This window comes from Equus przewalskii, chromosome 24 (assembly GCF_037783145.1).
Source record: "Equus przewalskii isolate Varuska chromosome 24, EquPr2, whole genome shotgun sequence".
Lineage (NCBI taxonomy): Eukaryota > Metazoa > Chordata > Mammalia > Perissodactyla > Equidae > Equus > Equus przewalskii.
Genome location: NC_091854.1, coordinates 19,771,786 through 19,843,874, shown reverse-complemented (window position 1 = coordinate 19,843,874; position 72,089 = coordinate 19,771,786). Strand labels below are relative to the sequence as shown.

At 38.9% G+C, this 72,089-nt stretch overlaps 1 long non-coding RNA gene across 1 annotated transcript; it reads left to right on the top strand.

Moving 5' to 3' along the window:
- The first annotated feature begins 18,072 nt into the window (after nucleotides 1-18,072).
- LOC139079186 (uncharacterized) lies at nucleotides 18,073-66,942 on the top strand. The gene is made up of 3 exons (XR_011532558.1): nucleotides 18,073-18,243; nucleotides 45,762-46,005; nucleotides 66,512-66,942. It is a non-coding gene; the product is annotated as an uncharacterized lncRNA (long non-coding RNA).
- Nucleotides 66,943-72,089: the final 5,147 nt, after the last annotated feature.

The window sequence follows — 72,089 nt, the reverse complement described above, 5'->3', positions numbered from 1 at the left end:
TTGATGGAAGAAGGATGGAGGACCAGGAAGTCCCAAACTAGGGGTCCTTCCTTAGGATGGCAGGCTGGAATGGGCTGCTGGTGGGGTCTCTGGGTGACCAGGGACCAGTCCAAGGCTCCTGAGCACTGGGGAAGTACAGGTTATTATTGAAAGAAGGAGAACTAGACGGGAAAGGAGGGGGGTTGCCAAAGACCAGGCCCCGGCTGTAAGGTTTTGCATAGGGAGCCCTGTGTATCCTGCCCAGAGCAAAGCTTGTGTCTAATGAGATCATGAGTGGTGTGAAAATGAACTCACTAAATTCAGGGTCACTTGGTGGCTTATGAGAGTTCCAACTGCCTAACTCACTCCTGTCTTAGGAGTGCTTATAAAGCAGGATCAAGGTCATTTTGGAAATAATGAATTAAACAAAAAAATAAAACAGAAAATACCCCCAATAGCTAATTGTTAGCTCCCCAGGCACTCATGAACTAAAAGCTTGTCTGCTTTCCTGATTGTGGAGCAGAACTGATAAATAATAGTAAGAGCTTGCACATAGCACTTCGTGGTTTATGAAGCACCTTCATTTACATCTTTTCAGTACTCCAATAAAGCAGGTATTCAGTTGTTATCCCCCATTTATAGATAAGGACACTGATGCCTGGAGAAGTTACTTGACTTGCACATGTTTACGTGGCTGGTAAGAGGTGGAGGTCAAGATCAGACCGCAGGCCCTCCTGGCTTGAGATCCATGGGCTCTTCTGGGTTAACCTGCCTTGCACATTTCCCAGGAGAGCAGATCAGGCTTAATCGTTCAGGGCTTTCTCTTGCATGGCCATCCTAACCTAAACATTTCAGGATTACTTCCTGCATTCGCTTTTGACCTTGGTAAAGTTAGTTGTTTAAAGGTGGTGAAGGTTTGGGCTGATAGGGAGTCAGTAAATTATGGCTTCTATTTCTGGAATCTGGTGTTTATTAAGATTTTCCTGGCTGTCGCTGGGGTTCTGCTGTTTGCACAGTGTTTTAGTGCGGGGGCAGAAGCAGATTATAGTGCTGAGAGGTATTTATGCAGCTTGCAGAAATTTGAAGCCCTATTGTTGTCTTGACCAGGTTGTGCTTCTTGGGTCCCTGTGTTCTTAGAAAGAGAAGCTGCTCATGGAAGTATGTGGCACCCTTAGGTTGAAACTTGACTGTTTCCAACAGGTTCTCTAGGGTACTCCACAGATCATGGGGGTGGCCTTCACCACCGCTTCGGTATAGGGTCGGCTTGGCTTACTTCAAGTAATCATTACCATTATTAATTATTAACAATGGGTGCCACTTACTGAGCTCCATTCTGTGCCAGGCACAGTGCTACACACCATATATACATTATCTCCATTTCTGAAAACCAGCACATAAAAAAGGCATTGCTCCATTTTACTGGTAATGGGATCAGAGAGGTTAAATAACTTACACAGGTCCTAAAATTGTCACTTAAAACTCGGTTAGTTTCACTCTTGTATCTGAAATATTAGTAATGAATGTTCTATAAAAAGTTAAAAATGTGCAGAATTTTATGAGTTCTTCTTATGCACCGTGGTCAGTAAAGACCTTTCCTAGAGAACGTGCCTAAGTCTGGGACCTTTCTGAGCATGTTGCTATTCCTCAGGCCTTCTGCTCCAGGGGTGGCAGGTATGGGTGTGGCTATCCCTGAGATCCTTTCTTTGCTGGATGCTGACTGTGATGGGGGCAGGCAGAACAGTCCCGTGCAATTCTGACCTTATATAAGTCTCTTTGACCACGCCATTTTGATCGATTGAACTTATCATTTCCTACATCACTTCTGGATCAGTGAATTGAAAGTTTTCATAATTCTCCTAAAAGGTAGATTTTGACCCAAGGGATTTATTCACCTTCTAGAATGCCCTTCAGGGAGGCAGACTGGCTCTTTAAATTAGCATCTTAGAGTTTTTGCAATAACTGCTGCTCTGCTTTCCTATATGAGTAATTTCTCTCAGGAAGTGACTTGAGTCTTTGGGAACGTCTGGCTCAATACTCCATCGGCCCAGCTGGCTTAGGAAAAGTGGTGTTGGTGAGGCAGCTGTGGTGGAGTGGACTTGACCTGAAGGTAGAAGACTGGGCTTCAGCCCTAGCTTTACCAGGCAACCGGCTATATGGCTTTGGTAAGTTCACCTATCTTATTAGTGCCTCAATATCCTTAATCTAAATTCTCATATGTGACCCAAGTTTCAGCTGCTTGGATGATGGACCACAAATCCTCTAGCGCTCTGGAATGACCCTTAAAAAGCATCTACATCAAATATCTTGATTTCCTAACACATACAATGTGAGCATGTTGTTGCCAGTATTTTTATTTGAGTAATTTTCTTTTTTTGATCGAAAGAATGGGAGAGCTTAAGTTTCTCCTGATGCAGGTTACAATGAAGCCTGCTTCTCTCTTGCCCCTATTTCAGAATTTCCTAAAAACTACACCAACACAGAATGGTTGTGTGTAGCAGGTACATTTCATGAATGTTTGGGGGTAGTGAAGAGGGTTTGTGGGGTTGTTCCATCCCAACATAGAGAAGTAAACAACTTACAGTTGAATCTTAGACATCATCATCTTAAATTCTCTGGCCGCCTCCACCCACTGGTGTCTCCTCAGGGCCCTGCCAGCAGCTCCGCTGCTCAGCCCACTTCTGTCTCCCAGCATTTTCCTCCTGTAGTCCACATCAGAGTAGCCCAAATCTGTGCCTACCCCTTCTTGCAGGGAAATACTGGAAATTTCTGTCCATGTATTATAAAGGCCAGTTTAACTCTTCTGTGTTTGAATTTCTACCTTCTAGGATCTGCTCAAGGTGAGAGTGGCGGCGCTTACTTTTAATAACCAGACAAGTTCATTAAGGTGTTTCTCAAACGAGAAAGAGTCTAGTGTGTGGAAGAAGTTTTTTTTTTTTGTCCGTTTGTTTTGATAGCAATCGGTTTATTCTGTGAATATATTCATCTTCTCTCCCTACAGTCCACGCTCCACACAGCAGGCAGTGATTATTCCAAACACAGGTCAGACTGTCTCCTTTCCTTAAAACTTTTCACAGTTCAGAGTAAATTCAAAGTTCCTAACGTGTCCTTCAGGGCCCAAAGTGCTGCTACTCTGGGTTCCCTTTCTGACCTCTGACCTGCCGTGACCCTTCTCTCACTGTGCTCCAGCCACAAGGGCTTCTTGGGACCAGCCAAGCTCCTTAAAGCTCAAGGCCTCTGCAGTTTCCTCAGAGAGTCAGCCTGCCGCTCCCCTCACTCCTTTCAGTTCTCTGATCAAATGTCTGGGAGTCAGGGAGACCTTCTGCGACTGCTCTGTAAAATTGCACCCCTCCGCCCCTCCTTTACCCTAACATATTATTATTTAGTCCTTTGTATAATTACATGTTTCTCTTGTGTTTCCATGCACTAGGGGGAAAGCCCTAAGAGTAGAGTTTTGTTACTTTTTTCTGGCTTAGCTCTCTTTCCGCATCTCCTGCAACAGTGCCTTCACACAGTCGGCCCTGGATACATATATACAGAATGAATGAATGAATGAATGAATGAATGAATGAATTTGTTCAGCCAACAGATGTTTCTCGAGCACCTGCACGTGCCAGAGCCTGTGGTATCTATCTTTGCCGATTACGTTGTGAGAATTAGTTATGCAAGGATGTTTCCTTAAATGCAGTGTTCCTCAGATGGAAAGCCTTGTTACTTCGCGTTCCCCACCCCGCTTCCTTTTTCTCCTCACTTCTAGGTACCCAAGAGGCCTGTTGTTCTATGTTAGGAATTGGTCAGCTTTTTCTGTGGAGGGACGGATGGTAAATATTTTAGGTTTTGTGAGCCATACTATCTCTGTCTCGACTACCCGACTTGGCTATTGCAGCTCAAAAGTAGCCATAAGAGATAGGTATGGACGAATGTAACTGTGTCCCAACAACACTTTGGCCTGTAGTTAGCTAAAGTTATACTTTCCTACTGGAAAGATTAAAGCTCTTTCACAAGTCAACCCAAAATTCGTTAGAGCAGAGTGTGATACCTTTCCTACGGTAATTGACATTTTATCTGATCCTGGGGGAGAAGGCTTCATTTGACACGGACCAGTGGCTAGTAGCGGAATTTGAAGAATCAGCAAAATGTCAGTGGGAAGATCATTTTGGGGGAGAAGAAACTTTCCCAGCCAACTTCCAACGGTATTGCTTATGCCTGAGCAAGGCCCACCCTGTTCCTCAAGAAGAGAGAAGTCAATCTAAAGAGATTTCAATCAGAAAACAAATGGGACACTAACCAAATCATTCTAACTTCCGCTAAGTTCAAAGTGGTATGAAAAGTAAATGTTCTTTCATGATCGGATTTTAATACACTTACTAGTGATGATATGTGCCGTCTGACGGTTGCACAGGCCTTCATTTGCCAGGAGTCTTATATATCTCGTGGGAAGTGTGTCTCTCACTATCAGGCTGGATTACCACCCTGGTACTGGGCAGCTATATCTCAGGGTCAAGTTCCAAATTGTTTGTCTTATGGTTTATTTTTCATGGCTTTATTTGCTAGCAAAAGCAGTCTTTGTTGAGTGTTCTTGATAACACTCCTAAGTTTCTGGATCTGTAGACTGGCTCAAACTTTGTGGCCATAGGAGAAATTGTATTAATTTAATTGTTGGTTACAGGCAAGTCAATGGGTACCATATGTTCACTGTCTTATGCCAACTCTGGTAATTTGAAACATACCAATATTTGGCAGCACCAGAACAAACTTTTGGCTACTCAATATGTATGCGTATATGTGTAGTGTTTCTTTTACAAAAAACTAAGGGGAAAAAGAGGTGATGAGTCAAAGTATTTCATAAAACTGAGTTTCCACATATAGATTACAGAGAAAATGTGCCTCATTAGTAAGATGCTATTGTATTCTGGTAACCAAAATTGAAAACATATTTAGGAAATGTTCCACCACTTTTTTCAGGATTCCAAGTTCAGTCTGGACTGTGTGTTACTACTTTTTTTTAAGTTCTAGTGTTCATTCTTCTTGAGTGATAATCAGCTTTTAAGATTATGTTTCCCGATGGAACTTTGAACAGTAATATAATGCCACTGTAGAGATTTGGTTTCTTTGGTTTGATACAGAATGGATTTTCTTATCATGAGGCTGAGTGAAAACACATTCAGAAGCACACATTTGGTAAGAAGCAGAGAGACTAGAAAGGCTGTGCCAGAAAGGAAAATTTATTTTGGAACATTGTCCTGTCCAGTCAGAGGGAAAAACAGTGAAAGGTGGAGAGGGCAATTTATGGAGGAAAGTTCCTTTCTTAGCTTAAATAATCTTAGTAATAAGTTATTCCAGGGAGTTATAAGGTTATCTGTTGGTCTGGGCTTTTTCCTTTGGCCTGTCACATTAGTTTTTTATCAAGTGAAAAATATTTTCAATTGTATTGCCTGGGAAAGAAATTTCTATGTATGTCCAATAAGATTACAAATATATGCACTTTAAACAGGCGTTTATCCATCAGACGGAATACTCACCACATCTCAATTTTTAAAAATTTCTTCTTCCTCCTCTCTTTTTCCTTCTTCCTTTTCCCTTTTTCCTCTCTTTCTTCTCCTTCTATTTCCTTGAGTCTGTTATTAAAAATAGTAACATTGGACAGATATTTAGTTTTAAAATGAGATTTTATATAACTAGACCATTCACATAGTGTGGACATTAAGTGCAAAGCCAAATAGTTCAGTTAACATGAACATATGCCCTTCCTATTTCTAGAACAAGATGTATTACGTAAAACCCTGATTGTTTTTCCCCTTGACATCCAAGTTAGCTCTATTATGTTAGTATCAGCAGATGGGTTTAATCTGAGTAATTTTTCACTTTGGACCACCTCATGCTTTTTGCTGGGAGCCAAAAATGAGAGTCATCTCATAGAAAGGATTGCATAAATGGTACTCATTAGGGTTGTTTAAGAACTTGAGTGGATATGCCCAGTTGATAGTAAAATTAGAAAATAGGCAATAATTAAACATTATCAAAATCTCTACCAAAATGATTCCATGCCTCTGGATAGTATGATAAGAGCTAAATCAGATATTTAACTAATACGTTATTTGGAATTTAAATTTAGGGCAGTTTTCCTAGCCAAGTCTAACCGTTTAAATTATGCATATTTTACATAATATATTACTTTTCATTTTGATTTAGAGATTTGACAGCATTTTCGTCTTTATGATATAACTTGCTTGTCGTGTTAACTTTGTGAGATGGGCATATTGTCCCTGGTTTACTGGAATAGCAGCCCCCAAAGGTCAATCCAATCACTGGCTAGTGGGAGTGGAATTAGACCCGGGAACTAGACAGGAGTTGACACTCAAGTGTGACTCCTAGATTGTGACTTTTGGCATATGCTGTGTGAATTTGTGTATTTTATTTCAGAATGAACGTGAGTGGTGGCTTCTCCAATCTTGATTTAATCTAATGAAAACATTAGAAATAGCTAAAATGCTACATTCCTCTCATGGATGCTTACCTAACATAACATACTACAAAAAGTTACAATTAAAAAACCTGATGTATCATCTTCCTTACTTTAACAAAGAAAATTAGTTTCTGTTAAACTTTCCACATTGAAAACTATTTGTGGAATCATGTTGTTGGTATTAAGTTTTGATTTAGAGCTTTAGAGTCTCAAATTCTCTGTCCCTGTGAAGCTAGGTATGACCACTCGACCTGCTGCTGCCAAGGAAACGTGAAGAGGGGCCGTCGGGGTGGAGACATTGACGAGGCGGGCGTGCTGCTCCATGCTCTCGTCCTTTCGCTTTGGCAGTCATGGAGGCACATATTGGGATGCAGATGTCATTACACTGAGGCAGCCAGGAATGCCCAGCCAACACATGGAGGACAGCTGCCCTGGAGAGCATCCCGGACAGGCGAGGGACTCTGTCTGAACAAGGAGTGAACCTTTGTTGTTTTAAGTCACTGAAATTTTGGTTACTGCAGCAACCTAGTCTGTCCTGATCAATTAAAAGTGAAACTGAACGAACATAGCTTTTTTAATTTCCAAAAGGTTCCCACTGGGCCAGGAAGTGCTATTACCCCTTTTCAATACGCTCTTTTCCTCCCACAGCACCCCCAAAATCTGTGTTTTTGAGTAACAAGTGACCATAATATCACAGTTATGGAATAATAAATTTGTGGAGAGTCTAGAATCATGAGGGACAAGTTCAAAATCTCTTTTAAATTATTTTTTCAATGAGGTCAAGCCAATTAGTTTAGTTTTTGAGAACTGAAAAAATATCAAACCAACCCGTCAATCACATTTTATCCTTAGTTACCAATAACATCTTTTTTTTTTTTTATAGATTTTATGTTTTTCCTTTTTCTTCCCAAAGCCCCCCTGGTACATAGTTGTATATTCTTTGTTGTGGGTCCTTCTGGTTGTGGCATGTGGGACGCGGCCTCAGCGTGGCTCGATGAGTGGTGCCATGTCCGTGCCCAGGATTCCAACCAACGAAACACTGGGCTGCCTGCAGCAGAGCACTCGAACTTAACCACTCGGCCACGGGGCTGGCCCCCCAGCAACATCTCTTTTAAGGTCAAATATATATGTCAACGAACCAGCTCAAAGCTTATTGGCTATATATATATTTATCTATATTATATATAAAATTGTATATATTAACATTTATGTATATATACATACACATATATATTTAAATATTAAAAGTTATGGTGAATATTTTATAACTTTCTTTGTAAGTTATAAAAGAGTGCTATAGAAACAAATGACCATTCCAGGGGTTTGCTGCCTTTCAGAGGAGAGAGAGCCAACTAGATCCTAAGCTCCATGCTGGCAGTGACCAGACATATATATTTTTTCAGCTCTGTATCCCTGAAGTCTATAGTGCCAGGCAGGGACTTCATAAACATTTGTAGAATAAACAAGCCAGTGTCGAGAATTTGGGTAGTCATGCTCCCACAGAAAGTGAAAGGTGCAGTGCGGACGCCTTTAGGCGACTCTCGCCTTTCTAAAGGCTACTGGGAAGTGAGATGGCAGCTGAGACCCACCTGTGGGTGGATATAGGTTTGCGGAGAACTGAGATAACTCCGTGGAGCAAGGGGGGCGGGCAACGGGGACTTGGGGGACGGGGGTAGGAAAAGCATTGTGTTTGGAGTCAGAGGATCTGGGTTTGCATTTCCTTTTTTTTCTTTTTCTTTATTTATTGAGGTAACAATGGTTTATAACATCATATAAATGTCAGGTGTATGTCGTTATATTTCTATTTCTGTGTAGACTACCTCATATTCACCGCTCAAAGACCAATTACTATCCATCACCGTACACGTGTGCCCTTCCACTCTGCCTCTTTCCCCTCTGGTAACCACCAATCTAATCTCTGTATCTATTTTTTTGTTTGTTTGTTGTTGGTGTTATTTTTATATTTTACTTAAGTGAGATCATATGGTATTTGACTTTCTCCATCTGATTTATTTTGCCCGGCATAATACCTTCAAGGTCTATCCACGCTGTCGCAAATGGCAAGATTTCATTTTTTTTGTATGGCTGAGTAGTATTCCATTGTGTATATATACCACATCTTCTTTATCCATTCACCCACTGAAGGCACTTAGTTGCTTCCAAGTCTTGGCTATTGTGAATAATGCCCCAGTGAACATGGGGGTGCATATATGTTTATGCTTTCATGTTTTTGTGTTCTTTGGATAAATACCCAGAAGTGGAATAGCTGGATCATATGGTAGTTCTAGTCTTAATTTTTTGAGAAATCTCTGTATTATTTTCCAGTGTCTGCACCAGTTTACGTTCCCACCAGCAGTGCATGAGAGTTCCCTTTTCTCCACATCCTCTCCAACACTTGTTATTTCTTCTCTTGTTAATTATAGCTATTCTGACGGGCGTGAGGTGATATCTCATTGTAGTTTTGATTTGCCTTTTCCTAATCATTAGTGACGTTGAACATCTTTTCTTGCACCTGTTGGTCATCTGTGTATCTTCTTTGGAAATATGTCTGTTCAAATCCTTTGCCCATTTTTCAACTGGGTTGTTCGTTTCTTTGTTGTTGAATTATATGAGTTCTTATATATTTTGGATATCAGATATATGGTGCGCAAATATCTTCTCCTAATTGTTAGGTTGTCTTTTTGTTTTGTTGATGGTTTCCTTTGCTGCACAGAAGTTTTTAGTTTGATGTAGTCCCATTTGTTTATTTTTTCTTTTGTTTCCCTTGCCTGGTGAGACATGGTATTCGAAAAGATGCTGCTAAGACCCACATCAAAGGGCATACTGCTTATCTTTTCCTCTAGGATTTTTATGGTTTCAGGTCTTACATTCAACTTTTTAATCCATTTTGAGTTAATTTTTGTGTTTGGTATTAGATAATGGTCTAATTTCATTCTTTTGCGTGTGGCTGTCCCGTTTTCCCAGCACCATTTGTTGAAGAGACTTTCCTTTCTCCATTGTATGTCCTTGGCTCCCTTGTTGAAAATTAGCTGTCCATAGATGTGTGCATTTATTTTGGGCTCTCGATTCTGTTCCATTGTCTGTTTTAGAACCAGTGCCATCTGTGTGTCTCTTTTCATTACTATAGCTTTGTAGCATATTTTGAAATCAGAGAGTGTGATATCTCCCGCTTTGTTCTTTTTCCTCAGGATTACTTTGGCTATTTGTGGTCTTTTGTTGTTCCATATAAATTTTAGGATTCTTTGTTCTATTTCTGTGAAAAGTGTCATTAGGACTTTGACAGGGATTGCATTGAATCTGTAGATTACTTTAGGAAGTATGGATATTTTAACGATGTTAATTCTTCCAAACCATGAGCACAGAATATCTTTCCATGTCTTTTTGCCTTCTTTGATTTCTTTCAACATTGTTTTATGGTTTTCAATGTATAGGTCTTTTACCTCTTGGTTAAATTTATTCCTAGGTATTTTATTCTTTTTGTTGTGATTGTAAATGGGATTTTATTCTTAATTTCTCTTTCTGTTATTTTGTTGTTAGTGTATAGAAACACAATTGATTTTTGTATGGTGATTTTGTATCTTGAAACTTTACTGTATTCATTTATTGTTTCTAAAAGTTTTTTAGTGGACTCTTAGGGTTTTCTAGATATAAAATCATGTCGTCTGCAAAGAGTGACAGTTTCACTTCTTCTTTTCCAATGTGGATCCCTTTTATTTCTTTTTCTTGCCTGATTTCTCTGGCTAGGACTTCCAATACTACGTTAAATAAGAGTGGTGACAGTGGGCATCCTTGTCTGGTTCCTGTTCTTAGAGGGATAGCTTTCAGTTTTTCTCCATTGAGAATGATATTTGCTGTGGGTTTGTCATATATGGCCTTTATTATGTTGAGGCATTTTCCTCCTATACCCATTTTATTTAGAGTTTTTATCATAAATGGATGCTGTATCTTGTCAAATGTTTTCTCTGCATCTATTGAGATGATCATGTGATTTTTATTCTTCATTTTGTTAATGTGATGTATCATATTGATTTATTTTGCAGATGTTGAACCGTCACTGCATCCCTGGAATAAATCCCACTTGATCATGGTGTATGATTTTTTTTTAAAATGTATTGTTGTATTTGATTTGCTAGTATTTTGTTGAAGATTTTTGCATCGAAGTTCATCAGTGATATTGGCCTGTGATTTTCTTTTTTTGTGCTATCCTTGTCTGGTTTTGGTATCAGGGCAATATTGGCCTGGTAGAATGAGTTAGGAAGTGTACCCTCCTCTTCAATTTTTTGGAACATTTTGACAAGGATAGGTATTCTATCTTCTTTGAATGTTTGGTAGAATTCACTGGGGAAACCATCTGGTCCTGGACTTTTGTTTTTTGAGAGGTTTTTGATTACTGCTTTGATCTCCTTACTGGTGATTGGTCTATCAAATTCTCTGTCTCTTCTTGATTCAGTTTTGGGACATTGTATGATTCTAAGAATTTATCCATTTCATCTAGATTATCCAATTTGTTGTCACATAGCTTTTTGTAGTATTCTCTTATAATCTTTTGTATTTCTGTGGGGTCCATTGTAATTTCTCCTCTTTCATTTTTATTTTATTTGTTTGAGGCTTCTCTCTGTTTTTCTTGGTGAGTCTAGCCAAAGGTTCATCAATTTTATTTATCTTTTCAAAGAACCAGCTCTTGGTTTCATTAATTTTTTTTCTATATTTTTAGTCTATTCCATTTATTCCTGCTCTGATTTTTATTATTTCCTTCTTTCTACTGATTTTGTGCTTTCTTTGTTCTTGTTTTTCACTTCCCTTAGGTTCTCTGTTAGATTGTTTATTTGGGGTTTTTCTTGTCTGTTGAGGTAGGCCTGTATTGCTATAAACTTCCCTCTTAGAACTGCTTTTGCTGTATCCCATAAATTTTGGTTGTCATATTTTCATTTTCATTTGTCTCCAGGTATGTTTGTGTTTCTCTTTTGATTTCCTCATTGACCCAATCGTTGTTCAGTAACATTTTGTTTAATCTCCACATATTTGTGGCTTTTCCAGTTTTCTTCTTGTAGTTGATTTTGAGTTTCATACCATTGTGGTTGGAAAAGAGGCTTGGTATTATTTCAGTCCTCTTAAATTTATTGAGACTTGTTTTGTGGCCTAATATGTGATCTATTCTGGAGAATGTTCCATGTGCATTCAAAAATATTGTGTATTCTGTGGTTTTTGGATGGAATGTTCTGCACATATCGACTAGGTTTATCTGGTCTAATGTGTCAATTAAGGCCAATGTTTCCTTATTGATCTTCTGTGTGAAGAAATCCAATGGCATCTGCCAGCGTCTGTGGCAGTATGCCTGTAGTAGGTCACAGTAATGGCTCCTGCCAGTGTCTCAGTCTCTTGGGAGGTGGGCCTACCCACCTCCTGCATTTCTGAGATGCACTCAGAGCCTATGAAGTGAGTCACTTTTAACACAGGCTATGCACTTTTCTTTCTGGTGATTTTATATTGGTTTCTGGAATTGTCGAATCTGTATGTGGGCCCTTTAAGAGCAGGCTTTTCTTTCTCTTATGTTCAATAGTTTTTTTTAGGGGCATTCCTCACTGATTTTAAAAGCTAGCACAGCCAGGTATAATGGCAGTCATCGTGATTATGCTCAATTCAAAGGCTACTTTTTGTGGCATGGGTCTTCCACTCAGATCCCTTGCTCTTCCAGGAAAAGCTTTGCATCTTAAGATTCCTCCAGGCTGTGAAGCACCATGGCTGGAATGTGTTTTCTTCCGCAGCAAAGGAGTGTTTCTGCCTCTTCCACTCCTGTCAGTGTTGTCCCTTGTTTTGGGGCTTCTTTTTATTCAGTATCTCAGAGGTGATTGTTTCACGCACACAAATGTCAAGTCTCTGGAGGGAGATGAGTTCTGAGTCCTCCTATACTGCCATCTTCCCAGAAATCTGGGTTCGCATTTTTGTTAATCAATTCGCCACTTTGAGAAAATTAGTTGACTCCTTTGAGACTCAGTTTTCTCATATAAGAAGAGATCTAGTAAACTATCTCACAGGATTTTAAACTTGGAGTCTATCTGAATTCATTGGAATTATATGCAATTTTTAGGTGTGCATATGTATATATGCACTTTTCCAGGATTGAGAGTCAATAGCTGGCCTCATTCTCAGAGGAGATAATGAACCAAAAAGGTTAACAGTAACTAGTATAAGCCTGATATTATCAAGCTTCTAAAGCCCAGAGTAGAGAGGTTGGGAGTGACGAGGTACTTTTATCTCCAAATGTCCATCTGTCTTATTTTGTATTCTTAATGGTAGTCCCAAGGACTAGTTGTAAATGTGGAACAGGAAAGTCAGCATAAATCACCAGTGCTTTGTAGCACACATGAGGTTTTCCAAGTCTTTGCCCATATCTTATTGTGGAGACAAGCAGTATAATTAGCCCCTTGAGTTGCTTTAGAGATCTGTTCAGAGCTGTGTGACCTGAATTAGCTGAACCAGGAGCTCACCCTTCCCTCAGTGACAGTGGCTGTTTCCGGCTTCAACTTCCCTCAGGACCAGACCCCCCAAGGTTTCCAGGTTGTGGGCAGCTCTTGTTTCCAAGCTGACATCTGTGCTTACACTGCTTGGTGCCTGAACCCAGGTGTTCATTTCCTCTATCAAGGATGTACTCATGCTTGTCCCTTGAAAAGGGAGAAGTGGGTAGGGTCCCACACCAGTAGCACAGCTCCAGGGCACACTCAGTTCTGCTCCAGCCCATGCGTGTCACAGGAGGCTGCAAAAAAGGGGAACCTGATGACCCCACTGACCCTATGACCAATGACTACCGGTCTGCTCCAAAGTGACATTTGCTGATGTTTGCCTTAGCCCATTGCCTAATACTTGTCTTATCTCAATTAAAAATGTAACCCTAGAAACCAGGCTATGAGGTGGATAACCTTCTCTCTTCTCCAGGAAAAGTGGATGAGGGCACTTAAATGACTTGTCACAGGTTGTAACTGCAGAGCCAGAAATCAAATGCCAGCTCTCCAACTCAAGTCTGGGGTTCTCTGCCCTGAAGCCTGGCTCCTTCCTCATTTAATAGTTTTGAACCTTTTTCTTCACGTGTAAAATAGTAATGATAATGTCCATATCACAAAGTGTTGTCAGGATTAAGTGTTATGCATATGAAAATGCTTTGTGAAAGGGAAGTTCCATAACTACATAAGGGATTAACCTGCTGTCTGTCCATATAATAGTTGGAGTTTATTCCAACAGCCATCTAGGAACAAGAATGGGAACCTGGAGGAATATGAACACTTGTGACAGAAATACAGATATTAGAAGGAAGGAAAAAGATGCTTTTAGGGGAGGGAGGGAAAGGTCTCCAACCTTTACCTAATTAACAATCTTACCCAGGCTTAGCACTGATAAGAAACAGGAAGAACCAGTTAATCGCTACTTTGAACTCCAGGCTAACTCTTCCTGCCCTGTGGGTATGGGCCTAAGCTCCACTGAAGCAGGAGGACCATGAGAACTCCTGACTTGGGTCTGCAAACATCACCTACATGCGGGGCTAATGTCAGGGATAGTGGACAGAGCTGATTTCTCCCAAAGCAGGCTTTTTAGTCCCTCCTGTTCCCATTGAGCAGGTATTTCTGCCACCCTCATTTGGGCCTAACCACACCTGCTCTTCCACTGGGGGTTAAATTTTCTAAAGATCCCAAACAATTTTTTCACTAATGTTTTTGCCTAGATCTTTGAGCAAAGCTAAGCCCACAGAGTGCCAACTGGACTTCAAAAGCGAACAGTAAGCCTCACTTGACCTCAAAAACACTCACTGTTTCCACTTGGATCTGTTTTGTAGCTGATGGATTTGTGCCCTACAAAGACAAAAATCCTTTTTCCTTTTTTTAAAGATTGGCACCTGAGCTAACATCTGTTACCAATCTTCTTTTTTTTTCTTCTTCTTCTCCCCAAAGCCCCCCAGTACATAGTTGTATATTTTAGTTGTAGATCCTTCTGGTTGTGCTATGTGGGATGCTGCCTCAGCACGCTTGATGAGTGGTGCTAGGTCCGTGCCCAGGATCCAAACTGGCGAAACTCTGGGCCACCGAAGTGGAGTGTGTGAACTTAACCACTTGGCCCCAAGACAGAAATTTGAATACATTTTGTTTTGATTGTATAGGTATGATTATGCATGCTGCCTTATTAAACAGATATTTGATGGAAGAGAATTAGGTGTTGCTGAGAACTGAATCCCCCATTTATAATTTTACTCAACTGACGATTACAAGTATTTTCCATAAAACTGCTTCTGGCTCTGTATGTTTCAAACCTTATTTTCCCTTCATCCCCCCGTACTTCTGGGGCTGGCAGTTATAGGACGTGTTCACATCACAATGTGACCTCAGGTCCTGTACTTTAGTGTCATGATGCTGGCACAGTGGGCAGTAGGAGGGTTTCTGCACTGCAATGATGAGCAATAACTTGTGATACATGAAAGTGATTTTGAACCACATATACACATCCCTTTAAAAATGTTCCCTGGATTCTAAAATGTGGGGAATGTATCTTATTTTTATAAGTTTTATAAAGATGGCTCTGAGAACGCATTGCTAGGGGCCTTGAAGTTTAAGTTTTCTTAGCTTAAATCATTTCCCTGGGCATCAGCAAAGGAGACTGAAAGGGAGTGGTTAGAAAAGAAGGGGACATAGCAGGAGAAATTGTGGTGAGAAATCAATGACGGAGAGAGTTTCAAGGAAGAAACAGCAATCAGTGGCCTATTCCACAGAGAATCTAAGCATATCTTGCTTAGATACGGACTGGAAAGAATCCTGGTAGATACAAGGTCATTGCTGACCTCATTGTATGTGGGCAATAGACTATTTGGTCTATTTGTTTCTCCTCTCTTGTTCCTCTAGAATGGCTCCTAAAACCTACAGGAATAAGAAAGGTGATGCCATAAGCTGGCAATATGATTAGATATCTTAAGACGAAAGAAGCTTCATGAATTCTAAGAATGTGTCCTAAGAAAGCGTGAGAAAGAATTCTATTACAAAGAAGATCATTGTGGTTTGATTAGAGAGCTGTGATAGCAGCTGTTTACCTAACAGCCCCACTGGTTAATGTGTGATGCTAGTGTTTTTGTGGATTTTGCCCCACAACAAATTTCCTTCAACATGCAGACATTTTTTTACCCTCAAGTCTTGTACTTTGCATCTCTGGAAGTCTCATTAGGGTCTTTAAAAAAAACTCTCATTTTTCTCCTCCTCGTGTTCATGTTTTCCTCTCTGTCTTAAACATAAGGATCATAGGATAACACTAATTTTAATGTCCTTTTCTGTTAATTCCATCATCTCTATAATTTCTGGATCTGTTTCTACTGTTTGATTTTTCTTCTGATTGTGGGTCAGATATTACGGTATTTTTTGATTGGCCATGACCTTGGGAATTTTGTGTTATTGGGTGCTAGATTTGGTCATATTCCTTTCAATGGCGTCAGACTTTGTTCTGGTATTGCAGTTAAGTTATGTAAAATCAATTTGATCCTTGTGATGTTTGTTTTTCAACTTTATTAGGGCAGATCCAGAGCAGTATTTAGTCTAGGGCTCATTTAGTCTCACTACTGAGGTGATACCCTTCTGAAGACTCTATCCAATACCTTAGGTATTAGGACATCTTTCCATGCTAGCTGGTGGGAACACAAAATATTCCCAGCCCTGTGTGAGTTCAGGGAATTTGGTCTGTTGGTTCTTTGCCTGGCCTGGGGCAGTTTCCTCTCATGCACGCCAAGATAGTCACACGGTAACTGTCAAGATTGAATGGGGCCCCCTCCTCTCTTTCTGTGCAGCTCTCTCTTTGTTATTCTTTCCCACATACTCTAGCTTCTTTGGCTTCCCCGCATTCTGATCTCTGTCTCCTCAACCCAGTGATACCATTGATCTCTGTTTGGGTCACCCATGCTCTGTGCTGCAGCCTGAAAATTCTCCTAGGCAATAAGTGGAACTCGTCTCCTCTGTTTCTATCCTCCCAGGGATCAAGTCTCTCGCTGTCAGTTGTCCAATGTCTGAAAATCACTTTTTTTCACATATTTTGTTTGGTTTTCTAGTTGTTCAAGGTGGAAGGGTAAACCGGTCCCTGTTACTCCATCTTGGCTGGAAGTGAAAGTTCTTGATGTGTTGATCTCTGATTGATGGCTAAGAGTAATGTGTTTCTCCACAAATATTCTTAGAATTTACTGTTGCTTAAACATATAAACAAAGGCCTGCCATGAAAATAACTTGTTTTCTACCTCTTTCCAGATCTAAATATCCCACAGTGGAACATTTTTCTTCTGATTATGTTGAGTAAATTTTTTTTTAAGAATGAGTTTTTAGGAAGATCTACAGAAAAGCATATTGAAAGAGTAAGGATTCAGTTGTGACAGTCCTTGGCTTCTTGAAAGAAATATCTTTAACCAATAATTAGTTTTCACTGCAGAGTAGTTTTTCCTGCAACATCTACATTGATTATAAAATATGTTGATGAACAAATGCAGGCCCCTCATATCCAGTTATTGCCCTCCTGTGTTATTATAATCTATTAAAAACAAACAATCCAATCAGTCAAATGTGAAATCATTTCATTTCATGTGTTCACTGACTATGAGAAAACTGAAATGAACTGTAAATGACAAACCAGCAGCTTTCTAATTACTGTAGCCCCATTGTAACAATTATTTGTGCAAGTAATTCCACTTCCTGTTGACTGTAGAGTAAGGAGCAATATTGTGAGAGGTTATGAAGCAGCAATTTCTGCCCAAAGTGCAAACATTGCAGATGTATGTTCTGAAACTGGAATGAAACATCACTAAAGATGGAAGCCTGAGGAATATCCTCATGAAACATTTCTTTTTATATTGAACCTTTTTAGAAACAAATTTCATGGAATCCAATCTTTCTGCCTTTTTACACAAAAATTTCAGAGTGAAAATTCACTTAGGATGTAGTTTTGAAGAAATTTCAGGTTAGAAAGAGGTTATAATTTCACTGAGGTATCAGGATGAAGGAAAGGCTATATTGACGAGACACACAAAATTGCCCTTCATTTGTTTGTCAAATGTGTACTGAGAGTCCACTCTGTGTGAGACACAGCTGACACTAGGAGACAAAACAGACAAATCTTACTTTCTCAAAGAGAAGTGATTATTTTGAATTTTATTGCCTTTTGAATTACTTACTAAATATTAAGCAGTGTATTTTTTCTCCCTTGATTTATAGAACAATGTGAGACAGAGGATAATTCTTTATCATATGATAAAAGTTGATCTTCAAGATTTTATTTTCATCTACCATGACTACATTAATTTTCGCTTTTTCTTTTGCCTCTCAAAAAAGAATTCTTTGCCATTAGCCGTGCTTGTTAAAAATTTAGTGCTACTTTTAGGTTCAAATAAAAGCTGCATTATGTCACAATACTTTTTAGACTTTAAAGGAACTAGGCGTCCTTGCCTATTGTTTGGCGTGGTTCTGCTGGGTGGGTGCAGTTCAGTTTCTATACTGGCCTTAACTTTTTTGTATCTTGATCTCCTCCCTGCTGCCCGGTTTTGACTTACACTCCTTTTCTCTGGCTTTCTGTCTGCTAGTTGTTCCAGTTTGAACCCTAGCTCAATTAAACTCTTTTGGCTCTAGAACCTTCTGCATCACTTCCCACTCGAAGATTTGCTCACTCCTGGAACAGAATTTTCTTTGGACGGCTGTCCTGGCAATGGTGACTTATTCCCCTACTCCACCCACCACTGGTCTTTGTCGCAAGCCTGAGAAAATGTAGCTGTGCACCTGGGAGTCTGCAGCCAGGACCAGGTAACTGCCTCTAGTTACTTTCTTCTAAAAGGGGTTTACTACTTACAATGCTTCTTGGATTGCTCATGCTTTTATTTTGCATTACTATTTATGAAAACCTTTGGGCCACATGTATATTGGATTTATCCAAGGACTCACAACTTGGCTGTGAAGAGTGAAGAATGGAATCTCAACTCACTATCAACAATCTCATAGTTTATTTTGGTCAGTGTAGCTTTACCACTTTCAAACCACTAGGTTCCATTTAAAGATCTGTCTTACTTGAAGCACATACTTTTAATATCATTCTTTTAATATCTTTTAATAGAGCATATTCTTTTAATATCTATTTAAGTATTTGATTAATTATAATAATGAAAGGATTTTCTAGTTTAGATATCTTATTCATTTTCTTAGAACCCTAACCAATAAAATAAATCTGGAGTATTGAATCAACAAGGACCTCATTAGGATAAGTTAATGTTGACTAGCAATTATTAATAGTTAAATGGAGTAAAATAAGTCAATATACATGTATTGAATATCCACTATGACCAGCACTATTAAGAGGCTGGGGACATAATAATACGTAAGAAGGACTTTGCCCTGTGGGTGGTCGTGGTCAAGTTGGGTAGGTAGACTCTCGACAGACAATCTCAAGAAGATGTACAAAGTGCAATGACAGTATTGGCGGTGCCCAGTGCACTACGGGAAAGGACAAGAGGGGCATCCAATGCAGTCTGGGGTTAGAGTGATTGGGACAGGTGAGCGAGAAAGATTTCCAGAAGAGATGATGATTGAATTGAGTCCTGAGGAGGAGTAACGTTATCTGGGTAAAGACAGCAGGGCAGGGAATTATAGGAAGAGGCGCAGATGACTTGCCCTGAGTAAGAAAGACTTGATCCCTCACCTTCTAGGGTAAAATGACTCTGTTGTAATTTTGTGTTTTATTGTAAAAATGTATTTGAATTTTGTGTAATCCTCTATAGTATATTCATGTCAGTGTGACACATGATAGTGTCACACATTTTAATTCTTTACAATTTTACTGCAATTATCATTCCAGGAAAATGCTCCATGTTCATCTTGTGATTTTTTTTTTTTAATGTAGACCTGGCATATCATTGAGTACTCTTGTGAACATTAGAATTTCAGTTTGAGAAGCTTTGGCAAACACTTAAGAATGTTGATTACCGATTTATACTGACCTAGTTTGAATCCTGACTCTATTTCTTCCTAAATGGACATGTTAATCTCTCTTAAACTTTAAATCATTTCCTTTTAGTAAAAAATAGAGATTCTTGGAGATGAAAATGAGAGTATGTATATAAAGAAGTTGTTACAATATAGCACTCAGTTCATGGATGGAGATTATCTGGACTTCTTGTAGTCAGGGAACATGTCTGTCTTGTTCATCCTTGTGTGCTCAGTGTGATGCCTGGTACCCAAGAGGTATACAATAGATAGTTATTAAATTAATAAAGCAAGAAATCGTTATTTAGTGATGCTAAGACAGCTCTTAATGCCAACTTAGAAAGAAACTTAGAACAGTGCCTAGCATACACTAGATCCTTATAAGTATTTCCTAATTGCCTGATTTGATGAATGACTTCACTTGGTGCCTGTCCTGAGAAAGTGAGGACTGAATGGAATGTGGGCTGTGTAAATCCAAGAATAATTCTATATCAAGACTATGGTACTTGTGCTCTGGTGTTTACTGTAAGGAATGCCTAAAAAAATGCTGATGAAGAAAAATCACATGAGATAAATCAGTGAAGACCCTTGTAACCACCACTCAGGTCAAGAAATTGAACTTTGCCAGCCTCCTCAGAAGCATCTCTGTGCCAAGGAAGTTCCCTTCCTTCCCCTAAAGTAACCACTGACTCTTATGGGAATCATTTCCTTGTCATTCTGTTTATGGTACTATCATCCAAGGTGCATCCCTAGTTATAATAGTTTAGTCTTGACAAATAAAAGAAAAATTGATGTGTTTTTTGAGTCTTTCTTAATCTGCAAACTCTTCTTTCATTCCTATCCTTGCCTTATGAATTTTCTTTTGAAGAGTTTGAGCTGTTTTGTCTGATCTCTACAGTTTCCCACTATTTGGAGTTTACATATTGAACAACTATGGTGCAGTTCAACGTGTTCCTTTGTTCTCTGTATTTCCTGCAAATTGATGGATCCAGAGAAATGGTCAGATGGGGTTCTAACTCTCTGACAAGACTATAGATGGAGCTGTTTCTCTCTCTCTCTCTTTTTTTCAATTGAGGTATAGTTGATATACAATGTTATATTAGTTTCAGGTGTATGACATAATAATTCGACATTTGTATATATTGTGAAATGATCACCGCAAGAAGTCTAGTAACATCCATCACCATGCATAGAGAATTTTTTTCTTGTGATGAGAACTTTTAGGATTTACTCTCTTAGCAACTTTTAAATATGCAATACAGTATTAATAACTATAGTTTCCATGTTGTACATTACATCCCCTTGACTGACTTATTTTGTAACTGGAAGTTTGTACCTTTTGACTCCCTTCACCCATTTCGTGCACCGCTGCGCCCCCAACCCTCCACCTCGGGCAACTACCAATCTGTTCTCTGTTTCTATGATCTTTCTTCCCCTTAGATTCCACATTATAAGTGAGATCAAATGGTATTTGTCTTTCTTCATCTGACTTACTTCACTTAGCATAATGCCCTCAAGGTCCATCCATGTTGTTACAAATAGCAAGTTTTCATTCTTTTTTATGGTTCAATAATATTCCATTGTGTGTACATACACCACAATTTCTTTATCCATTCATCTATGGATGGACACTTAGGTTGTTTCCATATCTTTCCATATCTTGGCTATTTTAAATAATACTGAAATGAACATGGGGATGCATATATCTTTTCAAATTAGTGTTCCCATTTTCTTCTAATAAATACCCAGAAGTGGGATTGCTGGATCATATGGTAGTTCTATTTTTAATTTTTTGAGGAACCTTCATACTGTTTTCCATAATAGCTGCAGCAATTTGCATTCCCACCAACAGTGCACGAGAGCTCCCTTTTCTCCTCACCAACACTTGATATTTCTGGTCTTTTTGATAATAGCTCTTCTAACAGATGTGAGGTGATACCTCATTGTGGTTTTGATTAGTATTTCCCTGATGGTTAGTGGCATTGAACATCTTTTCATGTACCTGTTGGCCATCTGTGTGTCTTCTTTGGAGAAATGTCTATTCAGATCTTCTGCCCATTTTTAAATCATGTTGTTTGTTGCGCTGTTTTCTTTCATCAGGAGGTATATCACGTCTTGATTTTGAAGTTTTGATTTTCTTTGATATGAGCAGCTATTGATACTCAAAGCCTTAATATGTTAATTCAATGGAGATATTCTAATTATATAATTTCTTTTTCATTTCATAATTGGCATACTTTTATAAAGAAATGCTTTCTCTCTTCAGCTGTTTGGTTGCCCATTATTTCACTTTATATAAGAAAGGCAGAATAAATCTTTTGACCCCTTGTTGAGGCTGGATCCCTCTTCCTCTTTTTTAACTATTATTTAAGATAAGAAATTTGTGCTCTATCATCTTTTGAATTTTAAAAATATTATAATACTCTCATGGATTTAAATGTATTTGATGAGTTTCAGCTGTTGCAATTCTTTTCTTTATTGAAGCTCAAATTGCCCCATTATTGACCAGTGGTATCCTCTTCAGGTTGGCTCTTGAGTCCTGTTGATAGTTTCCTCACTGTCTGGTGTGTCAAGACAGTCCTGGTTCTTCTCGTATATTTCCTGTCCCAGACTTGAAATCAACAATTTCTTCAAGAAATTCTGGCTTCTTTTAAAAGAAATTAGTTGTGTTAACAGGAATTTTGCTACTGTGTGGATCAGTTTCTAGGCTTCTTCAGTGGACAGTTAGGACATACACACTAATACATGTGTCTATATGTTTGCTTATGTATACACAGATATATGTTTTTTATTAAAATAAAATACCTCATGGAGCTGTTTCAAATTTAGTGTTTGTTTCCTGTACATAAGCATTTTTAATGTGGCAGAGTAGAGAGCCTGGTTAATAATGTGCCAGCTGGCTCTGGAACCACTTGATTAAATAAGGAATCCCCAAGGCTTTCAAATATTTGATATGACAATGCACAATTACCTCTAATATGTGCATAATGCTGTTAACAGGATATCATTTCTACATACTTTAAACTTCCAAATGTTCAAGTGGAAAATGTAGAAGGATTATGAGGATATTTATAGTAGGCTATGTTTCTGTTTTGCAATTCAAATTAATGTATTATATATGGTACAGTGATCAGTAAAAAGCAATTCTGTAAGCTCTCTGGGTGCTTGTTCATCATTTTATTCCCAGCACCTAGTATGGTGGGCTTGGTGGGCACATATTATGTGCTTAGCTAACTTTTGTGAAATGACTAAATATTACTGCTGGTACTATATCAGTGAGCAAGCTGGTGGCACAATTGTACTTCCTTCGCCCCGTCCTCAAAACATTTTTTGCAGGCATTAACATTAGTTTTACATGGGTTATTGAGTCTGTCTGACCTATGATAGCAAGTCAATTAAGAGCGTTTAAAGTTTATATGGGGGTCTTAACCTAAGAAACAATATTAAGAGGTTCTTAATATTATCATCAGTGTCTGGAAATTTCCTAAATGCAGTCTTTCTGTGATTTGTACCTTGTATTTTTTCATTACCTCATCAAGGTTAATATGGTAAAACAGATGATAGAAATGCATTTTAAGGCTAATACTAATTAAAATTAAAAGACAGAATGTTGATGAATAAATTCTGTAAATTGCGATGAAATTAGATCTGGAATTGGAGATAATGTTAACATCTTACACTTTTCCTTAAATGGCTTTTAATTAACTTCTAAAAGGGTAGTCGTTCTGCAAAGCTTTGTAAAATTAGACTATCTGTCATCAGGAATTTTTTCAGAAGTTATTTTATTCCGCTACGTTATCAGATAGAATTTGTTTTTTTTTTTCAGCTTTATGACTAAATTATTAAATTGAAACGTGAGTTAAATTAACGATGTCCCATATCCCCTTTGGCTATGCGGATATTTCTTTGTTTTTATCTGGTAATTTCAAACCTTCTGGTAGAGTGGTCCCCCCTGTCCACGGGGGATATATTCCAAGACTCCCAGTGGATGCCCGAAACTGCACAGTGCTGAACCCCATATACACTGTATATTTCCCTATATATTCATGTTTAGGTGTGAGAGCAAAATCAACATGAATGTCTTTTTCCTTCTTCACAACTTCACAGATAGAAAATTTATTCTCATTGAAGATCTTAGCAACCTCAGCATACAATTTCTTTCCTTATTAAGTCGAGAACTTTTACCCTTTCACGTAAAGGAAGCACTTTACGGCTTTTCTTTGACATATTGGAATTGCCAGCGTCACTACTCTTGTGCTTTGGGGCCATTATTAAGTAAAAGAAGAGTTACTTGCACACAAGCACTGTGATACCGAGACAGTGGACCTGATCACCGAGATGGCTGCTAAGTGACTAACGGGTGGGTAGTGTCTACCGCCTGGAGCCACTGGACAAATGGATGATTCACCTCCCGGGCAGAAGGGAGCAGGACAGCAGATTTTCTCTGGCTACTCAGAATGGTGTGCAACTTAAAACTTATGAATTGTTCATTTCTGGAATTTTCCATTTAATATTTTTGGACCTCGGTTGACTGTGGGTAACTGAAACCATGGATAAGAGGGAGCTACTGTACTTTTAAGATTGGGAAGCCATAAAATGGCTCGCCACTTTCAGATCTGATAGAGCAGAAAAGGAAGAGGAAAAGGGGAAGAATACTAGTCTCACTGCGTGTAAAGATTGAAGGGAAAAAGGTAACTTGACTCTTTCTATCTACCTTTCCACTTAAATCCTGCCCCAAGTGAACTTGAATTGACAGTGGACCAGAGGTCTGTTTACTAACTAGGAGCACAGGTATTTTTCTTCTGAGCTTTGGAACCCAGAATTTAATTATTGCCTCTGGAGTCCTGTGTTTCCTTGGGAGACTTTTAAGTTTAAATATCTTAAATTACCTTGGAATTTTAGAAGGTCATATCAACAACTGAAACACCAAAGTGTTTGTTGGAGTCTCAAATGGATCCCCTACAGGCTTTTCCTGGTCAGGAGTGTGTTTCATCTGAGCTATAGTATTAGAAAAAACTGAATTATTTGCCAACGTTAACAATTGTGAGTTTTTATTTTTAACCTCAATGTGTATTTCTGATACCTCTTGAAACATCAGCATATTTGACAATGATGGACCTGCATTTTCACATCACAACTATTGACTGGAGGTGAGCGCTGTAGTTGCTCCAGGCCCCACCTCTTCATGTGCTCTCCTTGTTATTGAGACTGAGCATCAATCAACATTTATTTATTTATTTATTTTTAAAGATTGGCATCTGGGCTAACAACTGTTGCCAATCTTTTTTTTTTTTTTCCTGCTTTATCTCCCCATACCCTCCCTGTACACAGTTGTATATCTTAGTTGCACGTCCTTCTAGTTGTGGGATGTGGGACGCCACCTCAACGTGGCCTGACGAGAGGTGCTATGTCCGCGCGCAGGATCCGAACCCTGGGCCGCCGCAGCGGAGCGCGCGAACTTAACCACTCGGCCACGGAGCCGGCCCCCAATCAACATTTATTAAGAGAGAAGTGAAGCATTCTTTGTATCCTTGTTTCCAGAATCAGTGGCAAAGTAATAGACCAAGAAGGCTGTGTATGTCAAGAAAAATGGGAGAGAGCAACAGGGAATATTTTGTGTGTGTACACATAGGAGAAAAATATTCCATGCATTTATTTCAAGGCACATCTATTTTGAAAGAATATAACTTAAGAAGGTCAGAAGGAAACAAACCATCCTAGGACTGTGACTGATATAAGCTAAAGATAACTGATAAAAAAGAAAAATGTAATGATCTGATAAAGGAACTGATGTATCGAGAGGGTTTGTTTTGGAATGTGAATAAAATTGGTGCAGATGCTGTAAAATGCAATTGTGTGTTAATTGAAAAAATTGGCCAGATATCAAAACTTTTTGCAGATGGTAAATTTATAAGATTCTCTACCAAGTGTAGCAGAAATTCTGTCCTAAACAGAGGCAAGCATTTACAGATATAATCCTGTCTAGAAATCCTGCTTCTCAGTGTGTCGATGTTTATGTGTGAGAGCATTCACAGTGTTTTTAAATCGTAGCTGATGAGAACACAGCTATAGATAATACCATCATGTTATCTATATTTATCTTGGTATTGAGAAAAATTTAGATGTGACTGAAGAACTTTTAGATATGGTCCCTATGACAAGTGTAACATCAGGAAATGTTTATTTTCTATGTTGAGAATACTCTTCAAAGGTTTAATATGGAATTGTCAAAATAAGTTAAGTGATGCGGCTCTTCAAACGATCAGCATTAATTTATATTTATTATAATATTTTAAAATTTAGATCCAAGGTGGCAATATTTTACAAGGATGTGAGATTTAAGTCCATTCATTATAGCATCATTGGGAGTTGGTTGGTGGTAAAAAGTGAACCTCCATCTCATGCCATCGGCTGAAAACACTCATGATACAGGCATGGCCAGTTCAACCATAGTGACTTGGATCCCTAATCGATTGTTTACTGGAGGTTAGATGCCATAGTTGTGGCTCTGTGCTGAAAGATCTGTTTGTACTTTTGAAAGAAATCACTGTTCATGTTATCTGAGGAAAAATCCTCCTTTGACTCACCAAGAAAGAGTGGGATAAAGACTTGGCATTTTTGATTGTCATTATAACTTTTACAATCTCTTTGAATATTTTTTTGTAAGCATTTACTTGTAATTACAGTAGTGGGATTTGATCTGCTCATTCTTTGTGAAATTGCGTTTCTGAGAACTGATTTGACAAGATTAAGTATCAAAGCACCATTTTATTGCTCCCCCAATATAGGGCTTTCCACACTGTGTTGGAAAACAAGGCTTAGACTTGGGGCTGAACTGACGCTTATTACTTTCTGCTCCCAAATATAGCCCTTGGGGCTGCTCACTTGATGGTGCCACGTAGACTCTTGTCCCCTCAGCAGTGTGGGATATGCAGCATATTCTCAGTGGCCAGAGAAGCAGAGAAAACCATTGAGAGATAAGAGCCAAAACTTTGTTGCCATTTAAAATTGGGTAGTTTTATTATACATATGATAGATAGGAAATAATAATATACAAAGAATAATGGTAAAACAAACACCCATGCACTTACCATCCAGCTGAATAACTTGAACTTCTGTGCTCCTCTCTCATCCTCTCCTTCTCTCATGGCACCCAGCCATGATCACTAGCTTGATTTTGTGTATTTATTCTCTTGCTTTTGTCTACAGTTCCAGCAGATACTCATATATACCTAAAAAATGTGTTGTTAACGGTTTACACTTTTGAACTTTATATAAAGGGAGTCATCCTGTATGTATTCTTTAGTCACTTGCTTTTTTCTCGGCAATCTGTCATTAAAATTGATTCATGTTGATGCATGTAGTTCATTCGTTGTCACTATTGCATAAGATGCTGTTGTGTGAATATGCCACATTTTATCCATTTCCATGTTGATGGACATTAGAGTTATTCCCTTTTTTTCTGCTAAAATAAACAAGACTATTGTTTCGGTGGAATGCCCACCATATGCCAGGCACTGTTCTAGATTCTGGGGATGCATCAGTGAACAAAAGAGACAAAAATCCCCACTCTTATTGAACTTATATTCTAGTAGGAAGAGACAGACAAAAAATTAAGTAAATTATATGATTTGTTAGAATGTGAGGAGTGTGATAGAGACAAGGTAGAAAAAATAATAATGAGTGCTTGGATTTGGGATCAAATTGAGATTTTAAACATGGTGATCAGAGATCTCACTAAGAATGTGAACAGTTGGAAACAGACTTGAAAATCAGAGAAGGGACCATGCACTGAGCTGAGGACAGAATGTTCCAGGCAGAGGGAACACTGCAAAGGCCTTGAGGGGTTGCTTCCCTTGCATTTTGTAAATATCCCCTGGTGCACACGTGCAAGAGGTTTTTTTTTTTTTTTTTTTATTAATGTTATGATAGATTACAACCTTGTGAGATTTCAGTTGTACATTTTTGTTAGTCATGTTGTGGGTACACCACTTCCCCCTCCGTACCCTCCCCCCACCCCCCCTTTTCCCTGGTAACCACCGATCAGATCTCCTTATCAATATGCTAATTTCCACCTATGAGTGGAGTCATATAGAGTTCGTCTTTCTCTGACTGACTTATTTCGCTTAACATAATGCCCTCGAGGTCCATCCACATTGTTGTGAATGGGCCAATTTCGTCTTTTTTTATGGCTGAGTAGTATTCCATTGTGTATATATACCACATCTTCTTTATCCAATCATCAGTTTCTGGGCATGTAGGCTGGTTCCACGTCTTGGCTATTGTAAATAATGCTGCGATGAACATAGGGGTGCAACGGACTCTTGAGATATCTGATATCAGGTTCTTAGGATAGATACCCAGTAATGGGATGGCTGGGTCATAGGGTATTTCTATTTTTAACTTTTTGAGAAATCTCCATACTGTTTTCCATAGTGGCTGTACCAGTTTGCATTCCCACCAACAGTGTATGAGGGTTCCTCTTTCTCCACAACCTCTCCAACATTTGTCGTTCTTGGTTTTGGATGCTTTTGCCAATCTAACGGGGGTAAGGTGATATCTTAGTGTAGTTTTGATTTGCATTTCCCTGATGATTAGCAATGATGAACATCTTTTCATGTGTCTATTGGCCATATTCATATCTTCTTTTGAGAAATGTCTGTTCATGTCCTCTGCCCATTTTTTGATCGGGTTGTTTGTTTTTTTGTTGTTAAGCAGTGTGAGTTCTTTGTATATTATGGAGATTAACCCTTTGTCGGATAAGTGGCTTGTAAATATTTTTTCCCAATTAGTGAGCTGTTTTTTTGTTTCAATCCTGTTTTCCCTTGCCTTGAAGAAGCTCTTTAGTCTGATGAAGTCCCATTTGTTTATTCTTTCTATTGTTTCCCTCAACTGAGGAGTTACAGTGTCCGAAAAGATTCTTTTGAAACTGATGTCAAAGAGTGTACTGCCTATATTCTCTTCCAAAAGACTTATTGTCTCAGGCCTAATCTTTAGGTCTTTGATCCATTTTGAGTTTATTTTGGTGTGTGGTGAAAAAGAATGGTCAATTTTCAATCTTTTGCATGTGGCTGTCCAGTTTTCCCAGCACCATTTGTTGAAGAGACTTTCTTTTCTCCATTGTAGGCCCTCTGCTCCTTTGTCGAAGATTAGCTGTCCATAGATGTGTGGTTTTATCTCTGGGCTTTCAATTCTGTTCCATTGATCTGTGGACCTGTTTTTGTACCAGTACCATGCTGTTTTGATCACTGTAGCTTTGTAGTATGTTTTGAAATCGGGGATTGTGATTCCGCCGGCTTTGTTTTTCTTGCTCAGGATTGCTTTAGCAATTCGCGGTCTTTTGTTGCCCCATATGAATTTTAGGATTGTTTGTTCAATTTCTGTGAAGAATGTTCTTGGGATTCTGATTGGGATAGCATTGAACCTGTATATTGCTTTAGGTAGTATGGACATTTTAACTATGTTTATTCTTCCAATCCATGTGCAAGGAATGTTTTTCCATCTCTTTATGTCATCGCCTATTTCTTTCAAGAAAGTCTTGTAGTTTTCATTGTATAGATCCTTCACTTCCTTGGTTAAGTTTATCCCAAGGTATTTTATTCTTTTCGTTGCGATTGTGAATGGGATAGAGTTCTTGAGTTCTTTTTCTGTTAGTTTATTGTTAGTGTATAGAAATGCTACTGATTTATGCACGTTAATTTTATACCCTGCTACTTTGCTGTAGTTGTTGATTATTTCTAATAGTTTTTCTGTGGATTCTTTGGGGTTTTCTATGTATAAGATCATGTCGTCTGCAAACAACGAGAGTTTTACTTCTTCGTTACCTATTTGGATTCCTTTTATTTCTTTTTCCTGCCGAATTGCTCTGGCCAGCACCTCCAGAACTATGTTGAATAGGAGTGGTGAAAGTGGGCACCCTTGTCTTGTTCCTGTCCTCAGAGGGATGGCTTTCAGCTTTTGTCCATTGAGTATGATGTTGGCTGTGGGTCTATCATATATGGCCTTTATTATGTTGAGGTACTTTCCTTCTATACCCATTTTACTGAGGGTTTTTATCATAAATGGGTGTTGGATCTTGTCGAATGCTTCCTCTGCATCTATTGAGATGATCATGTGGTTTTTGGTTTTCATTTTGTTGATGTAGTGTATCACGTTGATTGACTTGCGGATGTTGAACCATCCCTGTGTCCCTGGTATAAATCCCACTTGATCATGGTGTATAATCTTTTTGATGTATTGCTGTAATCGGTTAGCCAAAATTTTGTTGAGGATTTTTGCATCTATGTTCATCAGTGATATCGGCCTGTAGTTCTCCTTCTTTGTGTTGTCCTTGTCAGGTTTGGGGATCAGAGTGATGTTGGCTTCATAGAATGTGTTAGGGAGTTCTCCATCTTTCTCAATTTTCTGGAACAGTTTGAGGAGAATCGGTATTAAGTCTTCTTTGAATGTTTGGTAGAATTCTCCAGAGAAGCCGTCTGGTCCTGGACTCTTATTTTTGGGGAGGTTTTTGATTACCGTTTCTATTTCCTTACTTGTGATTGGTCTATTCAGATTCTCCATTTCTTCCTGATTCAGTTTGGGGAGATTGTAGGAGTCTAGGAATTTGTCCATTTCTTCCAGGTTGTTCAATTTGTTGGCATATAGTTTTTCATAGTATTCTCTTATGATCTCTTGTATTTCATTGGTATCTGTTGTGATTTCTCCTCTGTCATTCCTGATTTTATTAATTTGCGATTTCTCTCTTCTTTTCTTGGTGAGTCTGGCTAGGGGTTTGTCAATTTTGTTAATTCTTTCGAAGAACCAACTCTTTGTTTCATTGATCCTTTCTATTGTCTTTTTTGTTTCAATATCGTTTATTTCTGCTCTTATTTTTATTATTTCCCTCCTTCTACTGACTCTGGGCCTTGTTTGTTCTTCTTTTTCTAGTTCTGTTAGGTGTCGTTTGAGGTTGCTTACGTGAGCTTTTTCTTGTTTAGTGAGGTGAGCCTGTATTGCGATGAATTTCCCTCTTAGGACTGCTTTTGCTGCATCCCAAATGATTTGGTATGTCGTGTTCTCATTTTCATTTGTCTCCAGATAATATTTGATTTCTTCTTTAATTTCTTCAATGATCCATTGTTTGTTGAGAAGCGTGTTGTTTAGTCTCCACATTTTTGCACCTTTCTCTGCTTTTTTCTTGTAGTTGATTTCTAGTTTAATAGCGTTATGATCAGAAAAGATGCTTGATATTATTTCAACTCTCTTGTATTTATTGATGTTTGCTTTGGTTCCCAAAATATGGTCAATCCTTGAGAATGTTCCATGTGCACTTGAGAAGAATGTGTAACCTGCTGTTTTTGGATGAAGTGTTCTATATATATCTATTAAGTCCATCTGGTCTAATTTTTCATTTAATTCTATTATTTCCTTGTTGATTTTCTGTCTGGATGTTCTGTCCATTGGTGTTAATGGTGTGTTGAGGTCCCCTACTATTATTGTATTGTTGTTGATGTCTTCTTTTAGTTCTATTAAGAGTTGCTTTACAAATTTTGGTGCTCCTGTGTTGGGTGCGTATATATTTATAAGTGTTATGTCTTCTTGGTGGAGAGTCCCTTTTATCATTATATACTGTCCCTCTTTGTCTTTCTTTATCTGTTTTGCTTTGAAATCTACCTTGTCTGATATTAGTATAGCGACACCTGCTTTCTTTTGTTCATTATTAGCTTGGAGTATTGTTCTCCATCCCTTCACTCTGAGTCTGTGTTTGTCTTTGGGGCTGAGGTGTGTTTCCTGGAGGCAGCATATTGTTGGATCTTGTTCTTTGATCCATCCTGCCACTCTGTGTCTTTTGATTGGGGAGTTCAATCCATTTACATTTAGAGTGATTATTGAGACGTGGGGGCCTACCACTACCATTTTGTGTCTTGTTTTCCGGTTTTCTTCAGTTTCCTTTGTTTCTCGTCCCATGGTTTAATCTGTTCTGATGTAGAGCTGCTACTCTCTGTTGTTGTCCTTCTACTTATCTCCTCTGCTCTTGGTTTTGTAGCCCCTTTCCTTTTTTGGATTTTTCAGGAATGAGGGTTTTCCTGAGGATTTCCTGAAGAGGAGGTTTTGTGGCAATGAACTCCCTTAATTTTTGTTTATCTGGGAAAGTTTTTATTTCTCCATCGTATTTGAAGGATATTTTCGCTGGGTAGAGAATTCTCGGCTGTAGGTTTTTGTCCTTCAGATTTTTGAATATATCATTCCACTCTCTTCTAGCCTGTAAAGTTTCTGCTGAGAAATCTGCTGATAGCCTGATGGGGGTTCCTTTGTAGGTTAGTTTCTTTTGCCTGGCTGTCCTTAATATTTTCTCCTTGTCGTTGACTTTTGCTAGCTTCACTACTATATGCCGTGGAGTTGGTCTTCTTGCATTGATAAAGTTTGGAGATCTATTGGCTTCTGTCACCTGAAGATCCATCTCCCTCACCAGATTTGGGAAGTTCTCAGCCATTATTTCTTTGAATAGGTTTTCTGCCCCTTTCTCCTTCTCTTCTCCCTCTGGTATACCTATAATCCTTACGTTGCATCTCCTAATTGTGTCTGATAATTCTCGGAGAGTTTCTTCATTTCTTTTAAGTCTTGCTTCTCTCTCCTCCTCTGCCTGTAACAATTCTATATTGCCATCTTCCAAATTGCTAATTCTTTCCTCCATATTATCGGCCCTACTGTTCAGAGCATCTAGATTTTTCTTAATCTCCTCTATTGTGTTCTTCATTTCCAATATTTCTGTTTGGTTCTTCTTTATCGTATCAAACTCTTTTGTGACATAGCTCCTGAACTCGTTGAGTTGTCGGTCAGAATTCTCTCTTAACTCAGTGAGTATTTTAATGATGGCTGTTTTGAAGTCATCATCATTTAGGTTATATATCTCATTTTCTTTGGGATTGTTTTCTGTGTATTTGTTACTTTCTTTCTGTTCTGGAGATTTAATGTATTTTTTCATATTGCTTGATGATGTTGATTTGTGCCTCCGCATGGAGATAGAGTTTAGTTGCTCCTTTCACTTGTTTCAGCTGCTGCGGTGGGGGGAGCAGCTGTTTATACTTCACCAACCAGGAACCCTGTCCGTAGTTGCTAACTGGGCCTGGGCCCCTCTTCGTAGCCACAGTGGCCCTTTGGATTCCCTCCTCTGCCGTGGGGGCCGTCACGGGGGGCTTCAGGCTGCAGGGGCCTACTGTTGTTGCCCACCTAGATGCGCTCTCTCCTTGGGGTCTGCAACGGTGTTATGGGCTTTTCCAGCGGCCAGGGGTGGGATCACTTATATTTGTCGCTCCGTTGCTGTCGGCACCCACCAAATCTCACTTGTCCTCTATGGGTCGCAGGAGAGCTATTGGCATCTTCTACAGTCTGTGGTTAGTACACCTAGCTATGCTGCTTTTGCCCTGGGGTCTTCCAGCCTTGTGGCTGGCGGCTGGGTGCCTTCTACTGGTGCTGTGCAGAGGCTTTCCCTAAGGCTTCTGTGAGCCTGTAGGGTTTCCCCCTAGGCTACTAAGCTGGGTCTCTGGAACTCTCTCCAGCCCCAGTCCTCTCTGAGATCTCCGGCAATCCCTAGCCTCACCGGGTGGGCAACGGCAGCTGGGGGTCGCCCCGTCCTCTGGGCTTCTCTCCGGGCCTCTGCCGGGAGCTCTGAATGCTCAGCGTGGCCCCTCTGCTACCGGCAGACAGAGAGTTTTGTCTGCTGCCTGGCGGAGCTCCGGCGCTTCCCCTCCGGGTCGCCGGACCCGCCTTTGAAAGTTCCCCCGCCCCGGTCCTCTCCGAGATCTCCGGCAATCCCTAGTCCCACGGGGCGGGCAACAGCAGCTGGGGGACGCCCCGCCCTCTGGGCTTCTGTCCGAGCCTCTGCCGGGAGCCCTGAATGCTGGGCGTGGCCCCTCTGCTAATGGCAGACAGAGAGTTTTGTCTGCTGCCTGGGGGAGCTCCGGCACTTCCCCTCCGGGTCGCCGGACCCGCCTTTGACAGTTCCCCTGCCCCGGTCCTCTCCGAGATCTCCGGCAATCCCTAGTCCCCCGGGGCGGGCAACGGCAGCTGGGGGTCGCCCCGCCCTCTGGGCTTCTCTCTGGGCCTCTGCAGGGAGCCCTGAGTGCTCAGCGTGGCCCCTCTGCTACTGGCAGACAGAGAGTTTTGTCTGCTGCCTGGCGGAGCTCCGGCGCTTCCCCACCAGGTCGCCGGATGCGCCTTTGAAAGTTCCCCCGCCCCGGTCCTCTCCGAGATCTCCGGCAATCCCTAGTCCCCCGGGGCGGGCAACGGCAGCTGGGGGTCGCCCCGCCCTCTGGGCTTCTCTCCGGGCCTCTGCCGGGAGCCCTGAGTGCTCAGCGTGGCCCCTCTGCTACTGGCAGACAGAGAGTTTTGTCTGCTGCCTGGCGGAGCTCCGGCGCTTCCCCACCGGGTCGCCGGATGCGCCTTTGAAAGTTCCCCCGCCCCGGTCCTCTCCGAGATCTCCGGCAATCCCTAGTCCCCCGGGGCGGGCAATGGCAGCTGGGGGTCGCCCCGCCCTCTGGGCTTCTCTCCGGGCCTCTGCCGGGAGCCCTGAGTGCTCAGCGTGGCCCCTCTGCTACTGGCAGACAGAGAGTTTTGTCTGCTGCCTGGCGGAGCTCCGGTGCTTCCCCACCGGGTCGCCGGATGCGCCTTTGAAAGTTCCCCCGCCCCGGTCCTCTCCGAGATCTCCGGCAATCCCTAGTCCCCCGGGGCGGGCGTCTCTCTGGGACCCTCCGGGCGCCCCGAGCACCAGGCTGGGTCTCCCCGCCAATGGCGGGGAGAGACTCTCCCCGCGGGCTCAGGTGTGCAACTCCAAAGTTTCCCTCTGCGTTTAGGAGTAATTGCAGGGGGTTTAAGTAGGGTTCTGGTCACCTGTTTCCACCGTCGCTCCTCTGTTGTGTTCTCGCTCCTGCCCTAGATGTGTGTGGATCCTCTGGGGGCGTCCGTTGGAAGAAAGCCGCTTGCGGGTACTAGGCTGCCCGTCGGGGTCGGAGAGTTTTCACCTATTTCCACATCCTCCCGGAGGAAAGTCCGTCCGCCTTCCGATGTATAGTCGCGTGGGTGTCTCAGACGTCCTGAGATGCTGTCTGGATATCCTTTGTCAAGCGATAAGTGTCCAAATAATTGTAGACTCGAAGGGCGAGAGACAAAGAGGACTACTCACGGCGCCATCTTGGAATCCACTCCCCCGTGCAAGAGGTTTTTGAAGGTATGTTACGCGCCATGGAACTCGTCAATCATGGGCTATGCAGTTACGTATGTCCTTAATTTTAGCGGTCTATCAGTCTGTGTGCGTTAACTGTTGAAACACCCAACCTTCTCTCTCTTTAGTTTCCTTTTCCTCTCATTTCATCTCCTCCTTCTCATATTAGTTTGGAAGTTATACATTCTATTTCTACTCATTTAGTGCTTACCTTGAACATTTTAACATTCACGCTTAAAAAGTCTAAAGTTGATCAATAAAATTACTATCTTTAAGAATAATCATGAACTCAATTATGCCCATTCCATTTTACATGCTATTCATGTGCAGTATTTTAGTTCTATCTTTTCAAAAAATCACAAGTTAGATACTGTTGCTATTGTTTTAGATATGTATACTGTTGTTTTATACAATCAATGTTATTCAGATTTCCTACATATTCTCCAATTTCCCTATTCATCATTCCATCTTACATCTCAAATTTCAACCTGGGATCATTTTCTTTCTTGTTACAACACATTCGGTAGAATTTCCTTGGTGGAGGTGTTGATCATAAACCCTCTCAGTTTTTGTTTGTTTCATTTTGGGAAAAAATTATGGGCTGGCTTGAGCAGTTGAGTTGTATTTGTATGATATGGTCAATGCACAAGTCACTTTCCTTGCATTAACCAGCCTAGATGTCAACTGTGGGGTATTATCTGAATTGTTTGTTTTAAATGAAGCCACAATAGAATCTTCTGGAAACTTATGCATGGGAGCAATTTAGTCAATATAGAAAGCCATCTGGTCCCACATGCTTCTCTTCCTGGGAGACAGGGACCCGAAAGCACATTTGTCCAGGTATAAACTCTGTGGACTGCAGCCAAGGTGGTTGGGGGAAGCATGACAGTTTGATCCCTGTATAATGAATTCCAAAATATTGCTCAGATACTTGATATATTCTGCTGCTTTGGAGATGAAAGGAGGATTTTTTTAAAACAACAACTTACCTTTAAAAGTAATTTAACATTTTTTTACTTTCTTCTTGACTAAAAACCAAACTAGTGCAATTTTAAACTTGGGTTTTTTTTTTGTTACTACCTTAATTAAGGAAGAAGGGTGAGATGGGGCAATGCAAAATAACTGAATTCTATGAGTAGATGATGAATTCTGGCAAAATCTTCCTTTTTCTTGGATGATTACACCTCCTTTCTCAATCTCAAAATAAGCCATTTTTCACTTCTAACAGTTTAACGATTTTTCTACAGTGAGCATTCAAGTTCAGGGTCATTTTTATGTTTTACTTTTTTTTACAACGAATGCTTGATGAAGCTGGCAGATATTCAAAACTGTAGTTGAACTACTTCAAAGCAGAAGATACTAATGATCTGTTCGTTCTATTTCTGTGTGTGTGTGTGTGTGTGAGGAAGATTGCCCTGAGCTAACATCTATGGCCAATCTTCCTCTTTTTGCTTGAGGAAGACTGTTGCTGAGCTAACATCTGTGCCAATCTTCCTCTATTTTATGTGGGATGCTGCCACAGTGTGGCCCAATGAGCAGTGCCAGGTCTGCCCCTGGGATCCAAACCCGTGAACCCCAGGTCACCGATGCGTGTGTGCTAACCCAACCACTACGCCACCAGTAGCCCCTCTTGTTCTATTTCTTCCTGCCTCTGTGTATACATATTGTGTAGATGAGGTCAGTAGATAATGCTTGAAAACTAACAAAGTGTTAATTCATAGAATAAGATTAGACATAACTGTTTTTGGAAAACGAGGAAGTTAAGGGCAAGGTAGCTTATAGTCCTCTCATGAATCAAGGTTTGTAAGACGTTTATTTTCCTTTTCAGCACATTAGCTAGGTTGTTTTAATTGCCTTGGGACCAACTTTGCTCAATTTTCATAAATATTCTGGTAATAACTGTGTCAGCACCAGGAATTTCTAGTAAAAGAGCTACATTTTCTAACAAAGATTAAAACAGATTGATCTGTGTTTTATACTTTGTTTTTAATGATTCACTTCATTTGTCAGCTTAACATGTTGTCTGGCTTCTTTTGATACATCAGAGTCCAAATTACTGGGTGCCTCAGTTATTGACTATTTTTTAGTGCCAAATGGAAGAGAGAAGAGTACAGATTCATGTGTTTTGGACTTCGGAATTTTCAAGTATCCTTTCTCCCCTTCCTTCTAGAATCTTGGCTCTTCTGCTTGGGAACTTCTTCTGCTTCGCTTCTTCTACTTGTCCACGTGGATGTTGAGGTCAGTCAGGAGGATGGCAGGAGACGGATAGGAAGACTGAGTGGTTTGCCCGTGTCTTTGGTTAATCAGAGAGGTGTGGAAGGAGGCTGGTAAACAACAGTGATGAGAAACAAGAGAGGCATGATCCTTCAAGGAGCAGAGAGTTTTATCTGAAGGAGGAGGAGGAGAGATCTGGACAGCATTAGTAGGCAATAATGAAAAGGCTGATTCCGGCACCTCAGCCTGGTACATATGGGAGAATGGGCATTGGCCCCTGAGTGGGCTGTGGGGAAGGCTGTGTACTTGTGATGCAGCCAAGTTTCTGTTTAGGCAACAGTTGGAAGAAATTGAGGATGTTGTAAAGACATTTTTACTGTGAGAGGAGGTTCTGTGAGATGCGGTAAATAAGTTTTAGAGGGAGAGGAGCATTATGGTTGGTTTAGAGGAAGGAAGCCCAGAACAAATTGGGAATAAAACTGTGGGAGAGGAGAGCTGACTAGTGGGAATTGTATTTTGGATGATGATCAAGAATAACACGAGTGTGAAACACAAGGCATCCAGAAAGAATTATAACTGTTTTTCGCTTCTTGTCAAGATGGAGAAATCAACCCTGAAGAGACTATAATATGAGGGAGTGGGGCTAAGGCTGTCTGGAACTGGTGGGTGAAGTCCCAGGTGGCAGGCTGCCAAAGGCAGTGAGAGCATGGAGGGAAGTTTTCAAGTTCTGTTCTTACCTCTTCCCTATTTCCCTGGGACAATCAATGCCCATCTCTTCACCACAGAACTTGGCAGTAACTGCCTAGGGGTAACAACAGAGTAGCACCAAGGCTCTGCTGGGGTGAGACGTGGCTGAAAGCAGCTGGGGAGAGATCTGCTGCCCTTGGACCTTTGCTCTTCCATCCTTTCCCCTCCAAGGCCCAGGGACGATGCGACACAATGTAGGAAGACTGCATCCTTTCAATGGTGCTTCTTCCTGAGTATTTAAGGGTGAAACCCTAATCAGAGGATCTGCCTGTGGATTGGCAGCAGTGTCAGTAGGGGTTTTGTAGTGCTTAGGGTTCTCTACTTACCTCCTCTCCTCCCCTGTCCTCTCATTTAACTCGCTGGGACTAAGAAACTACAACCTGGCCTGCCAGCCATTCTCATTACACAATAATACCCAGAAATTTAATAGCAAAATTTAGGAACATTAAAGGCAAAGAGAAAATTCTAAAAGCTGCCAGAAAGAGATTTCCCACCAAAGAAAATGAACCAGATTGACACTAAATGTCTCAACACCAACATTAGATACAAGAAAACAATGAAGTAATATTTTTTTAAAGTATTGGAGGAAAATAACTTAGAATTAGAATTTTTTTTATAATCCAGCTAAATTGTCTATTAGTTTATTAAACAATAAATAGATTGTTTATTATATTATAGCTAAAATGTAATAAAAAATACTCTTGGCCTGCAAGGCCTTGTTGCTCAACCCCTCACCAAATACTCTTGGAGAAAATCCTCAAATCAGAAGAGATCTGGGAGCTGAGTAATGAAATAGCATGTAAGTTTACCGTAAAAAATAAAAATCCAGCATCAAAGAAATAAAAAAGGGAAAGTAAAATACAATGAATTAGAACGAAATATCTAAATAATATGAGTGATGGACGGTGTGAGGGGAATTAAAGGGACATAAGAGTATGCTAAAGGACCTTTGTTGAAGGGAAAGCTATCAGTGTTGATAACTTTAAGAAATCAGCACAATAAATAGATGTCTTCTATTAAGAGCAACTACCACAGAAACAAGAATAGGATGTTTTCCTTTTAAACCAACAGAAGAAAACTAGTTCCATCCAAATGGAAATCATGGAAGAGGAAAAAAAGAAGGAAAGAACAATGTGGCAAGTATGAAATATATCTGAATATAAAATAAATACAAATGATTTTTTTATTGAGGTAACATTGTATAAATTTCAGGTGTACATCATTATATTTCAACTTCTGTATAGACTGCATTGTGCTCACCACAGAAGTCTAGTGACCATCCATCGCTGTACACATGCGCCCTATCACCCCCTTCACCTTCCCCTCTGGTAAACACCAATCTGTCCCCTGTATCTATGTGTTTATTTGTTGTTTTATTTTCCACATATGAGTGAAATCACATGAGATTTGTCTTTCTCTGTCTGACTTATTTCACTTAGCATAATATCCTCAAGGTCCATCCATGTTGTTGCTAATGGCAAGATTTCATCTTTTTTATGGCTGAGTACTATTCCATTGTGTATCTATATACCACATCTTCTTTATTCATTCATTCATCTTAAATAGAAATGATTTAAGCTCATCAATTAAAAACCTAGAATCTCAGATTGGATTAAGAAAACAAGATCCAAGGATATATGATCTTCATCAGACAGACTTAAAACAAAAGACACAGAAAGTTAGAATGATGGAAAAAACATAGACCAGCTAACCATAGGCCAGAATAAAACTGGGGTAAGTAACTTAATAACTGACAGAAAAGAATTTAAGGCAACAAAACACCATATTCCTAATAATGTTCTTTATATACAGGTAAAGGGAAATTAGAGCAAGAAACTATAACTATCATGAACACAGATGTACTTAAAATGCCGTCAGAATGCATAGCGCAATAAGTGGCAGAACTTTAGGGAGAAACATAAATCAGCAATTAGAGGTAGGGATTTTAACACACTCCTCTTAGAAACTAATAGATTACAGTCAAAAAGGAAAATCTTTGTGGATTAAAAATGCAATTACTAAGCTTATTCTATTAGATATATTGAAAACTATATGCTTGATAAGCAGAGAGTATATGTTCTTTTTTGTTTTTTTTTTTTTTAGGGAAGATTAGCCCTGAGCTAACATCTGCTGCCAATCCTTCTCTTTTTGCTTAGGAAGACTGGCCCTGAGCTGACATCTGTGCCCATCTTCCTCTACTTTATATATGGGACGCCTGCCACAGCATGGCTTGCCACTTGGTGCCATGTCTGCACCCGGGATCCTAAGTGGGAAATCCCGGGCTGCTGAAGTGGAATGTGTGCACTTAACTGCTGCACCACCAGGCCGGCCCCAGAGTACATATTGTTGAGCAATTAAGAAGTGTTACAAAAATGTACCTTGTAGGGGCTAGCTTGGTGGTGTAGTGGCCAAGTTTTCGTGCTTTGCTTCAGTGACCTGGGTTCATGGGTTTAGAACCTGGGCATGGACCTATACACTGCTCATCAAGTCATGCTGTGGCAGCATCCCAGATACAAAAAATAGAGGAAGATGGGTGCAACACGATGTTAGCTCAGGGACAATCTTCCTCAAGCAAAAAGAGGAAGATTGGCAACAGATGTTAGCTTAGGGCCAATCTTCCTCACCAAAAAAAAAAAAAAAGATACCTTGTATTAGACCATAAAGGAAGTTTCAACAAATCTCAAATAAATAATAGCAGCTATGTTCTCTGATCTCAGTATAATAAAATTAGAAATTATTAATAAAAGGATATCTAAAGAAAAAATCCACCTTATGTTTGGAAACTATGTAGCATATTACAAAATAATATTGGATAAAAAAGGAAACTAAAGGATATTAAGAAATACTTAGAACTGAGTGATAATGAAAAATATGCATGTTAAGATTTTTGGAGCATAGTTGAAGGAGTACTAACTTTGAGAATAATTTATAGCTTAAATAGAGCCAGTAGGAAATAAAATGTTAGAAACAGACAATATTAGCATTCAGTTCAAGAAACTCAAAAAAGAGCAAACGCAGGGAAACAAACCAGAAGGAAATAATAAAATAGAAGCAGAAATAAATGAAGCGTGTATGAAATATAATAGAGGTTTTCTAAAACTAGAAGCTAATTTTTTGAAAAGGTTAACAATATAGTCATACTTCAGACACGACTGATCAAGAAAACAAATTCAAATGAGCGCAAAATAAAAAGGCTCATGAAAAACCTTCATTCCTTTTTTTCACGTGCCCGATGGAGACAAGAGATTGCCTAAGATCCACAGAACGGATCATCTTGCTCACCTAGTTATTGAGATTTTCCTCTGCTGAGGAGACACACACGTTCACACAGCCGGCACCCATTTAAAGGGATCCGTCTATCCTCCACTCTCCCCTGCCCTCCGTTTCACTGATTTTCCAGTAATGTTTCTTCCAAGATAGCACTGTGCTATAAAAGCATATTGCTGGCTCTGCCAACTGAATGAAAACTGCTTCTTTTTTTTTGAGATGTAATTGACAGATGACGTTAGTTTCAGTGTACAACATAATGATTCAAAATTTGTATATGTTGTGAAATGACCACCACAATGTCTAGTTAACATCCATCACCACACATAGTTACAAATTTTTTTTCTTGTGGTGAGAACATTTAAGATTTATTCTCTTAGCAACTTTCAAATATATGACACAATATGATTAACTACAATCACCGTGCTGTACATTACATCTTCAGGACTTATTTATTTTATAAGTGGAAGTTTGTACCTTTTGACCACCTTCCCCCATCACACCCATCCCCCAAAAACTGCTTCTGATCATCTTAACCAACAGGTGTAGAGAAAAAAAATTGATAGATCATAGCTGCATACCAGAGGAGGTATTGACTTGCTTTAGTAAAGAAACAATGTCTGAAACAGCAGTTCGATTTGGAGCCACCATCTGATTTAGTTTGTGAAAATCCACTGTCGTTTTCCAATATATGCGTGTCCTCTGTAGAAGCCAGATAGATGAGTTGGATTAAGGATGTAAAGGAAAGCACTACCGCTTTGTTCTTCAAGTCTTTTATGATATAATTAATCTGTAATTCCTCAAGAATTACAATATCGAAGATTAACATAGCAAATGCTAGTTTTTATTCCTAAGAGTTACCTGTGTAATTCTGATGGACGATGCCTTAGATGCTGGATCTCAAAGTTTTTTTGGTGGTCATTTCTGATCATTCAGCATTCGTGTGTTGAATGCCTTCCATGTGTACAGTGTAATGACTTCTGCTTTGACCTGAAACTAGAAAGAGGAGAGAAAGCCCTGAGCAGGTTCTCACTACCTTCTTGTGGGTAGTGACCTCACAACAATTTTCACATTGGTCCTGACAAAGGCAGGGAACCTAAGAAATTCCCACTACCAGATCCTCAACTTTCTGATGTGATTCAATTTGGTGGGTTATGGCAAGTTCTAAACAAATATACACTAAATGAAATGCGCACTAAAATCCCAAGCCAGAAATGTTTGTCAGCCGAGACAGCTACAGGGTGTAATCTATATCCAGACAGACTCTGAGACTTGAATACGAGTACAGACAAGAATGATGAGCACCAGGTTTGAAGAGTTCCTTTCCACCTCATGCCAGTCCAGGCCAGTCCAGTATGGCTTCCTTAAACATCCGTATTTACCTCTTTCTTCCCTACTCTTCAGATCTCACATAAAAAGGACAAGCTCTGTTCAAAGGAAAAAATCCCAAATCACTTGAATCTATCATACTTTTCATTCTACCATTTTTTCCTTTTGATTATTCAGGACAACAACCTCATCCCTTGCCTCTCTTTTGAGTTAACCTATAATGCCATCTGCCCAAATAGGATTTTGGCTGCTTCTGACTATGAGCTCCTCTTGCATCTGGAAATCTACCCTCAGATCATCTCAAATGATGCCCCACTGGTCTCAGTCTCAGCCTCTTCTCCATGACCTACTTCTATGCATTTCCATCTGATTTTGTCCACCCTTTTAGGGGGGTAGACAGCTCCATCCAGGTCACCTTGAAATTGTACATGGGTCTGCTTTCAATAGAAAAGCGTCATTCATTCAATCAATCAACTTGTCTGTAGTTGAGCAGATGGCACCTGTCCACTAACACCCTTTAGCTGGATTGTTTCTCAATGTCCCGAATGCCAGAAAAATAGAAACCAACCCTATTCGTATCTTACTTTGGCTTCCTGAATGTCACAGGGCTGCTACAAGTCTCAAGAAGAGAAAGGAACTTTTAGCATATTGACGTATGAGGACATGAAGACTTCTATGACTCATGTCAGAGCTGTTTGTCTTAAAGATGTCAGGGTTTTCAGCTATCAATATTCATGGTTCAAAGTTCATGACATCATTTTTAAATAAGTGAGACAAAACCAGATAAGCACTCTAACAACTAATTAGTATTTATTCCAAGTCGTAAAAACCGTTACTGACTCGTGAATTAATTTAGAGACCTTCAGAAATGAGTTTGGATTTCAGTGCTTGAAAATGTCAAATATAAGATGTAATAAATTTATTACCATTGTCTCATTATTCATGTGATAGTGGCTTTGGTAGTTAAAATATGGCTCATAAAAATTTATATTTGTGTTAAGGCCAATTGACTTTTAAACTTTTTAGAGGGGCACCTTCAGAGAAGTGACACATTGGAGTTGATAAGTGTAGAATATTTAAACCAAGTGAATCAACCTAAGCCCCCAAAGATGGAATTCTAATGACAGGTCAATCAAATAGTACATCCACACTTACTTCATATGACATTTTAGACATGGAGATACTGGGAAAAAATGGATTTTCTCCCAAAATGTGATTGTGGATTGAGGGGGTATCTTCTTATGGAAGTGGAGGTAAATGTGATAACTTATAAATATGAGTCTTAAAATGTTTTCAAACATGCTAATGGAGCACAAAGCTGGAATAGCTGATTACAGCTACACAAAGATTCATCCCTCCCCCACCCAACATAATTCCTGGAATTACTTGTGAGCAATTAGTCTCTTGTGGCTAGAAACTGGATCGGTTAGCTTCAGCCAGGGTTCATCAGGGAAGCCAAACCACTATGAATATTATGGGAATAAGGGATTTATTTTAGTAATTAGACCTTACAAAAATATGGAAAAGTTAAGGAAGTGAAGGTCTGAAAGCAGGAGTTAGAGACCACAAAACAAGTCTCTGACCAGGCCTTCTGAAGCATTGGAGCGGATGGAGAAGTCACAGCTTGCAAAAAAATCCGAGGCCAAGTACATCCAGCTGTTGAAGTGGTACCTGAAAGTAGGAGCCTGTGGAAAGATCTCTTGGAAACAGTTGTCTCTGTAGGTCCACAGCCAAGATACTGGTGTTAGGCCTGGGCTGCTGTTGGTCAACACGGCCAGTAGTTTGGAAGACAAACTGAATGAGGAGCAGATGAGAGCGATTTATATTCTGGGCACCTTGACATATGTCCCTCACTGGGTCTGAATGTGATGAACTTCCAAGAGTAGTGATTCCTGCTTCACTCTGCCTTCCAATTCTTGTGCAAGTTCCCTTTCTCATACCCTCCTGGGAAGAAGATTCTGGGAGATGTAATTTGCATTTGAACAAATTGATGATAGCACAATTCAGCACAGTTCACCTCTTATTGACTTGACATTTATACACACCTCTTTTGACCATGTTTAACATCCAAAAAAATTCAATAGCAAAATCATTCTTCCAGTTAACATAATACAGTCATTCCCTGTACAGCCCAAAGAGTGCTAACCTTCTCCTCAGTGGAGTGCACACGAAGTCCCACTTTATCCATCTTTGGATGATGTTTACTTGTCTTCTGAGTCACACTTCCCCTTTGATAGCCTATATTTTAAATACTGAAATATAAAATTAATCACTATTAACACATTGTATGTTCAGTAGTAGGGGAACAGGAAAGGGAAAAATAGAAACAAAAGTAATTTATAACATTTCAGCTGGCCATACTTCTTTGTTGGGGTGACCCAAATCTTCCTAATTGAAGGGTCTGGGCCATGAGCAGTCCTGTTTGCACTGAGTTGTTTCAGTTTTCTACTGAGTTAAATCACAGATCTTGGAACTACTAAGACATTTTAGTAGTTCTCCAAGGGAACTGCTGCACTTTAGGCATACTCCTCCCTGCTCCCATTTTTTAGTAGCAAACCAATTTTGTTTTGATAAGCTAAGGTCAATCACTCTGATTATCTCCGTTCTCTCTTGATTTACTGACATGAGGAACCCAAAGTGGTCAGGTAGTGGTCTGAGCTTCCACTTTAGTGGAATCATTGATGTGTCACTTAGTAGAAGCACTCTTCTTCTGGGAATTCAGATCTCTAACCTAGCAAAGTTGCAAGAATGGGAAGCAAACTTTTGCTAGTGGATTACTAGAGGTAATAGTGAAAGGAGTCACTCCATTTCCATCTCTTGATTTTTCGTTTCCTGGGTCCTGGCTATAGGAGAAAGAAGGCCATATATTTCTTACTGATTCAGAGAAAATACTGCGTTCTGAATGATGTAACTCAAGAGTCACTAAGGTCTGCCACCTAGCTTTCACCATAACCAAGCCTTCAAAACACCATCCCACAGCTCTACCAGGCCAGCAGCTTCAGGGTGATGGGGAAAAGGGTAAGAACGTTGAGTTCCATGAGCATGAGCCTATTGCCACTCTTCATTTACCGTGAAATGAATTCCCTGCTAAGAAGCAATACAGTGTGGAATATGATGATAATGAATAAGGCATTCTGTAAGTCCATGGATTGGCAAAATCCTTGAGAACTGGAAAGGCAAATTCATATCCAGAGTGTCTGTTCTAGTGAGAACAATGTTCTACCCTTTCTTTGATGGAATTAGTCCAAAGTAATCAATCTGCCACCAGGTGGCTGGCTAGTTCCCTTGGGGGATGATATCATACTGGGGCTCAGTGTTGGTCTTTGCTGTTGAGGGGTTTGGCATTTCTCTGGCTGCTAAATAAGCCTTGGTGAGTGAAAGTCCAAGTTGAGCTCATGTAAAACCTCCAACCCTTTGTTTACGTGCTCATTGTGGGAAAGAGAATGCCTAAGATCCACAGAATGAGCTGTTTTGCTCACCTAATTATTATTTATACACCCTGTGCCCATTTGGAGAGATCTGTTGACACACCCCTCTTTCCCAGGACACACCTTTATTTTAACAACTTTTCAATTGTGTTTCTTCCAAGATAGGACTGTACAGGTATATTGCTGGTCCTACCAACTGAAAGAAAACTGCTTCTGATGGTCTTCACCATGGAGAAAAAAACAATTGACGGATCAATAGCTGCATACTGGAGGATGTGTTAATTTGCTTCAGTAAAGAAACAATAGCTGAAATAGCAGCTGGATTTGGAGTCACTACGTGATTAAGTTTATGAAAATCCACTATAATTTTCCAAGATACATCTGTCTTCTGTAGAGGCCAAATAGGTGAGCTGAATGGGGATATGAAGGGAATCATATCTGTATCCTTGAAGTCCTTTACAGTGTAATTAATCTGCAGTTCTTCCAAAAATATCATGTTGCTTTTTAGGGTACTACTTGAGTTTTCCTACCGTAATAACCCTCACTCCATGGCCAGAGAACTGAAAGTGGGATTTTGCCAGTTGCTGATGATATCTATTCCAGCTATGCCTTCCAGAAACAGGAAATAACCACAGTGTGGGTTGGAAACCCATGGGGCTCACTATATATTCTGAATGACAAATCCCAAGCCCAAACTCTGTTGGTCACCTGATCTACATAAGCCCTTCCTCTGACTGGTGGACCATAGGACCATACTGGCATTTGGAATCTGCAGGAATTGGTGCTGATACAGAGCTGCTGTCTAGTAATCCCTCAAAAGTTTAATTATTTTTCCTTCCCCAATTGCACAGTCGCCTATAAGTCCCTTTGGGGAAGAATAAGAGGAAGATTTACAGTATGAATTCTGGAAGTGTATTAGGGTACTTCCTTAAGGGGTTCTGGCTTACCTTTCATATATGTGAAGATTGTACATGAGTTTTTTAAAAAACAGCATTTTTGAGATATAATTTACATATCATAAAGTTCATCTGTTTAGAGTGTACAATTCAATGGTTTTAGTGTATTTACAGAGTTGTGAAACTATCACCATAATATAATTTTAGAACATTTCATCCTCCCCCAAAGAAACCTTGTGTCCCTTGGCAGCCACTCCACATTCCCCCTTTTCATCCCTCACCTTTACCTCCCTAGCCCTAGGCAACCCTTAATATATTTTTTGTCTTGATAGAATTGACTATTCTGGACATTTTAAATATGATGATACAATATGTGGTCTTTTGTGACGGTTTCTTTCACTAAGCATAATGTTTTTGAGATTCATCCGTGTTGCAGCTATCAGTACCTCATTGTTTTTTATTGCCAAATACGATTCCACTGTATGGATGTACCACATTTTGTTTTTTCTTTCAATGGGTAAAGGACATTTGAGTTCTTTTCTTTTTTTGGCTATTATGAATAATATTGCTTTGAACATTCATTTACGTATTTTGTGTGTGTATGTGCGTGTGTGGGGGCATATGTTTTATCGTGCTTCAAACGATACCATCAAGAAAGTGAAAATATAACCCAAGATAGGGAGACAATTTTTGAAAAGCATATATCTGATAAGGAACCTGTATATGGAATATAAAAATAACTTACAATTCATAATAAAAAGATAGATAATCCAATTTAAAAATGTGCAAATGATTTGAATAGACATTTTTCTCAAGAACATATGTGAATGACTAATAAGCACATGAAAAAATGCTCAAAATCATTAGTCCTTAGGGAAATGCAAATTAAAACCACAATGAGATATTGCTTCACATCTACTATAATGGTTATAATAGAAAAGATAGAGAGTAACAAGTGTTGGTGAGGAGGGTATGGAGAAATTGGAACCATAACATATTGCTGGTGGGAATGTAAAATGGTGCAGCCACTTTAGAAAACAGATTGACATTTCCTCAAAATGGTAAACATAGAGTTACCATTTGATCCAGAGATTTCACTCTTCAGTATTTAATCATGACGACAATAGCTCTTTAAGTGACCTATTTAAAGTCTTTGTTCAAAGCCTTTTGGGGATTAGTTGGGTTCAACAAAAACTGGTTTCAGTCCTGGAGTCTCATTTTAAATTTCCATTATATGAAGACTGAAAAATTTGGAAATTTGTAAAGTTATGGCAAAATATTAATCCAAAAGATGAAGACATCTTTGGAAAAACAGTTGTTTACCATCTTCACTCCAAAGACAAATGGGATAATATGATGTGGATATTCACTGGCACCAGAATCTAACATAGAAGTCAAAAGCACCACAACAGCAAGTCGCCTCAGTGATGTCAATGTGAGTGATTATGGAAACCAGTCAGTGTCTTTGGGGGAGAAAAAACCTCTGAAAAGAGAAATGAAGTTCATGATTTCTTTATGGGCTTGCCAGTGTTTTCTTTGACATCGCTGATATTTATTTCTATGGTTGTCATAACTCTCTCTGTTGTTGGAGGTAGGATTTCATAACATCATTAAATATTTTTCACGTCAAAAATAAAAAAATTAGAGTCAAATAGTTATAATTATTTCATTCTTTTGAAGGAAATGCCAATTTAATGTAAAATAATCATATTTAGAGTGTCATCTTTTTAAATCAGGGTTTCTATTTCACGCCCCCAGATTTCCTTTGAAATAGAGTATAAAGGTAAATTGTTTCTGAATTAGCAAAAATCATTATCTGATTCAACAAAATTTTTTATGTTGCAATATTTAGTTTTTTGATGATGATTTGGTAGTAGGACTGAACATTTGTGTTCTTATTGAATTGAACTGAGGTTTTTAAAACTTTTTTAAACTTGTAATGTTAAACAAATTCTCTAGTTTTAGGTCCTAGATGCTTATAAGTGAAGCTGTGCTTTTGCTTGGAGGTAGATTTTAAGTGAGATATAGCAGAATGTCTTAGATTTTACATTAATTATCTTTGGAGAATATTTCTCTGTACTGATTTAATAAAGCAACATATTTTGCAATGAAATGTTAGCTCATTATAATCTCTTTAGATTGCTTGCTGATAGGAATTTGTTAATAATAAATAACCACACATACCAAAAAGACCAGCCACGTCAGTGTGTAGGCTATCTGAGCAGAATGCTCCAAAAAAAGTTAAAGTTTTATACTTTATACATTCCCGTGAACAACCTGAGAAACTGTTGAAACAAGATGCAAGAAGAACAAACCTATTCCAAAGTTAGTCTATGACAAATGGATTTTTCTATGAAATTCTTTGGAATGGAAAACTGGAAATCTTGCTTTTAAAGAAGGGCACAAATAGAAAATGTAAGCCAGTGGAAAGGTTAACGTATGCTACCGAATATGTTAGCAGTAAGAACACATTTTCAATTTTAAAGTTTACTAAAAATAATGCCCAAAGTCAATAGGTATTTATTTTTCTTAACAAATGAATCCCAAAGTTGTCTAAATTCTGTTAAACTTAAATTGTTCACATAAATCTTATGAAGAGAAACATCCATTTATTCCAAAGGTAGATCTCCCAGTCCTCATCGGGTCTTTGTTTCTCTCCCTATCTCCCTTCTCTCTTCCTCTTTCTTTTTCTTTCACTTGTTACCTCTTTCTCTTTTCCTTTCTCCCTTTATCTCTCCTTTTCCATTCCCCTCCCCACCTTCTTCCCTCCTTCACTTCCCTCTTTCTTTCTCGCCACACTCTCTTTTCCCCTATCTTTCCTTCTTTTTCCTCCCCTCCTCTTCATGTCTGGGTTAGGTGTGCTGATAACATTGCTAGAACTCTACTGCATAAGGAAACAGGTGACCCTGATGTACCCATTGGTAGAGGCTTCACTGGAGAACCTACAGGGTGGTCCCAGTAGGGATTTACTTTCCTGAGGGATGAAGGTACCTTCTTAGAAAAAACCTTTTCCCAAGGAAATTGCACACTGACTTAGTTCAGTATATATAACTCAAGCTTAGGGAGGGCTGGATGATTCTTAGTAAACTTAGAAAATGAAAATTCAGAATCTTTACATAGACATTAGTAATGGGATGACATGAAATATATCAGGACAGTGGGGGCAAACAGCAAAAAGTGATTTATCATTCCCAACGTTCTTTCCATCCTCTTTCCCCAATAAAGAAGGAAGCCCTAATCCTCTGCATCCGTTAGTGAGCTAGCATTGCTCCTAATCCATCAAATCTTTCAGATCTCTTGTTTGTGTTTTTCCATTACATGGCTGCCCCCTGCCCTTCTGATCTTTTTCTTACCCTTCATTGCTCAGCTCTAAATTCATCTCTTGAAGCCCACACTAACCCCACCAAATAATTGAATTTCTCCTGGCTTTATGATTCTATAACTATTTGTATACTTTTTTTTTACAGTGCTAATTGTAATTAGTCTTTCAAAGATGGGGATTGGTTTTTATTCAATTTTTCCAGAGTTGACAAAACATAAAGAAAGAGCTCAATCTTCATCCATTCACATGTATTTATGGAGCACTTACTGTGTGGTAGGATCTGGGTAGGTGCTGTGTATATATCTGTACAAGGAAGTCAAAGGAAATTTTTCCCTCAAAATTGACTTCAGTGGTGTGACTTTTACCTCAAAATATCCCTTTGAGATTTCAGTGGAATAGCTCTTTTAAGTGTTAATTGCTCTTTTCTTACAGCCTCCTTTCCCCTGAAATTTAGGTTTTAGCTATACGATCGGGGCCAGAAGATAAGCTCAACTTTAAATTCAAAATCACATCTCCTGCAACCCTGAATCAATATTCCTGGACCATGGGCCTTGAGGGCATTATGCTGAGTGAAATAAGTCAGATAGAGAAAGACACATACTGTGTGATCTCACTTATATGTGGAATCTAAAAACTACAATAAACAACAACAAAGCCCCCCAAAAACCAAACTCATAGAAGAAGAGATCAGATATGTGGTTACCAGAGATGGGGATTGGGGGGAGGGAATTGGAGGAAGGTGGTCAAAAGACACAAACTTCCAGTTATGGGATGAATAAATACTAGGGAGTTAGTGCACAACATGATGACCATGGTTAGCACTGCCATGTGATGTATGTGAAAGTTTTTCAGAGAGTGGATCCTAAGAGTTCTCATCACGAGGAGGAAGACATTTCTTTTCCTTTTCTTTTTATTTTATCTATATGGGATGATGGATGTTCACTAAACTTACTGTGGTAAGCATTTCACAATACATGTAAGTCAAATCACTATGCTGTACGCCTTAAACTTATACAGCAATGTGTGTGAATTAGAATAAAATTGGAAAAAAATCCTTGGACCAGGTTTGGTGGCAATTTAGATTCTTTTTCCTCTGGAAGGCTCCTTGATCTCTAGTGTAAATAAGACTTCTGCTGCGTCCACTTAGTCCTCCATATGCAACCAAATCCTAAATACATCTGAGTCCTAAAGTCAACATAACTCGAGTTCCCAAGTTGAGACTCCTGACACAGGTATTAAAAACATACTTGTATCAGTAAGAACGCTACAGTGATTTTCTTAAGCTCTTTTTGAGAGCAAAACTATGTCTTTTATTCTCAGTGCTAAGTAGTCTCTGGCACATAGTAGAAAATTACATGAACACTTGTAGATTCAATGAATCAATTTATAAACTTTTCCTCATAAAGATGCATTTTTTCCTTATTGTCAAATCTATTTTGTTTCCCAACATTTTAATCTGTTGTGTAATTGAAAAGTATTTCCCTTGACAGTCCACTAGAGGCAGCACTGCCTATGTAGGAGCTTTGCCTGGTCGTATTCCAGACATACCCTTTATGAGATCTGTCAATCCTTTGTGTGTAAACCTTCATGCTCATAGAGGCAATTTTATTAATTATTCACTTTAAATATTATTTTAAATTTTAACTATTTAAAATATTTTATTATATATTTATTAATTATATTACATCATTAAATTTTAATTATTAATTTATTAATTAATTTTATTACCTCCTTCATGAAAGATTGGGGAGAGAACAAATATTTATTTCCTGGTACTTGGTAGACTTTTTAGAATATGTATTACCTATGTTAATCCTTATCACCACACTGTTAAGGAAAGAAAATCTCCCCCTCTCCCCTTTAATGAATAGGAAAACTGAAGCTCTGACAAGTAAGGAAAGTTATCCAAGATCTCACCAGCACCAGGAAGAAGCTGGACTAAGATTTGGAGTCAGGGCTGCCTCAATCCAGGGTTCATGCTTCATCAAGGACACGAGGCACTGCCCACACAGCTGTGAGGGGTGATGGAGGACCCCTAAATGTACTTCTAGGCACGTACTTCTCCCCTTCTGAGTCCAGCACAGATCACAAAGCTCTGAACTTGATGAGCACCAGTTTTAAGGAATCAATTAACTTCAAGCTTAAAATAGTCCTGAATTGGAAAACATTTTGTAAATATTGATTAGTAAATGCCTATAATTCTGGATAAGAACTATATAACATAAAGAATGAAGAGGAAGTTGAAAGAAAGCAAAACCGATTCAAATGAAATAATTGAAAAATAAATACAGACTCATTGGGTATGGTGCTTACATTGACACCTAGTTTAGTCAACTTTAAGACTAGGGATTGTCTTACATATTGCTGTGTGGATCATTATTCTATTTTAGGACTACTCATACCCTGAAGATGGAGGTGTTGAGCAGCTAATAGTTTCTGTTGTATTTTGAAGATTATTTCCCTGTCTGGTTGTTGAAACTATGAAGTTGGTGTTAAAGACGTGCAGCCCTTTGGTTTAAAAATGCCTTATTTTAGCAAATATTCAGGAAAGTCAGTTTCCAATTATGGTAAAGCTAGAGAACTAGCTTGGAAATTTCTGTAATTTATTTTCATCATGGAATAAAAAGAAGAAATGAAGCATAGAATATTAGGTCATTAATTACAATTTTTTTCTTCAAATAAGAAAACTGAGATGCAACATGGTTGACATAATTGATTACATAGTTCACTATGTAACTATGTCATCAGAGCTGGGCTAATTCCACATCTCTTGATTCCTGAACTAGTGTACTTAGTAATTAACATATATACCTGTTTTTTAGCTAAAGGGTAAAATGTAAGGTAACTTTCAACTAAAGGATAAAATTGCTTTATATAATTAAAGATTTAAAATAAAATGGTTAAGATAAGTTTTCAAAGTTTCTACATACTGAAAAGAAAGTCCATTTCATTCTTACTATTCAACTCAACAAACCTTCATTGGCTTTACTTCCCTTCCAGTTTGGCCTGGACCTAATAATCCATTATTCCAACAATTCTCATCATCATCCTCAATTCCCTTGAGACGTTTACTGTCCATCTCACCTCTTTTCCAGGCCCCTTGCTATGGATCAATGATCTGTCTTCTCGGTTCCTGTCTCTGGGTTTCTGAGAAGTGCTCAAGAAGGTTGCATAACCTTGCTGATGGTGCCGTTACCAGCATAAGTGTTCCAAACTCAGCTGGGCCTCTGATGATGCCTACCAATTCTTTTATTAATCCACAGCAAGGTCCTTTTTCCAGCCTTAGATGAATTTTGTAAACCACTACTCCTCTTCTCAATCCCCAGCCTCATCCTTGTCCCCTACCTGACCAGATGGTGCTTCCACCTTTACTCAGATCATCGGGGCCATCAGATGAGCATTTCCTCAATATTCCTCTGATTCACTTCTGAAATTAAGTGTGTTTTCTTCATCTTTCTTTCTTTCATTAGAGGAAGAATGGGAGTGGCCAAGAGAAGGGGCTCTGGAATCAGACTGAGCATCTCACTTCTTCAATCTATTAGGCGTCTGACTTTAGGCAGATTACCTACTCACTCTGTGGTTAAGTTTCCTTTTCTATATAATGGGGGAAGTAATAGTATCTACCACATAGGCTTGATATAAGGAGTAATGATGTAATGTACATAAAGTGCATGGTGCGTGGGACAAAGTAAGTGCACAAGTTAGCAGGACTAGTTTTGTTGTTGTTGTTGTTATTTTTATTATTATTGTGATTGCCTTGAAAAGAATTTTTTCCACTCTTTCCAAGTTAACCCTATCCATCTCCCCTAGGATTTTGAGCTATATTTTATATCTCATCTCTCTTCAACATATCTCTCCCTAATGCCAGCTACTCTTCAGTTTAAAAGCATGCTGAAGCATTCTATTTCCTAAAAATATCTAATGAGACTCTGATTATTTCTTTAGTTGATACCTACCACTAACCCTTATCCTGACCTTTAACCTTGCCTTATTCTTGCCCTTCCATCATCACATAATGCTGGTAACTCTAAGAAGCTTCTGAACTGCCATGGGAACTCAAGCCTACAATTCATGGTTGAGTGAGATGGTAATAAAAATCTAACTCCCTAATCAAAAGACATAGAGTGGCTGAATGGAAAAAAAGCATGATCCAACTATATGCTGTCTACAAGAAACTCACTATAGATTTAGGGACACACATAGGCTTAAAGTAAAGGGATGCAAAAAATATTTCCTGCAAGTGGTAACCAAAAGAAAGTAGAGATGGCTATCCTTCTATTAGATAAAATAGACTTTAAGTCGAAAGTGTCGTGAAAGACAAGGAAGGACATTATATAATGATAAAATGGTCAATTTATCAGGAAGCTATAAAAATTATAAATGTATATTCACTAAAAATCAGAGTACCTAAACATATAAAGCTCATATTGATAGAACTGACGATGAAATAGATAGCAATATATGAAGAGTAGGAGACTTCAATACCCTACTTTCAATAATGGATAGAATATCCAGAAAGAAGATCAATAAGGAAATAGAGGATGTGAACAACACTATAGAACAAATGGACCTAACAGACATATACCAAACATTCTATCCAACAGCAGCAGAACACACATTCTTCTCAAGTGAACGCAGAACATTCTCCAGGAGAGATCATATGTTAGGTCACAAAACAGGTCTTAACAAACATAAGAAGATTGAAATCATAACAAGTATCTTTTTTGACTACAATGGAATGAAACTAGAAATCAATAGCAGAAGGAAAACTGAAAAATTCCCAAATATGTGGAAATTAAACAGCATACTCTTGAACAAGCGGTGGGTCAAAGAAGAAATCAAAAGAGAAATCAGAAAGTATCTTGAGACCAAGAAAAATGAAAACCCAACATACTAAAACTTATGAGATGTACCAAAAGCTGTACTGAGAGGGAAGTTCATAGCAATAAATGCTTACATTAAAAAAAATAAAGGGGGCTGGCTCAGTGGTGCAGCAGTTTAATTCACCCATTCTGCTTCGGTGGCCTTGGGTTTGCTGGTTCGGATCCCAGGTGTGGACCTACGCACTGCTTATCAAGCCATGCTGTGGTAGGCATCCCACACATAAAGTGGAGGAAGATGGGCACAGATATCAGCTCAGGGCCAGTCTTCCTCAGCAAAAAAAAAAGAGGAAGACTGGCAGCCGATATTAGCTCAGGGCTAATCTTCCTCAAAAAAAAAAAAGAAGAAAGATCTCAAGTAAACAACCTAACTTTACATTCAAGGAACTGGAAAAGAAAAAGAAACTAAGCCCAAAGTTAGCAGAAGGATGGAAATAATGAAGATTAGAGCAGAAATATATGATATAGAGAATAAAAAAATAGAAAAAAATCAATGAAACTGAGTTGGTTTTTTAAAATTGAAAAATCTATAACTAGGCTAAGAAAAAAAGGGAGATGACTCAAATAAATAAAATAAGAAATGAAAGAGAAGAAATTACAACTGATGTTACAGAAATAAAAAAGATCATGAGACCACCACAAACAATAATATACCCACAAACTGGATAACCTAGAAGAAATGTATAGATTCCTAGAAACATACAACCTACCAATGAATCATGAAGGAGTAGAAAGTCTGAAAAGATCTATAACTAGCATGGAGATTGAATCGGTGATCAAAAATCTCCCAACAAAGAAAAGCCCAAGATCAGATGGCTCCACGGCTGAATTCCATCAAACCAATCCTTCTCAAACCCTTCCAAAATATTGAAGAGGAGGGAACACTTCCAAACTCACATTAGGAGGCCAGCATTAAGCTGACACGAAAGCCAAAGATACCGCAAGAAAAGAAAACTGCGGGCCAGCATCTCTAATGAACATAGATGCAAAAATCCTCAACAAAAATACTAGCAAACTGAATTCAACAGCACATTAAAAGGATCATACACCATGACCAAGTGGGATTTATCCCTGGAATGTGAGAATGGTTCAACATACACGAATCAATAAATGTGCTTGATATATTAACAGAACAAAGGATAAAAATCACGTAGTCGTCTCATAGATGCATCTCATGGATAAGATTGCATAGATGCAATTTCAAAATTGAAAAAGCATTTGACAAAGTTCAACACCATATTATGACAAAAACTCTCAACAAACTAGCAATAGAAGAAAACTACCTCAATATAATAAGTTCATATATCAAAGTCCATAGCAAACATCACACTTAGTGAAAAACTGAAAGATTCTCCTCTAAGACCAGGAACAAGGCAAGATTGTCCACTCTTGTCACTTCTACTTAATATGCTACTAGAAGTCCTAACCAGAGCAAATAAGCAAGAAAAAAAGTAACAAGAAGAATCCAAGTCAGAAAGGAAGAAATAAAATGATTTCTGTTCTCGGGTGACATGATATTTAATGTAGAAGACCCTAAAGAGTACACACACACACAAAACTGATTGGAACTAATAAATGAACTCAGTAAAGTTGCAGGATACAAAATCAACATACAGAAATCAATTGCATTTCCATATGCTAACAATACACTATCTGCAAAGGTAATTAGGAAAACAATCCTATTTACAATGGCATCAAAAATAATAAAATATTGGGGCTGGTCCCGTGGCTGAGTGGTTAAGTTCGTGCGCTCCACTGCAGGCGGCCCAGTGTTTCGTTGGTTTGAATCCTGGGTGTGGACATGGCACTGCTCATCAAACCACGTTGAGGGGACGTCCCACATGCCACAACTACAAAGACCCACAACGAAGAATATACAACTATGCACTGGGGGGCTTTGGGGAGAAAAAGGAATAAGATAAAATCTTTAAAAAAAATATTTAGAAGTAAACTTAACCAAGGAGGCAAAAGACCTTCATACCGAAAATGACAAAACATTGCTGAAAGAAATTAATGAAGACAAAAACACAGGAAAGACATCCAGTGTTCCTTTTAGTGAAGAATAGTATTTAAAAGCCAAGATCTGGGCATTAGGTATACTCATTGCTATTGCAGTATTGTTGCACCCAGTCGCTCTTAGTGGACAGAGCTAGGTGATATATATATATATGTCTGTATATATATACTCCCATTCACATATCTGCACCCACACCCATACACCTATACATACACACCTGCACTCACATCCACTCACCTACACTCCTGTATATACACAAACACATACAATGCACATATGCATATATAAATACACATGTATAGCCATATTTTGATATGTATCTGTATAATGAAAATCATGAATTGATGCATGTATCTCCAATGCCAACCCAATATCACATGATTTCATTCCACTTTTCTCCCTTCCATATTTGTACCTCCATTCTCTGACAGTGAGATACCTGGCTCCCTTTAATCTTAATATTTTTACTTATTTGAGAGATTTCCCTGAATATAACTAATCTCCCACTTCACTCCTTCCCCTGCCTGGATGCCTCTTGGCCCACTCAGACTCTGACACTGCATGTCAGGCTGCCCTTCTACCTCTCCATGGGCTCTAATAACCCATGCCAGGCTGTCCTTCCCCATAATCCCTTTCGCATGGATACCCTCTGCACACTGCTCAAGCTTTGACTCCCCACACTGGGTCACCTTCAGTTCACATGCTTTCCTTATCTCATCTCCTCTCCACAAGGTTGCCCTCCTTAATATGTTCAGATAACAATACCCAATGGCAGTCCACCCCTCTGAGTAGATGCCTTCCTCACCTTGGCTAGGCTTTAACACCCTGCCCAGAGTCACCACAACTTCCAGCAGAAATAACCATATTGTTATGCCCCCATTAATGGCTTTGGAACAGAGTTGGCCAGGAAGGGAAGGGAGGGGAAAGGGAAATGGACAATTGTACCCACTGAAATTTATCCCTAATCCCAGCTTCTACTTCCAGTGCTGGGCAACCTTAACCCATGTTGGGTGCTCATTGAACTATTTGTCTTGGCAGTTCATCATGATTTCTAACTAATTCCTTGTGGTTTGCTTGGCCGCTATCTCTGCCCGCAAAACATGTCCCCGGCTTAGACTTTTGCAGTGCCACATTGCCCATCTCACCTCCAGGCTGCTAGACAGCAGTTTAGGGTCAAGTCTCTTCTGACTCAGCTGGTGTCTGTAGCAGTCTAAACAGTTCTCAGGAGGAAGAGATCAGATGAGTGATACCAAACCAAGAATCCCCTCTGAAAGGTGGTTGTTGAAACTACGGGAGTGGAGGAGGTCGAAAGTGAAGAAAGAGAAGAAGAAACTACATAATACCTTGGAAAGAGTGCTTGTGTTTATATTTAGAGGACAGAGAGAGGAGCAAAAAAGGGAATTAGAGAACCGAGACCTTGGGCTAATCTACAGCCTGGAAAAAATGGAAGTAATTGCTCTAGGTGACTAACTTCTTGAGAAGAATTTGGCTCAATGCTGTGTCCTTGAACAATTTAAATTGGAAGAGTGGTGGTATTGTTATAGACCTGGAGTAGACTAAGAAATATGACGTTATAGAATGACTTGTTACAGTAAAAATGACTCAGTAGATTGAGTCAAACCAAGTGACTCATCTACACAGCCTGTCAGACCATCTGACAACCATTTGCCTGAATTTGGAGTTCAGGGTCAGTCAAAGGGAGGCTTGCCTCTTCTGTTTTAGTTAACTTTTGGGTGGAGGCTAGTTTGTTCTGACAATAGGAGTCTTGTGAATTTATTACAAAAAACCTTGTAGGAGAGACCTTTGGAAAGCATAGAGCTGTCTGTCGGTCTGCTTGGCTGAAGTTAGTTTCTGGAACTTTTTGGTCTAGGTGACCTTGTTCAGATTGGCAAATTCTCTGGGAACATGGGTAGCGTGTACATTCATTTTATTCCCCACTGTATCCCCAGCACCTAACACAGTGCCTGGCATGTTGTAGATTTTCAATAGTACTTGTGAAATGGATGAATGAAGGGAGATTGTTCTACATTTCTTGGAGAAGTCATCATCTGATGGTGAGAGAAGCCATTGCAGAAGTTTTTTGGCATACCTGTAGAAGGGTGGTCGTAGCTCAAAAATTTTCCAGGACAATCCTCAAGGAACATCAATATGTAATGTAGTAAATATTTTTATCTGCAACTACACTTTATTTACTGTGCATTGCCTTCATAGAAATAGGTACTGGTTTTTTTTTTTTTTTTTTTTTAATTGTGCTTATAATTTAAACCTTCCCTAGACTGTCAAATAGTAAATCACTAAGGGGCTGGCCCCGTGGCCGAGTGGTTAAGTTCGCGCGCTCTGATGCAGGCAGCCCAGTGTTTCATTGGTTCGAATCCTGGGCGCGGACATGGCACTGCTCATCAGACCACGCTGAGGCAGTGTCCCACATGCCACAACTAGAAGAACCCACAACGAAGAATATACAACTATGTATCGGGGGGCTTTGGGGAGAAAAAGGAAATAATAAAATCTTTAAAAAAAAAAAAGTAAATCACTAAGAAACAGGTAGCTGGATGACAATACAACATTTTAAAGTCCGTTTTAAAAGCAAGTAGATGCAAGTGGATGCGCACCATCCAGAAAGACAATTGTGCTGATTGGCCCTCCCCCCACCCCCACACATAGTGAAATTTCAAATAACTATGGTGATGAAACTGCAACCATTTATAAGAAAATTGTTGCCGTAATTAAGTGATTCAGTAATAACATCTTCCAGAGAGCTTAACAACAATTACTGTAAGGTGGTCTTTTCCATGACAGTTTTGTTTGTACCCCAGGTAACCACATTTTCAGTAGTTTGGGACTTAGCTTTTTAAGAAAACAGCACTTGGGGGCTGGCCCCGTGGCCGAGTGGTTGGGTTCGCGCGCTCTGCTGCAGGCGACCCAGTGTTTCGTCAGTTCGAATCCTGGGCGTGGACATGGCACTGCTCATCAGGCCACGCTGAGGCGGCATCCCACATGCCACAACTGGAAGTACCCACAACTAAGAATATACAACTATGTACTGGGGGGCTTTGGGAAGAAAAAGGAAAAAAATAAAAGCTTAAGAAAACAGCACTTGTACAAATCTTTCCCAAATGGGATAAAGGAACTAGCATTTATTTTGCGTATACTCTATTCCTAGCAGTATGCTATTTAATCTTAAAGGATTTATCTTTTGTCAAGTGAAGCATAAATAGTAATTAGTGGGTGTGTTTCATTAAAGAAAATCAGTTTTAAAAAATCCTAATGATTAAGACCTAGGGCTCAAAAGTGGACAGATCTGGATTTAACTTCTGGCTTCTCTCTTTTCTAGTTGGGCTTTTGGGCAAGTTATCTAATGTTTCTTAGCCTAAATTTCCCCATTAACAAACAAGATTTAATCATATTGCTGACTTCATTGAGATGTTTGGAGCATTCAAGGAGAAAGTGCATGTAAATGCACTTAGCTTAATATCTGGCACGTAGTAAGTGCTCAATAAATATTAATATTCTTTATTATAGGAGGATTGGCCACAGATTTCCTTCAAATGCTGTGCTCCATTTAGATGAATCAATTTACATGGAACTTTCTAGGAATTTATGTATTAGATAAGGCAAGCAATGTGTATGTAAGAATTATATTTTTTATTAAATTTAACCCATGGACATGTGGTTCTCAATGTGAATAGAATAGGGAAGAGGTACTGCTTCCCAGGGGGATGACTTTTGGAAATGTGTGGGCTGTTTCTGGTCCTCACATACTAGAGAAAGATCTCTGGGTGAGTGACGTCTAAGTTCCACAATGTAAAGAACAGTCCTATTTTGCATTGCCTTTATCAAATGTGTAGAATGACAACCAATTTCATAAATGACAGCAATGCTCATTTCCACTTAGGCATTTAGAATTAAACTTTAATCAGATTTGGGATATATATTCTTATGCAATTACTATTTTATTCAACATAACAATTTGGAATGATGTCTAATGAAATAAATGTTGACCAGAAGATTAATAATGTGTTGGTTTCCCAACAGAGAAGGAGAAAAACATGCTTCCAAAATTCTTACCTCTAATTCAGTTTGTTCACTTATTCATCATTCATCTATTCAACCAACATTTATAGAATGTCTGTTATATTTATTTTGCTTTGTTTAGCCAGCACCTAATCTAATGATTGGCACACACTGGATGCTTAAAAAAGGTAGTCTGGAGGATGGATTGAGGAATGAGTGGTAGGTCCATAGTCAATACATGGTCTATGACTTTTGGCAGCTTATACGCCAGTGGGTCAGATAGACAGTTTGGAAGACAGAAAAAAAGTCTCTCTGAGGACATCTTGTATGACTTTTGCTCCTGCTTCCATCTTTAGCATGTAACAGGATGACCTGTGAAGTAGAGCAAATATGCAGATTCTGGAATCTGATATACAGAGATCTCATTAATGGGCCTGGGACAAAGCCCTGAAATCTACATTATTAGTAAACATCCCAGGCAACTCCTGGGCTATGTATTCCAATACAATATTATGCATGTACCGGGGTTTGAGACATAATATCTTAGCCTTTGTATTAGATCCAGAGAAAAGTATCAAAATTATTTTCAAATTACCTTTACATTTCCTTTTCATTGTTGCTACCAACAGCAAGAACGACAAAGCAAAGCAAAACGTGACACCCTTAGATTGTCCCAGGGAAGGGGGAGAGGGAAGAAAGAGGAAGAGCAATTTGGTTGACATGTGGGGGTCTTTCTGAGTCCAGAAGAGTACGGCTCTTAATCCTTTGTTGAATCCTCTGGTGGATGAGCACGGTGACATATGGGCAAGCCTCATGCCCAGCCATTTCTGCCCCTTTGCTGTATTATTTTCTCCATCTTTTTGGAGGAGAAGTTGTTGGTCATACAAATTTTTACACAACTGAGGACAAAGGGTACAAAATGTACTGAAGTCTTATTTTATCTATTCCTGACTTTCTGTTTCTCTTGCTGTTGTTAACATTAAGATTAACCTTGACCTTGGTGGTTGTAGATGCCACAAAGCAGTCCACGTAGGCTGTGGTGTTTTCATAAACAGCTTCTGCAAAAGGAAAGAGGATGAAATCCAAAAATTCAGTTTGTCCAGGGACCTCTTTTGCTTTTGAGTATCTTGGAGGAGAGACTGAGTTTTGCTCTTTTAAATTTTGATTTGTAGACTTCAGCAGAGGGATTGCAGCAACTGAGCAGAAGCTGGCCTTCGTGAATCCTAGTCTACAGTGGAGTCAGCCATGAGTGCTAGAGCATTCACCCTGCAGTAGCTAAAATTTTGGAGTACAGGCTTCTTACATTCTCAATTTTATGTTGGGTAAAGAGAAGAGAGCTTTGGTTGGAGTGGCCATTGGTGCTGGGCACCACTTTCTGGGCAGACTAGAAACATGGTGGTAAAGAAATCTCTCCAGTGGAACACACCAGGTTATTCAGGGTGGTGCTGGCAGTTGAGTCTCTCCAGCAGATAGGAGCTGAGGAAGACTGCTCCTGAAGCCACATATAAAGTTGGGACCAGGAGCACAATCGCAAAGATTAGGTCCTTGTTCTAACTGCCACCATGAGTACTGGATGGGGGCCAGTGAGAAAAGATATTCCCTCAGTATTACGCTTTGCTGTGAGCCCCTCATTCTCTATCAGGCCTCAGCCCAGGGTAGTAGAGCCCTTCCCATGAGCTTTTTCAGTTCAAATTCACAACCACTTCCTTGGGCAAGCTGCTCCTGGAGTGCTGGCCTGGGGCTGTTTTTAGAAACTACCACACCAGGGACCCAGAACCATTGTCTTCCCTGTCTTTTCAGCATTAGCTTTCTAAGGGATGAGGCAAATTTTCTAAATTTTTATTTTTTACTTTTTTTTTTATTGGGTAAAATTCACATAGCATAAATCTCACTGTTTTCGTTATTTTAAAATATACATTTCAGTGGTATTTGGGACACTCACAATGTTGTGCAACAATCACCACTATCTAGTTCCAGAACATTTTCTTCATTCCAAAAGGAAACCCCAAACCCATTAAACAGTCATTCCATTCTTCCCTCTTTCCCCAGTGCCTGGAAACCACTAAGCTGCTGTCTGTCTCTATGGACTTATCTATTCTGGATATTTCATATAAATGGAATAATATAACACGTGGCCTTTTCTGTCTGGCTTCTTTCACTTAGTATAGTGTTTTTGAGGTTCATCCCATGTTGTAGGGTGTATCAGTACTTCACTCCTTTTTATGATTGAATAATATGCTTTTGTATGAATATACCACATTTTGTTTATTCATTCATCAGGTGATTGACATCAGGTGATTCCCCCTTTTGGTGACTGTGAATAGTGTGGCTATGAACATTTGTGTACAAGTTTTTGCCTGAATACCTGTTTTCAGTTCTTTTGGATGTATGCCTAGGAGTGGAATTGCTGGATCCTGGTAATTCTGTGTCTAATTTTTTTGAGAACTACAACCTGTTTTCCACAGGGGCTGCACCATTTTGCATTTCTACCAGAGATGTATGAGAGTTCCAACTTTTCCACATCCTCACCAAAACTTACTATTTTCTGTTTTTTAAAATGATAGCTATCCTAGTGGTCTGCAGTAGTATCTCATAGAAGTTTTGATTTGCATTCACCTAATGACTAATGATGTTGAGCATCTTTTCATGTACTTTTTGGCTATTTGTATATCTTTTTTGGAGAAATGTCTATTTAAGTCCTTTGCCCAATTTTTAATTGGATTATTTGCTTTTTGTTGTTGAGTTGTAAGAATCCTTTATATAGTCTGGTTACTAGGTCCTTATCAGCGTATTATTTCCTCCCATTCTGTGGGTTGTCTTTTAATTTTCTTGATAATATTCTTTGATGAACACAAGTTTTAAATTTTGATGATGTTCTATGTATTTGTTTTTCTTGTTTTGTTGTATGTGGTTTTGGTGCTTAGAGGAACCATTGCCAAATTTGAGGTGATGAAGATTTATCCTTATGTTTTCTTCTAAGAGTTTTATGGTTTTTCACACTTACATTTAGGTCCGATTCATTTTGAGTGAATTTTTGTGTATGGTGTGAGGTAAGGGCCTTAACGTCATTCTTTTGCGTGTGCATATACAGTTCTGCCAGAACCATTCACTGAAGAGACTATTCTCTCACTATTCAAAGATCTTGGAATCCTACGGAAAATCAATTAACTATAGATGTATGGGTTAATTTCTGGATTCTCAATTTTATTTCATTGATCTGTATGTTTATTCGTATGTTAATATGCTATCTCCTTTAATTACTATAGTTTTGTAGTAAGTTTTGAAATTGGGAAGTCTTTTAACTTTGTTCTTCTTTATCAAGATTGTTTTGGCCATTTGGGGTCCCTTACCATTCCATATAAATTTTAGGATCAGCTTTTCCATTTATGCAAAAAAAGCTGTTGGCATTTGGTAGGCATTGTGTTGAATCTATAGATTGCTTTGGGAATTATTGCCATCACAACAATATTAAGCCTTCTAATCCATAAACGCACATGCCTTTTCATTTATTTAGGTCTTTTAAAATAATGTTTTGTAATTTTCAGTATAAATCCTTGCACCTACTTGGTTAAATTTATTCCTTTGTATCATTTTATTTCTGGTGCCATTGTTAAAGGATGACTTTGTTAATTTCCTTCACAAATTATTTACTAATATGAATAGAAACATAGCTTTTTGTTGTTGTTAATCTTGTATCTTGCAAGTTTGACGAATTTGTTTATTAATTCCAGTAGTTTTTTTGTGTGGATTATTTGGGATTTTCTATAGATAATATCATGTCATCTGTAAATAGAGATAATTTTTTTTCTTTCCAATTTGGAAGTATTTTATTTCTTTTTTCTTGACTCGTCTTTCTGGCTAGAACTTCTGGTAAAATGTTGACTAGAAGTGGTGGAAGAGGACATCCTTTCTTATTTCTGAACTTAGGGGGAAAGCTTTCAGTTTTTCAGTATGATATTAGCTGTGGGCTTTTCACAAATTCTCTTTATCATGTGAGGAAGTTCTCTTCTAGATCCTTACTATTTTGAGCATTTTTATTATGAAAGGGTGTTGGAGTTTGTCAAATGCTTCAACTGAGATAATGATATATTTTCCCCTTTATTTGTGTGATGTATTACATTAATTGATTTTCATGTATGGAACCACTCTTGCATTTCTGGGATAAATCCCAGTTGGTCATGGTGTATAATCTTTTTAACATACTGCTGGATTTGGTTTGCTAGCCTTTTGCTGAAGATTTTTGCATCCATATTCATCAGTGATATTGTTCTGTTCCCAGGGATGTTGGTTTTGGAAGAATTTGAGAAGAGTTAGTGCTAATTGTTCTTTAAATGTTTGGTAGAATTCACTAGTGAAGGCATCTAGTCCTGAGTTTTTCTTTGTTGGGTTGGTTTGGGTTACTGATACAATCTAGTGATCTTTCATATCAACCTGAAGGACCTCATTAGCATTTCTTGTAGGGAAATTCTAGTATTCATGACTTTCCTCAGTTTTTGTTTATCTGGGAATGTTTTAAATTTCTCCTTCATTTTTAAAGGATAGTTTTGCTGTATATAGAATTCTTAGGTGACAGGTTGTTTTTCTTTCAGCACTTAAAAATGTCATCCTACTCCCTTCTGGCCTCCATGATTTCTAATGAAAAATTAGTTGTTAATCTTATTGAGGATTCATCATGTGTGATTAATTCCTTCTCTCTTGCTGTTTTCAAGATTCTTTTTTTGACATTTTCTTTGGTAGTTTGATTATAATGTCTGGGTGTGGATCTCTTTGAATTTACCCTGCTTGGAATTCATTGAGTTTCTTGGATGTGTAGATTCATGTCTTTCATCAAATTTGGGAAGTTTCAACCATTATTTCTTCAAATATTCCTCCTGTCCCTTTGTCTTCCTCCACTCCTTCTGGGACTATCATTATGTGTATGTTGGTGTGCTCAATGCTGTCCTACATGTCTCTTAGGCTCTGTTTATTTTTCTTCATTTATTTTTCTTTCTGCTTCTCAGACTGGATAATCTCAGTTGACCGACCTTCAAGTTTACTGATTCTTTCTTCTGCCTGATCAAATCTACTGTTGAACCCCTCTAGAGAATATTTTATTTCAATTATACTTTTCAGATCTAGAATTTCTTTTTGATTCCTTTTTATAATTTCTATCTTTTTATTGATATTCTCTATTTGGTGAGACATTGTTCACTTGGTTTCCTTTATCTCTTTGACTATATTTAAGACAGTTGATTTTAAAGACTTTGTCTAGTAAGTCCAATGTCTGAGCTTCCTCAGGAAGAGTTTCTATTAATTTATTTTTTCTTGTGAATGAACCATGCTTTCTTGTTTCTTTGCATGTCTTGAAATTTTTCTTTTGAAAAAGAGACACTTTAATATTATAATGTGGCAACTATCAAAATAAAATTCTACCCTCTTCCCTTGTGTGCTGCCTTTTGTGGGCTGTTGATGTTTGGCGACTTTTCTAAGCTATTTTTGTAAAGTCTGTGTTCTTTGTTGAGTGTGGCCATTGAAGTCTTTGTTTCATCAGCTAGTGATTTTACAGAGATTTCTTAAATACTTAAATTTAACAGCTTCTTTCTTCATTAATGATTCCTCTGGTTGTTGTGAATTTTCATTAGTTTCCAGAGTTCCAAACAAGGTTTGGATGACAGTTTTTGTGAACTTATTCAGTACTTTGTGGAAGGATGGAATTTTGGACTTTTTCTACTCTGCCTTTTTGTTAACATCTGTTCCTGCTTTTCTCTTTAATCAGGAAAAGTTTTTTTTTTTTTTTTTTTAGCATCCTTAGATTAAGCTCAATAAAGGCCACCAAAGATATCAGATCCAAATTCCTGGAACCTTTAACTGTTACCTTATAAGGAAAAAAGGTCTTTGCAGATGTGAATAAATTGAGGATTTTGACAAAGGAGGATAATCCTGGATTATCAAGGATTACATTACATGTATCCTTATAAGAAGAAAAGAGAGAGGGATTTCAAAGATACACACAGAAAAGAAGGCAATCTGACCACAGCAGCAATGATTGGAGTGATGGAGCCACAAGGCAAGAATACCAGTGGCCACCAGAAGCTGGAAGAGGCAAAAGACAGATTCTTCCCTAGATCCTTTGGAGAGAGTTCTGCTCTGCTAACAGCTTGATTTTGGCTCAGTGAAACTGATTTCAGACCTCTGGCCTCCAGAACGGTGAGAGAATAAATTTCAGTTAAGTCACTAAGTTTGTGGTATTTTCTTTTACAGAAGTCCTTGAAAACAAATACATACCCCTTCTCCCAGATTACTGAACTATTCCCTCTATGTCTACCCTTCAAAAGAAGTTGCCTTTAGTGGTTCCAAGGTGATTTTTTGACTGATATATAATTTTACTTCACACACACACACACACACATGCAGACACACACACACACACTCACACACACACACTCTGTAGCTGTAACTGGCACTTCCCTTGCTAAAGAAAAGAAAAAAAATACAAATTTAATTGCTGGCTTGGCATTCTTCCACTAGGGCATCCCATTACGTACTCTATGTATTTTGCACAAACCAGGAAGAAGACATAAAATAATTATTTGGTATTTAACCCCAATGAAAAGGAGCTCAGTTCAAGCCAGGGGTTTTCTCTGTGTTTCATTAAGACAATATGTAAAAGGATAATTATAACTCAATGTGATAACCATTATAACAGTATTGGCAAAAACCTGTGGAATCACAGAGAAGAGATATGATCCTTAGGGAAACTAGAGATGACCTCTCAAAGATGTCCTAGTTGAGTCAACTCTAAAAGGATGTCAGGAGTTTACCAGGCAGGGGATGCATGAATATGGAACACTATGTGCAGAGCCACCAAAGTGTGAAAGGATGTAACTTATCTGAGGGATCTAATGGAATTTTATTTGTCTGGAGGGTAGGAGGTAGGAAAAAATAGATTATGCTGCTGGAAAAGAAGGTTGGCATCAAATTGTGTATGTATGTTTTGATAAAGGATTTGATTATTAATCTGTAGGAAGCTGGTAGCCAATAGAAATTTCAAAGCAGAGAAGGAAAATGATTTTGGAGGTCATTTGGGCAATGGACTGGATCAGAAGTTTAGAGGTAAGAGAAAAGAACGACTCGAACTAAAACATTAGTAATGGACTAGGGGATTAGATTTGAGAAACAGTGCTGACATAAAATTGACAGTGACTGGATTTGGGATGGAGATAGAATAGAGAGGGTGACATTGAGGAAGAAGTTGATAATGCTGTTGGCTAGTATGTTGCTATGGTTTGAATGTTTATACCCCCCCAAATTCGCATGTTGGAATCCTAATGCCCAATGTGATGATATTAGAAGGTGGGGCCTTTGGAGGGTGATTAGGTGATGAGGGTGGAGCTTTCATGAATGGGATTAGTACTTTTGTAAAAGAGATACCACAGAGCTCCCTAGCCCCTTCTGCCGTGTAAGTATACTACAAGAAGTCTGCAAACCAGAAGACGGCCCTCATCTGAGCATGCTGACTCCCTGATCTTGGACTTCCAGCCTCCAGAACTGTGAGAAATAAATCTCTGTTTTTTATAAGCTCCCCAGTCTGTGGTTCTTACTATAGCGGCTCAAACAGACTAAGACGTATGCGCAACTTAAATGCCAAATGTTAGTGGCCTTTTCATACTTGGAAGATGAAGGTTGAGTATGAATGGGTTTTTTTTGATCAGCATATCTTGAACTTGAGAATCCAGAGCATGGAAATCAAAGTAATTACCATTATTGACTGGTCAGCTTCAGAGACTGACGGATGAATGTGTCCTGTCAGGACTCAATTATTCTTATCATTCACAATCTCAAATAATTATGTACTTGGATGTGGACCAAGAGCTATGAAGTTGATTGAGGAGCCAAGGCCAAAACTTTCCTGTTGAAGGACAACTAATCATGTATGCATTTGTCAATTAAAAGAAATAATAGAAGGTCATTTTAACAGGATGACTACATATTCTCAAAAAGTTTTGGGGACTATTCTTACAACACTGGCCATGGAAGAAGAAATGTATATTGTAGTTACTGGAGTGGTTTGGGTTGTCTCTTTGGTATGTAGAAATATGAAAAAATCTATGAAAATTATCAGAGTAACTCACATTGGAACACGGTTTCTTTCTTTATAGAATAAAATACCTATGATTAATAAAAAAAATGATCTTATATAGCACTCCTTTTACTGCCCAATCTTCAGACCTCATAATTATTCCTAAAAATTCTTTCCCTTTCTATATCTCTGCAAAGATTTAGCACTGGAGTGCCTGATCATTTCTTAGTAATACCTGATACCACTGGCGTTCTGTTAGTTTTATAAGCTAACCCTCATTAGAGAAATCAGGTGCATTGCCACAAATAAGTAAAATTGAATTGAAATTGATAAATATATTTCCCCCAAAAAAGAAAAAAAGACGAAGTATCTCAGTGATTTGTGAAATGTGGTCATCTAAAAGGTGCTGGCTACCTTTATTCGGTTCTGGAGGTATACCTGTAGATATGATTGCATTCCCATGACTAGAGTCTCACTGCATAATTTCCTATTGCTGCAGTAACAAATACAACAAACTTAATGGCTTAAGCAACACAAATCTATTATCCTACTGCTCAAAGTCCGAAATGGGTCTTGCTGAGAAAAAATCAAGGTGTTGGCAGGGCAGCATTCCTTCTAGAGGCTCTAGGGGAGAATTCATTTCCTTGTCACTTCCAGCTTCTAGAAGTTTACCACAGTCTTTGTCTCAGGGCCCCACTCCTCCATTTTCAAAACTAGCTGATTGAGTCTTTCTCATGATGCCATCTCTCTGGTTCTGACTCTTCCTCATTTAAGGGCCCTTCTGTTTACATTGAGCTCATTCAGATAATCCAGGTAATCTTTCCATGTTAAGGTCAGTCAATTAGCAGCTTAATTTCACCTGCAACCTTAATTCCCTCTTGCCATGTAACGTAACATATTCATAAGTCTGGGGATTAGGATAGGTACATCTTTGGGAGTCATTTTTGTGCCTACCACATTCACCAAAATAGTTTTTAATGTAAATTTGTGACAAAAATTATGCAAACGTGAACAGACATATGTGTATGCTACTGCTCAAATTCATGTCCTGTTTAAGAATATCATTGGCTAGCTAATTTAAAATATAGTTGAGTCAGCCTTGATGGCCTAGTGGTTAACGTTCAGTGCATTCTGCTTTGGGGGCCTGAGTTTTCTTCCTGAGTGCAGAATCACACCTCTCATCTGTCAGTAGCCATGCTGTGGCTCACATGGAAGAACCAGAAGAACTTACAGCTATATACGACTATGTACTGGGGCTTTGGAGGGGAAAAAGGAAGAAAAGAAAAAAAGAAAAGGAGGAAGTTTGGCAACAGATGTTAGCTTACAGCAAATCTTCCTCTGCAAATAAAAAAGTAAATAAATAAGGAGTAATCTAAGAAAAAAAACAATAGTCACCAAGTACCAAGTTCTGGTGCTAAAGTATGAAAATAATGGGAGAAAATTAAATGAGGAGAAAAGATTTTGAAATTAACTAATTTTGTAGAGTTTTATAATTTTAACACCAATGTTACATGCATTTGTGGCTGTTTACTTATGGCCACTAGACTATGAGCTTCTGTGCAAGAGATTCTACATCTTATTACCTTCTCTTGCATGATGCATGATAAATGAATTTTATTTATTTATTTTTTTTTGCATTTTAAACATTGGTGATTGTTATAATGATATTAAAATGTGTCTTTGTCTCAGAGATTTAACTTACTTTTTGAGCTGTGTTATATAATCAGCAGTGTGCTAGGTGCTAGGGAAGAAAGTAGAGGGTGGGCAGAAAACAAATGGTTAGTAACAATCCCAGGCTTTAAGGAATTTGTGACTGAGTGAGAGATGCAGATGAGTGAAGCTGTTTAAAACCTGGATAAGGAACAAGATAGAAGGATGTGTAGAGCACAAAATAAGTACAGAGGGAGCATGGTTGGCCAACTCTTCCTGGGGCCCTCAGAGAAGGCTTCGCAGGGGACTGACAAGTGACCTGGGAGGGGAGATGGCCAGGCAGAGAAATGGGCCAATGACATTCCAGGCAGATGGAAAATCATAGGCAAAGGAGGCAAGTGGAAAAGAGCATGTTGCATGCAGCATTTGAATAGAAGTAAAAGCATGTATCAAAAATGAAAATGCTGGGGCTGGCCCCATGGTGTAGTGGTTAAGTCCTGCTTGCTCTGCTTTGGTGGCCCGGGTTCACGGGTTCGGATCCTGGGCATGGACCTACACCACTCATCAAGCCATGCTGTGGTGGCAACTCATATACAAAAAATAGAGGGAGATCAGCACAGATGTTAGCTCAGGGCTCATCTTCCTCAAGCAAAAACAGAGGAAGATTGGCAACAGATGTTAGCTCAGAGTGAATCTTCCTCACCAACAAAAACAAAAGAAAGAAAGAAAATTGTATTTATTGTTTATTTAAATAGTCAACAAAGAAATAAGTATTATGTAGACTGCTGTCAGAGGTGCTATCAGACTTATGTAAATTAATAAAAAATACAAATATGTCAGATATGATAGAACAACGATGGCATAGAATGATCACTTCATTTTGGCACTAACTGCCTATGTGACCTTGGGCAAGTTAATTACACAGTAAAACAAAAGAGCTGGAATAGATGGATTTTAAGATTCTTTCTAGTCTAACATTGTATGAAGGGAAACAAACAAGCAACTGACTCCACAGTTCCTCTTTTTGACTGAGAAGTTTGGTAAACTTAATCAAATCATTTAGACTGGTTCATGTGTGTGAAAGCAAACACAGACAGACTGTTCATCATTTCCATATGGCCTATTGGTAGCCATCATGGGGCATTTTGCCTGGAAACTTCCCCTCAAAATATTGCAGAGAATGATAATTGAAACAGCATGTTGCAATGAAACATTTGTAGGGTGGTTTCACGTGTGTGTGAGAATCCGACTTATCGTGTCCTCTATCATCTTCTCTACTTTCATCCGTTCTTAAAGATCAGTACGTCTTCACACAGGTGAAAGCTCTGTCAAATATATTTTATCCTAGTTGGACTAGATTCCCGATATTTTGTTCCAAAAGTACATGAGACAAGTAGAACAAGTGGTTCCTTTGAAATCTGGCATATCTTCACATGTGTCAAATTTCCCTATATCTTAGCTCGTAGCCTTTTTTCCTCAGCCTCCCTGATGGCTTCTTGACAAATTTTTTGGCTTTTTGAATTTCATGCTTGTAAACTAGACAGAAATTTTCCACTGAGAACGTTGGACAAAGGCGGATGGCCCCAATGCTGCCTGTAATAGAAGGTTGTACCTCAAACAGTCATGGTGATGGCTTGGGGATGCTTTCAGA